This window comes from Eschrichtius robustus, chromosome 3 (genome assembly GCF_028021215.1).
Source record: "Eschrichtius robustus isolate mEscRob2 chromosome 3, mEscRob2.pri, whole genome shotgun sequence".
Classification (NCBI taxonomy): Eukaryota; Metazoa; Chordata; class Mammalia; order Artiodactyla; family Eschrichtiidae; genus Eschrichtius; species Eschrichtius robustus.
Genome location: NC_090826.1, coordinates 69,398,851 through 69,470,939, shown reverse-complemented (window position 1 = coordinate 69,470,939; position 72,089 = coordinate 69,398,851).

Genomic DNA, 72,089 nt, shown 5'->3' with positions numbered 1-72,089 from the left:
AGCAGAAGCTAACACACCATTGTAAGGCAATTATACTTCAATAAAGATGTTTAAAAAAAAAAAAATAAGAGTTTATGACAACAATATATACCAGGTTCCCATTATGCTAGACTGACAACCAATTCAGCAACAAGTAGTCTTTTTTGATAAATATGTTGGTTTTCATTTTCTAACAATAAACACCATGTAAGCTTGTGTTGACGTGTTTATAGCCAGGCATATGTATACACTATTTCCATCATTAAAATTAAATTTTAGGACTCCTACACTTGTTACCATTGTAATCAGAGAGCTCTTTCCAGATCTAAGAACATTCTTCCTCTAAGAAAACCACATGACTTCAGTCAGACAAATTCCATACCAAAAGGTAAATGCAAACAATTAAACTTGAAGAGACTGTGATAGGCTCTGAATAATTACCAAAATCATTCATTAAACCCATCCACAGTGACAAGAAACATGCAAGAAGTGTACCTCTGCTTGTAATTCAGGTCATCATTAAATTAGCCCTCAGAGATAGAAGTGACAGAGATGGGAGTGGGGTCAAGGGAGAGAATTAGGTTATCACAGTGTTGTCAATAGTGAATGAGTGGGTAAAACAGCAGTTTATAGGAAACCAGTGATTTTTAAAAGGATGTTCACTATTTTCCCATCCAAAAATTGTTTGCTGCCTTCCCACCACACACGCACACTTTTATATTGTCTATTTATTAGCTATCCTTCACAGGCAAATAAAGACTGAGGAGATACCATGTTTGACACACTGACTTTTACAAAAAGAATTCCATAATTAACAATTTGCAAGCCACCGAATGCACTATATGTTAAAGAGAAAAGAACATCTGTCATACTGTTACCATGAGGTTAAACTATTTTATGCTACATCATTTTGTGATTTTAAAAATAATATACTTAAATAGAAAAAGAAAAGATTTTGGTGCTTGTATAAGCTGCAGAATATCAGAATACGTACAACTATTCTACTCAATAATTTATATGGTAGGTCCTTTCATGTAATTTCTGAATTTGCATTTTTTATTATGCATACAAATCTTATTTTCCCAATAATTTTATAGTATCCCCTACCTGCCCTAAAACTGTCAGTCTTTTACAAATGGAACTGTTTAAGGAGGATGCATCTTAAAATGTATGTTGTTGCCTATGATAATAATATGTACAAGGTACTCAAGTAAAATAAATAATTTTCACACTATTTTATCTTTAAATGTTCTTTATGTTTTCATAGAAATTATATTTATATTGTTCCCAAAGTGCCCATCTTCCTTTTTTCTTACATTCATGAAATATTTAAAGTATTTTTACCTAATATTTCTCAATTTCTGCTCTTGAAAGAGCAAGAGAATGAAAAGAACATAGAAGGTTTAGCTCAGGCAAAAGGAAATATTTCCTAACAAAAGTGTAAACTATTGGAATTACTATAAGAAAATCAATTATGTATTCTTCCCTTGAATTTATTATTATTAATCAATTATTAGACCCTGATAATTAAATCAATATATTTGCACACTCTTTACAGACTGGTGCTTGAAACACAGTGTATGGTCAGTATGTCAACTGTTATTATTTATTCATTAATTCATGTATTCAGTAAACATTTGTAGCACTTCTACTGTGGTATTCAATGGTAAACTAGAGCAACAACGTTTCCCTTCATGCATTTTGCAATCTACAATGTATTGTCAACTTACCTTAACATATTTCTATTTTAAGACAAGTTATCCTGTTTCTGGGGTAGCTCAGGAGTAATGATGCAAAGTAATGGAGGAATATATCCAATGCCCTCTCCAAGACCCTTCCATCCGCAAGAGTCTTCACAAGTTCTAATGAACCTCTTTCAAAAGTAAAGCCATTTACTTCACATTTCACCCAAAGCCCGGCAGCTACTCATCACAACATTGTGGTGTTTAAATCAACCAGGGCTCAAGTCAAAGTTCAGAAGGAAACATACCAGAAGTTGGTCTCAAGCAGTAGTTGAAATACTTTACCCCATACCTACTTCTTAGAGATGGTAAATTAGTTAATGAGGTCATTTCCATAAAGTTTATAAGCTTCTTGGAAATGCAATGATAGACAAATACTAGATATTATTAGAAATATTTTAGCACTGTAAGATCTGTTTATAAAGTTGACCCTCTCGGTTAGGCTGAGAGACCTAGTTACCTGATATTCCCGGTGTTTGCTCTCCTTGGGGAGGGAAGTGACAAAGCTGACTTTAAAATAGTCCTTATTACTATTTTAATGAATATTGAAACATTTATTAAGAATTCATAAAAAAATATTAACTAACCTTAAGGAAATTCCTGGAAAAGACTTACACCTGTGAAAACACATAAAGCACCCATGACCGTGGTTCGCAGTCAGCATTTTATTTTACCACTTTTAATAACTTTTGCTGCACCGTATTACATCATAATCTTCCTGTGGCTTGTCCCATGAGGCCAAGCATAAGAATAAAGAAATGGAACCATATTAAGGACATTAAAACAAAACCATGGTTAGTACAGGTAAAATTATTTTTTTAAACAGGACATTTTCTGGATTTCTGCAAAGTTCTAGATATCACAGTAATGTTAGAGTCATTTCTGGAGAAAAAGAAATGAACAGTATTGATGTTATGTTAGTTCTAAGATCATCGCTTTTTCTTTCTTTTGAAATAAAATTGAGGTGAATGTAATTAGAATTGTTATTCCAGAAGGTATGATTAATTTCAAAATTAGACTTAGACCACTGGAGGTGTCTTTCCTATGACATTGTCACTATGCCTATGAGAAAGCATCTATGTCTTCCAATTTATTTCTTCTTTTTCAAATGTATTAGTGATTGAAAGGAAATAACACACATTAATAATTCAGACAGATTTCAACCTATCACACTTCCAAAACTAATATTCATTTCTCCAACATCTTTAACAGGAGGTAGGTCTGCTGTTCAACTGAAAGGAGACTTGATGTTTATCTCTAAAGCCCTCTACCCACTCCATGCACTAAGCATAGAAAGAAAGACCTAAAAATAATACGAGATCATCTTGTAACCGAGCAGGACCCTATGGGGCCTTCCTGGGACAGGACACCCCGACCCCTGTCCTCCACCTGCCTCTTATTTGTAGAAAAACTTTAGCCTCCTAGGCCTTCCCCAAGTTCCAAAGACTAAATTTAATCAGAGAAGTGAGAAAATACAGAAAGAAAGGAAAATAGTCAAGCAAGACAAAATAATAATAGTTTAGCCGTTAAACAAAATTAAGGACATTTAGTTCCTCCTCAAGGGCTCTAGATAATATTCTGAGTCATATCTTTTGAGCTGTTTTGCAGATACTGAAACTCTCAGCAGGTGGAAGAAGTTAACTACATAATGACCAGACTATAGCCATGACATATGCTGGTCCATCTTGAACAATTCTAAGAACTGGCCTCAAGGAAATGGGAACAAACCAACCCTGGAAATGAAGATTAACTGTACTTAAAACAATCAAGATGGTGTTGATCAGACCACCACATGGCCAGTTTCAAGATGATTTTTGGAGCTGACTAAGCTGTTCTGTACATAGACCCTACCCCACCCAGCCTATGCACCCCTGAAACTCCCCTTTAAAAGCTCTTGCCCCCTGATTGGCAAGGGGGAGCTGGTTCTTTGGGACATGAATTCACCTTCTCCCAAGGATTTCCGGCTTCCTCAATAAAGCTATCTTTCATTTTACCAAACACTTGTCTCTCAGTTTGGGATTCTTGAGCAATGAGAAGCCAAACCTGAGTTCGGTAACAATCTTGCTCGTCCAATCCCTGATTTTACTCAGAAAGGGAAAAGTTCACAAATTGAGTTTAGAAAATGCTTAAAAATAATTATATATATATATATGTAAATTAAAAAATATTTGTAAGTCCTTTAACTTGGATTGAAAAATGATGACATCAACCACTTGCCCAGGTTTCAATCCCAATGCTAAAGTTTTATCAGCTGTGCAGCCTTAGGCAAATGACTTTACCTCTCTGATTTCAATTTTCTCATTTGTAAAATGAGGATAACATAATCTTTCTCACAGGCGTGATGTGATGACTACTGCATGGAATCATCCCATCATGTCCGCTCACACTGTAGTATCCTCATTTTACAGGGATTGTAGTATCACTACTTAGCAGAGTACATGGTACATCACATCTAGTGCTCAAACAAATGCTGTTGTTTTTCTTCAGTCCTTACATTTAAAAAGTACTTGCGCACATTATTTGCTTAAGCTAAATAAAACATTCTATCCCAGGTAGGCTGAAATTAGTTTAGAGCATCAAACTCAAACTTGAAGGTATATTTTAAATGTGTCAAAAGTAATCCTCTGCATCAGTCACTACTTTTACTCATTTGGATTTCTTGCCCGGGTACCTTAGTTGAAATTGAAAAAGTATATGTTCACGACACTGTTAAATTAAAATCAGGAATGCAACCATGTCAGCTGGTTTGCAAATAGTGTGAAACACATTGTCATCTTTGATCTCAGAAAAGTGTTCACTCTGTAGAAGATAGTAGCCCTTCATACTAACTGTTTCCAAAGTGAGCAGAAAGAACAGGGTTTACACCATGTATAGATGCTAAATTATGCATGGAGAATGTTTTTTTTAATTATAAAAAGGAGCGTGTCTCCAAAAAAATGCATAGCTGGTGCCTAAATGCCCAATTTGTTTTTATTATTACCAGAAATGTGCATATAAACTAATTTTGCAGGTGGGCTCACTGCACCTGTTTTTCAAATGACAGTCCTTAATGAACCATCTTATTAAAAAATACGTGCAGTCATAAATATGCAGGCCTTGTGTCAATTTTGAGACAACTGGTCATGTCCTACTTAAATATTAAAGTACGAGATTCAGATCTCCTTCAGCTGTCTTTAGTATACCCAAGTAGTGTGTCAGGGCTTAACGGCAGCAAGGAAATACAGCCCACTAAAAAAATAAATCTTTACAAATATATCCTTCTCCCCTTGCTCTCACTAAAAATTCCGCTTTAAACAGGTGAATGGGATAAATTAGTATCCATTGCAATTTCTACCCTTTACCTAGAATCCATGAGCCTTAGAACTTAACTCTCTCAAATTCTGCTTTACTTACTGTCCCACTGCTTTATTTTTTTACAGGTGAGGAGACAGACCTAGAGAAATTGAGTGGTTCTTCCTACATTACACAAATAATTAGTTACTCAAGTGTGCCTGACTCTGGACATCCAGCCCAGTTGTTTTTTTTTTTTTTTTTTTTTTTTTTTAATAATAGCTACAACCATAGATTTACCTGGCAGGAAGTTTGGCTGTGATTTTTTTTTTTTTTTTCCACAAAAACAGGATTTCCTATGTTTTATTTAATAAAATAAGATTTCCTAATTGATAATAAATTTTTATATTCTTTCTCAGAAATTTAATTCTTAAGATGTGCTTCAGCATGCTGTGAAAGAATGTATTATTTTTAGAAGTGTGTGCCACTTAATTCCTGTTAATTTTCTATAACAGATGGTATAGGTATTTGATTTATGCACTCAGCTTCATGTGGCCTGCTGACTATTCGCTTTTTTTTTTAATCTGAGGACATTCTTTTTGTTCATCACTGAAACCTTACTTACCTTTTCCACTACATAAAATATTATTTCTAGAGAGAAAAAAGTGTAAGAGAAATTTTCATGTTATTGAAATTGAGCAGTTTGGTGATTAATTGCATTGTTCTCATTACCTTCTCTCCCTGATGTTCAGGGCTCATTATTGCAGTGTGAATTCAATGGAACAGGGATCTTAACCAGGTGTGGGTTATTAAAGTGGCAGTGCCCAATTTGAAATTGTTAAATGAGATGTATCAAAGTTGATATGCTTAACTACCTTCTTCTTCTAGAAAGAAAAGTGGTGCTTGCTCAGGAAAATCACTCACATCTATCATGTGACAAAGAGATTCAAAACTCTTCTTTCCTTGGGTAGGGCAGGAGGAATCATTGTATCTGTGGTACATACCAGTAACTTCAAAACTGATACAGGAATATAGTTTATTAAAGGAATTTCCTGTCAGTCCTGTGGTTAGGACTCGGCACTTTCACAGCTGGGGCTGGGTTCAATGTCTGGTCCCTGGTTGGGGAACTAAGATTCTGCAAGCCATGGGGCACAGCCAAAAAAAAAAAAAAAAAAAGGAATGCCTTTTGGTAATTATAAAATCATTTATTCCTCACCTGTTACAAAGAGGATGTTCTTCACTTAGAAGAAATTAGTGTAGGTTGAAATAGTACATGAAATATTAGTCTCTAATAACAATAAATTTAATCCAGGTTATAAAAATATTCTTAAAACTTTATTCAAGATAACTAGCCTAAAGATGAGCTAACTTCTTCAGAGAGATGAAAGTGTGCTCAAAAATCAAGTGAAAGTGGTTTCATTAAATTCTTCATATCTTTGGTAGATCCACTATAACAACATCAAGGGTAGGCTCAAGTGATAGACTTGGGAGTTATAATGATGTCAGCTCCAGTTTAGAGAGGTCTCCATAACCACCTGGTGCTAATTTCTGCCTCTTACGGTTAGATCAACAACAAGTTTGGCACAAATCAGAAAACTAAAATAGACTGACATAAATTGAGAGTTTGGGGGAAAATATGACATTGCACAGAATTTGACAGTTTATAAAGCAATTCGCAATCCAATCCTACACAAACTTTTTTTGAGCTAGGTACAATGGTTTCCGTTTTACACATAAACAAACTCAAGTTCAAAAAGGATACATTTCTTGCACCAAATTCCATATTAGTTAAGGATAGGATGTGGATTGCAACCCTTTTCCTTCTGACTTTCTCCATTGCCTCTACATGGATTGTTCATAAGTGGTTGAAGCAAAGTTTTGCAAAGAAATATAATTCATTGAGTATGTAGTTGACATATTTGCCATCTTACTGTCTCTTACATGAGTACTGAAAGGTAGTAAAGGATCAAATGATGCTTTGTTGTGATTTCTCAGGAATTGGAGAATGGCAAAGGAAACCAGTGAATGGCTCTGTGTTACCAGGAAAGACTCAGAGGAGAAAAAAAAAAAATAAAGCTTAACCAGAATAAGATTTGGAAGGGTATTTTTTATTGATTTTTGTACAAATAAGCTTGTTTCACTATTGATTATACAAATTTATGTAAATTGATAATGAAAAGTTTCTACTAGTTAAAAACAGAATACTTGTTAGTGGAAAGGAACTGAGATTTCAATTGGTCTAAATTATATTTGATTAGATGAGTTCATATCACAGTAGTTTAGCTCAACAATCCAACAGAGAAGGAATAAAATGGGGAGATTACCAAGTAATGGTAGAGAAGGGGAGTCAGAGGAAATGTGAAGTTTTTTGCACATATTAAAAGTATATCAAGCCTTTGTTAAGCAACTTCTTTGTGCATAGCTGAATAATCTTAGTTGAAATTTATAGTATTTTTAGGTCCAAAGCAGCTGAATATTATCCATTTCACATGGTTTAAATTACCAGCAGAAGCAGAGGCCATGTATCTCAGGCTCTGGATATCTGAGCCTGAGAGCAGATATAAACACATATCATAGCTCCATCCTTTGTAAACCATGGAATCCAGATACTTTATTTAACTTTTGAACCTTAGTTTCTTGTCTACAAAATGAGTACAGCAGTAGTATCTATATCAAAGGTTCTTGGCGGGAAGACAAGATTATATACATCAATCATTTAGCATCATTCCTGGCAGATATCAATGACTCAAGGCATGCTAACTATTATTAACATAAGTCCATGTATATATTAAGATTCTGTAGGGCAGTTGAGAGAGAAAAAATATCTATGATCCAGATTCCAATGCTGAATTGGGTAATTGTTATTACAAATGCAGAGAAAGGAGTTAGGAGGTAAAATACATTGGGTACAAAAGGAGTTAGAAGAAATCCAGGAGGCCCTTCATTACAGAGATGGTCCTAAGCCAAACTTGGACCTTCAAAAACCTATAGGGTCTGGAGTAGGCATGGACAGCCTGGGGGAGATGACTCTAGCTAACACAACAGCAGGGATATCATAGATATTGCATTTGACAGCTGGTAAATTTGCTGTCTGAAGAGCTGTGCACAAAAATGTAGCTAAAAGGAAGTATATATTGAGGACAAACTTTAGTCAAGCACTGTTCTAAGTGCATTATCAGTTATCATATCAAATATTGGTAACTACCTCATGAGATAGGTAGTATTATTATCCCCATTTTACAGATGCAAAAAACGAAGAGCAGACAGATTGTGGAAATTGCCTAAGATTGTATACTCAGCTAGTGTGTGGCAAAGCTGGGAAAGAGCCCCAGGTTCATGTTCTTAATCAATAAACCATATGTGTTTTGTGTTTCTGTAATCTGAAGCTACTTCTTGTGGGGGGTAGGTAATATGGCACTATTTGGTTAAAAAACATATTCTGATGTCTGGGAGGGTAATAGCCTTCAGCAACAGGAAAAAGGATATCAGCTACCTTAAATTCCAGTTTTATCACGTCAGTCTTGTTCTTTAGAATGAAAAATATGCCATTTGCTCAGGTATAAGTTGACTAAACTAGCAAAAGAGAAAAAAATTTGAAAAAGCTTATAAAAATTCTACTACACTATCATGGCATTACAAAAGTCTGTGTATGCCAAATCATATTTATGTTTTCTTCCTATACAACAATAACTACATGGAAACTTGGGTATTGGAACTTAGCTGTGTCTGAAAATGGATTTCATATTGTGGCTAAATCTATCTGCTTCACCATTTGTACTTCATTCCAACGTGGAATAATTTCTAGTTAATTTATTTTACATGGAAAACGTACAATAAAATGATAGGTTAAATATAAAGAGTGGTTCAAATATAGGAGACCTGCAAAGTTCTGTTGAGTTCTCAAATAACTCCTGATTTTCCAGATGCAATTTATTCAATTTACCCTTATTATCTTCACTTTATTCCTCCAACAAGAGGTCTTTAGGCCATTTTACGGTCCTATGGATATTAGCACTTCTAATGGGGGTTGGATAAAAAAGTGAGAGAAGGTGAAATTTAAATGAGCTCGTTTTGCTGCTACTTTATTAGTTTTAAACTGAATCTTTTGAAAATTAGCAGCTCTAATGAAAGTCTGATTTATTTTTGATGTAGCACATCCAATTTTTGCCCTTCCTTTATTCAGCACTGTCAAAAAGAGTTTATTTGGTCCCATGGTACCTTCTAGCAGCCTAGGCTTGGGCATGTTCTAGGAAGTGTTATGTGGGTTTATGATAAAGGTGTGTGTGCTTTTGAGTGTTATATTCAGTTATATACAAGGCTGCAACTCAAAAATGGCATACCTAACTTCAAGTCAGCAGCAACTATGTCTAACCAGATTGCACATGACAACCCTTTTGTCTTATGACTTGGATTCATTTCCATTTTTCTGCCTCTCCATTTCTCAACCTTCCCCGATATCCCAGATCTTCCTTCTCACATTGTCATGTTTTTGCACATTCTGCTCTCTCCGTTCGCACTGCCATGTCCCCTCATTCTCAGCCTGGCATACACTCATGTATCTGTCAAACGTCTGCTCAAATAATGCCTTTTCTAATTAACCAGGCTATTGACTGGTCTCCCTCTGTGCTCCCATAGGATTCTATCCATACTATTTATTATTTATCATGTTCGTTTATCTCCCGCATTAGCTCATGAGTTCCTTGAAAGCTTAAGATGCACTGTATGATAGCCCAGTGTCCGGCACAGAGTAAAAACCCACAGTAGGTTTTCTGAATAAAAGTTAACATAGCTAACATGTTTGAGTGTTTCCTGTGTCAGTGTCACTCAGTTAGGCAACTTATACACATTACTCATGAACTCCTCAATTTGACTCTATGAATTAGGTACTATTAATATCCCTTTTTTCAGATGAGAAAACTGAGACACAGGGAGATTAAATAAATTGCCCAAGGTCACTCAGTGAACAAGTTGCAAAGTCAGGGATTTCAGCCATAGTAGTGGCTTCAGAACCTGCACTCACTGTGTATGGCCATTCTGAGTGGATGAATGAATGAATGAATCAATGAATGAATTGATTGAATGAACCAATCAATGAATGAATCACTGCATGAAGCAAATGCTGTGTTTAGACGCTGCTTACACATGCATGAAAATTTGGTAGCCCCATGTATTTACTGAGCATATATCAGATGCTAGATACAGAAGACACAGCTATCACTTTCAGAAAACTCAAAGAAGAAATAGACATTATGTTAATAATGGGTAAAAAGCTGTCATAGATATTCTTATACCAAAAGCAATAGGGACACAACAGCGAGAGGTTAGTCCTACAAAATTTGGAATAGTAAAAACTTTATGGATGATTCCTAAGTCTTTCAAAGACAAGAAGGTTTTACCAAGTGAGAAACAGAGGAAGGGAAGATCAGGTAAAGGGGCTACAAGAACAAAACATCAATATTCACATCAGTCCAAGTTAAAAATATAAATAAAATTAAATAACAACCACCACCAAAAATCATTTACTGTAGTCCTGTTATATGTAAGGATACACCCACCATTCACATTTATCCTATATCATTTTATATATATAATATATATCTAGATATATATCCATATCTATATCTTTCTATATATAGCTCTGAACCTGATATTCTGCCTGAGAAGAGCATTTTGGTATGCCTTAGGCACTGAGCCTCTCTGTATCAGTTTGACCAGATCCTTTATGCTAACAATATGATTTATGGCGAATATCTGTTTTGCTTGGTGGTGTGTGGGGAGATGGTGAAGGGGTGGACTGACCTCTAATAAAAAACCTGACACAAAGATTCAGATGAGCTTTCCTGATCGGTGACATTTTGCAAGTGTTATCACACATACTTGCTGGGAAAATTAAGTATTTCCCTGTGAGGCTCAACTATGAGGAAAAGCCTGGAAGTGTGTGTCTGGCCCTCCTGGAACTTCCCCCATGCACTTTTCCCTTCTGACTGACTTTAACCTGTATCGTTGCATTGCAATAAACTGCAATTGTGAGTATAATCTTCTGAATCCTATGGGTTCTTCTAGTGAATTATCTAGACTGAAGATAGCCTTGGGGACCACTGACCCAGAAACACTGACCTCATAGAATCAGTTGGGAAGTATTACCTTCTTTTTAATTTTCTGAAGGAGTTTGTGTAGAACTGGTGTTATTTCTTACTTAAATATTTGGTAGAATTCACCATCAAAGCTATTTGTTCCTGGAGTGTTCTTTGTGGGGATCTTTTAATTACCAATTGAAATGCTTTAATGGATTTAAGATTATTCAGATCATTTATATTTTCTTGAATGAGTTTTGGTAGTTTGTGTTTTTCAAGGAATATCATCATTTCATCTAAGTTGTTAAATTTATCTGTGTAAAGTTGTCCATAATACTCCCTTATTATCCTTTATATATGTAGAATCTATAATGATGTCACCTATTATTCTGAATATTGGTAATTTTTTGTCTTCTTTCTTTTTTATCCTGATCAATCTGGCTAGCAGTTTATCAATTTTATTAATTTTCTCAAAGAATTGGCTTTTGGTTTTATTGACTTTTTATATCGCTTTTTTGTCTTTGATTTAATTAATTTAATCTTTGTTCTTCATTATTTCCTTTCTGCAACTGACTTTGAGTTTTTCTCCTCATTTTCCAGTTTCTTAAGTGGAAACTGAGTTCATTGATTTAATTTGAATTTTTTTTTGTTTAGTGTAAGCATTTAGTGCAATAATTCTACCCCTAATTACTGCCTTAATATCATCCTCCCAAATTTGATAATTTGTATATTCAAGATATGATTTGTATTTTTATATTCAGTTAGCGTGGATTATTTGGAAGTATGTTTTTAGTTTCCAAATTTTGGGAATTTTCCAGAGCTCTTTCTGGAAATTTCAGATTTAAATGAGAATCTTTCATTTCTCATTTAATTCCATTTTGGTTTGAGAATATACACTGTATGTCCTAAATCCATTTAAGTTTATTAATTTTTTCATGGTTCAGAATATGATCTATTTGGTAAATATTTTATATGTACTAAAAATAGTATGTATTCTGTTGGTGTTGGGTGGCATGTTTGCTAAATGTCAGGTTGGTGAAATGGTTTATTAGGTTATTCAGCTCTTCCATATTATTAATGATCAATCAAGCAAAATTATTGATTCTACCAATTGTATTGCAATTTCCCCATAATGTGGATTTTTCCATTTCTTCTTGCAGTTGTAGCTGGTTTTGTTTCGTATATTTTGAAGCTATATTCTTAGGTGCATAAGCATTTAAGATTGTTACGTACTCCTATTGAATTGACCCTTCATCATTTGAAATGACCTTTTTTATCCCTAATAAGGTTCTTTGCTTTGATATGCATGGCATATCTTTTCTATCCTTTTAATGTTAACCTATTTGTATCTTATTATATATAAGTGTGTTTGTGGTAGGTGGCATATAGTTAACGTTTTCTTTTTTATCCAATATGACAATCTCTGCTTTTTGATTGGGATGTTTTATACCACTTAGGATTAACTGATTATTTATATGGTTAGTAGTAAATCTATTTTGCCTCTTTTTCTGTTTACTCATATGCCCTTTGTTCCTATTCCCCACTTTTTCTGTATTCTTCTTCCTTTGATTAATTAATTTTTATGATTTCATTTTATTCCTTTTGTTACTTTCTTAGTTATAACTTTTAAAATATATATTAGTGGTTGCTCAAGAGTTTGTAGACTATTTTTAACTTATAACAGTATACCTTCAAGCAATATTATACCACTTTATTTAGAGAATAAGAACATTACAGTACTTTATTTCCATTTCTTCCTTACTGATCTCAATGCCATTATTTTTATTTATTTGACTTTTACATATCTTGTAAACCCTACATTATATTGTGTTTACTTTTGTTTTAAAAAGTCAATTATGTTTTACAGAGATTTAAATAAAAAGGAAAGTTACCTTGCATATGTTCCCATGTAATTGTCATTGCAGTTATTTTTGTTCCTTTGTGTAGATCTATATTTCTATGTGGTATCATTATCTTTCTCTATGAAGGACTTTCTTTAACATTTCATGTAGCATAGCTCTGCCAGTGATAAATTATCTCCGTTTTTGTATATCTGAAAAGATTTTACTATTGCCTTTATTTTTGAAACATATTTTTTCTGGATAAAGAATGTTAGGTTGATAATTTTCACCCTTGTAAGTACACTAAAAATAGTGTTCAATTGTTTTTCCTTGCTTTATTTACAATAAGAAATTGCCTTTTCTTCTGTATATAATGTCTGTCTTTCCATCTCCTTTTTAGAGTTTTCTCTTTATCACTGGTTATGAGAAATTTTATTTTTTATGTCCGTGGTGTATTTCTATTCATAATTTTTGTCATAGGTCCATTGAGTTTATCGGATCCCTGGGTTTATAATTCTCATCTAATTTAGAATTCTTTTGGACATTATTTCTTCAAATTTTTCCCATCCCTCTTTCATTTCAGGGATTCTATTTACACAAATACTAGGCTACTTGAAGCTATTCCAGAGCTCACTGATGTTCAGTGCTTTTTTTAAGTCATTTTATTTTCTGTAACAGTTGGGATTGTTTCTATGGCTATACCTTCAAGTACACTAATCTTTTCTTCTGCAACGTCTAATCTGCTGTTAATTCCATCTAGTATTATTTTTGTGTTAGCCATTGTATTTTTATTTCTACAAGTTAGATTTGGGTTTCTTTTATACCTTCTCTACTTACTTTTTGAACATATGAAATACAGCTGTGATAACTCTAATGTCTTTGTTAATTGTAATATCAGAATCTATCCTCAGTCAGTTTCAATTGATTGATTATTCTTCTCATAAATTATATTTTTCTGTTTCTTTGCATGCCTATTAACTTCTGACTGAATGCCAGACACAATTAATTTTACCTAATAGTGAATTGGATATCTTTGAATTCCTATAAATACTCCTGAGCTTTGTTCTGGGATACAGTTAAGTTACTTGGAAATAGATCCCTTCAGGTCTTGTTTTTTAAAGTTTGTTATGTGGTACCAGTAACATATGTTTAGGCATGATTATTCCCTAATGCTGAGGCAATACCATAGGGATACCTACCCAATACCAAGCAGATTACAAGTCTCTCCAGTATAGCTGATGAGAAAAGACACTTTCCAGACTTATGTGAGTGTCAGATTCTCTTCTCTCTAATATTTTTTGGTCAGTTCTTTCCCTCATCTTGGATAGTTTCCACACATGCATATGCTAATCAGTACCCTACTGAACTCTTGAGGGTCTTCCTCTGCGGATCTTTGGCGTTCCCCTGCTGCACAGTTACCTTTTCTCCAATAATCTCTCCTGAGCACTCCAGGCATCACGGTCTTTCTGGTTTCTTATCAAAGTCTCTCCTATTCAAGAAGTCTACTAAGCTCTGCCTGGATCACCTTTCCCTCCTAGGAAAATTATAAGGCTCATGCCATTTATTTCATGTATCTCAGGGACACTGTTCTTTGCTGTCTAATATTTCATGTCTTGAAAACCATTGATTCATATATTTCATTGTTTTCTGGTTGCTTTAGGCAGATGCAGAAGTCTCTTAATAATATCTTTTGATAAACAGCATTTCTTGATTTCATTACAGTCCAACTTATTAATGTTTTAAAATAATTTGTGTTTTCATGTCCTGCTTAAGAAAAATCTTTGCCTCTTCCAAGGTTACAAAAATGTTGTATATTTTCTCCTTAAATTTATGTTATATCATCCACATTTATGTTAATTATTCATCTGGAATTGATTATTTGGTATAGCATGACATAAGGATCAAAAATATTTTTAATCACATATAGATATAGAGTTGACCCAGCACCATTGAAAGAATCACTGCATTTTCATTACACTTTAACATTGTCTTTATTATAAATGAGGTGACTACATATGCATGGAATTTCTGTCTCATCTAATTGTTCAGTTTGTCTATTCTTGTACCAATACCAATTTTTTGTAATCATCAGTATCATAATAATCATTGATGTCTATATTATAAGTAATCCAGATTTGTTCTTCTTTAAGAATATCTAGGCAAAATTTTGCCGTTTGCATATCCATGCTTTTATATTTTTGGTAAAGATAATTTTCATTATAATATCATACATCCTTATTGTGAAAATAGGAAAAATACAGAAAAGTAGAAAATGGGAAACTATTACTCATAATACATCTCCCAGAATTACCAAATTTTACTATTTGAAAGTATTATTTCTATTCTTTTGTTTCTGTTGATTTTTAGAATTAAATGATATAGTGAAATTATGCTACCTGCCTTTTCAAACATCAAATTTGTGACTATATAATCAATGTAATAATTCTATTATAAAAATTGAGAAGTAAAGAATATACATTTTTTAAAACATTCATTCTTACCACTGTTAAAATTTTGCCTTATCAATTGACAGGTTTTAAATGCATTTTTTATAGTCTCATGAGATTATGACATAATGACTTTTAAACATCCTGAAACAAAACTTCACATATCATAGAAGAAATGAAGCTGGACTCATGATAGAAAATATATTAACTGAGTGGCTTATGGACTTTTCACAATTAAAAAATTAATGACTCAATCCATTTTTAAGAGTTTTAATGATGCAGAAAGTCATTGTTCATGTTCCTGGAAAATTACAATTATGGTTCTCAAACCTACTTTTTTTTTTTTTTTTTAGAATTTGAGAAAATGAGAGAAAAAATGTATTTGTGGGTAATTCTTCTCCCATAGTGCTACAATCAAGTAAATAGTTTAGTCACTGAAATGATTACTGGATTAACACATTCTTATAGTCTTACTGAATATAAAAATTTGCAGTAGAGTTTATCTGAACTATGGAGCCACGCTGGGAATTTATAAGCAAATTTATTAGAACTCAGGAAATACATGAGAAAGAAATGCCAAGAAGAGAATAATGATTTATTCACAGGTTATTAAATCTATCTAAGAGATATTAAGTTACTTGATTTGAAGCCTAAACTATGCAAGGGAAAAATACCCAGTTCTAATTTTCTGTTGTTTCCTGTTTTTTTTTTCCCTGTATGCATGAATATATGCAATTATTTATCATCTTTTGGTCAGCAAGAGTAGTTTTTAAGTACTTTTTAATAAAATTTGGGGTGTGTGGTTTATTATGATTTTTTTTGATATATTGAAAATATTCTTCAGTTACTCTCATGTATTTAAGCTATATATAAAATACTTGGGTTACTATGTCTTTATTTCACACCTCTATGGGTATTCTTCTAGCATCTACTAGAGTTGGAATTTTTTTTAGTCTTTGTGGGTAACCTATTATTCTCTTAGGCACCTATATGATTTTTTTCCTTTATCATGGAAAGTAAACTATTCTATGAGATTGTATCAATGTGTGGAACTCTATTGACTAATTTTGCAGTTCAGATAGCCTTTTATTTGTATGTTTATATTTCCCCCTCTCCTTAAGGAAATTATTCATGGCTTATATCTTTATTTATCACTTCACTTTCAATTATCTTATTTCCTTCTGAGATGATAGACTTACAAAACATAAGTTAAATTTTATTTCTTTATCATGCATAGTTTTCATCTTTTCCTTAATCAAATTCACTTTTGGCCATTCTCTCTGTATTGTATCAGGGAGCATTTCATGTTTACCGATCATGTCCCTAATTATGTCCCTATTAGCAATTTTTGAAAAATGTTTAAGATGATTTTTTCATCACACTCATGCACTTTTTTTACCCGTTTCTCTGCACCTCTTGCTTTTCTCTCATACAAATTTGCTTTAAATCTCAACATAACCTAAACTCTCCTTTCTCTCCCATATTAGACACCATGTCTTTGTGCATTCTATCGGGTATTCTTCATGCAGAGTAATCTTTTAAAAATAGAATCACAAGTCTAATCATGTGATTCCCTTGATTAAAATTCTTCAGTCAGAGACTTCTCTGGTGGTCCAGTCATTGGGACTTTGTCTTCTAATCCAGGGGGTGTGAGTTCAATCCCTGGTCGGGGAGCTAAGATCCCACATGCCTCACGGCCAAAAAACAAAAAAAAACCAGAAGCAATATTATAACAAACTCAATAAATACTTTAAAAATGGTCCACATGAAAAAAAATTTTTTTTTTAAAATTCTTCAATCATTTCCTATTGCACTTAGTAAAAAACAAAGAAGCAAAATGTCTGAAAAGACACCATGAATTTTTCTGTTTCTATTGTCATATCTAGGAACTCTTCTCTTTCTTCACTGCTTTTGCATATGCTTATTTAATATGAAAATTGCATTTCTATAGGTACAACACCACAATATTAATACTTTTTAAGTATATTTAATTTCTTGAACTATTAAAATTCAAATACTCATAGATTTTTCTCAAGGGATTTTTATGATGTTGAAAATCTATTGGTTAGAAAATTTCCAAATATATTAAAGTACAGATTTATACTTCTCTCATGGTATTTGTATGTTTGATTTAATATTCGCTGGTGATTCTGTCACAAGCAAGACTGACTATACATAATAAATTGAATAGACTCTATTGCAAATTTTGATATCCATTTAGGCAACAACAAACACTGTCATAATTTAGTAATCATTTCAATAACTAAGCTATTTATATGATTGGAACACTGTGGGAAAGGACTTACTTACAAATACGTTTTTTGCATTTTCTCAAATCCTTTAAAAAAATTAGATTTGAGATCCATAATTGTCATTTTCACTGTCAAGGAACATGAACAATGACTTTCAGCATCATTAAAACTCATAAAAATTAATTGAGTCATTGAGTTTTTTAATTGTGAAAATTTCATTAACCATTCAGTTGAAGATATTTTCTATCACGTGTCCAGCACCATATCTTCTTACTGGGATATGTGAAGTTTTGGTTCAGGATGTTTAAAAATCATTATATAATAATCCCATGAGACTATAAAGATGCACTAAAATCTGTCAATGAATATGGCAAAATTTTAAAGCTGATAAGAAATGAATATTTAAAATATAATATATATTAATATAATTTATAATCTTTATTTCTCAATTTTCTATAGCGAAATTATTACATTAATTGTAAAATCACAAATTCGATGTTTGAAAAGCCAGGCAACAAAATTTCACTGTATTATTTGACCTCAATTCTAAAAGTTCATTGTACAGTTTAGGTCAAGTCTTTTATCAGGTATGACTTTTGTAAATATTTTCTCCTAGTCTGTGACTTGTCTCTTCATTCTCTTGATATCGTCTTTTGCAGAGTGGAGGTTTTAAATTTTAATAAGTTCCTGTTTATCGATTATTTATTCATGGATTATTCCTTATAGTATTGTATCTAAAAAGTCATTACCAAACCCAAAGTCATTTAGGTTTTTTCCTATGTTATCTTCTAGGAATTTTATAGATTTACATTTTACATTGAGGTCTATGATCCATTTTGAGTTAATTTGGAGAAGGGTATAAAGTCTGTGTGGACATTCAGTTTTTTGCATGTGGATGTCTAATTGTTCTAACACCATTTGTAGAAAGACTATCTTTTCTCCATTATATTACCTTTGCCCCTTTGTCAAAGCTCAGTTGAGTATATTTATGTGGGTCTATCCCTGGTCTCTCCATTCTGTTCCATTGATCTATTTATTATTCTTTTGCCAATACCATACTGTCTTGATTACAATAGCTTTATAGTAAGTCAGTGTCTGATAGTGTCAGTCCTACAACTTTTTCTTCTCTTTCAATATTGTGCTGGCTATTCTGGATCTTTTGCTTCTTTATATAAACTTTAGAATCAATTTGTTGATATCCATAAAATAACTTCTTTGGATTTTGATTGGAATTACATTGAATCTACAGATCAAGTTGGGAAGAACTGACATTTTGACAATATTGAATCTTCCTATCCATAAACATGGAATTGCCCTCCATTTATTTAGTTGTCTTTCATCAGGGTCTTGTAATTTTCATCATATAGATTTTGGACATATTTTGTTCAATTTATACCTAAGTATTTCATTTTGGGTAGGGTCTAATATAAATGGTATTGTGTTTTTAATTTCAAATTCCAATTGTTTATTGATGAGATATAGGCAAGAGATTGACTTTTGTATGTTAATCTTGCATCCTGAAACCTTGCTATAAGTGCTTATTAGTTCCAGGAGTTTTTTGTCAGTTTTTTTCAGATTTTTTACATAGATGATCATTTCATCTGTAAACAGAGACAGTTTAATTTCTTCCTTCCCAATCTGTATACCTATTATTTTTTTTTCTTGTCTTATTGCATTAATAGGACTTCCAGTACAAAGTGGAAAGGGAGTGCTTGGAGGGGCTATCCTTGCCTTGTTCCTCATCTTAGTGGAAAAGTTTTTAGTTTCTCAGCATTAAGAAGTATGATGTTGTGTAGTTTTTTTGTTTTTTTTTTTTTTGGTAGATGTTCATTATCAAGTTGAGGAAGTTCCCTTCTATTTCTAGTTTTCTGGAAGTTTTGAGAGGGTGCTGGTTTTTATCAAATGTTCTTTCTGTATTTATTTCTATGACCATGTGATTTTTTTTTTCATTACCCTGGCATGTAATGTATTACATTAATTGATTTCTGAATATTGAATCAGACTCACAACATGTAATAAATCCCACTTGGCTGTGGCTTATCATTCTTTTTATACACTAATTTGCTAATATTTTATTGAGACTTTTTGCATCTATGTTTATTAAAGACATTGGTCTGTAGTTTTCTTTAAAATCATTTTTGTTGTTTTGATATTAAGCTAAGGTGGGCCTAACAGAATGAAATGGAAGATATTTCTTCTGCTTCTATTTTCTGAAAGAGATTGTAGAGAATTGATATAATTTCTTCCTTAAATGTTTGTTTGGTAGAATTCACCAGTGAACCTATCGGGGCCTGTTGCTTTTTTGGAAGTTCATTAATTGTTGATTTAATGTTTTAATAGATTTAGCCTATTCAGATTATCTATTTTTTCTTGTGTGAGTTTTAGCAGATTGTGTCTTTCAATGCATTGGTACATTTCTTCTGGTCACAGATCTGTTCATAGTATTCTTTTATTATAATTTTAAAGTCCATAGAATCTGTAGTGATGTCCTCTCTTTCATTTTTCATATTATTAATTTGTGTCTGTCATTTTTAATTAGCTAGCCTGGCTAGAGGCTTATCAATTTTATTGATCTTTTTAAAGAATCAGCTTTTGGTTTTACTAATTTTCTCTATTAACATCCTGTTTTCAATTTCACTGATTCTGCTCTAATTTCATACTTTTTCTTCTGTTTATTTTAGATTTAATTTTCTCTTTAAAAACCATTCAGGGCTTCCCTGGTGGCACAGTAGTTGAGAATCTGCCTGCCAATGCAGGGGACACAGGTTCGAGCCCTGGTCTGGGAAGATCCCACATGCCATGGAGCAACTGGGCCCGTGAGCCACAATTACTGAGCCTGCACGTCTGGAGCCTGTGCTCCGCAACAAGAGAGGCTGCGATGGTGAGAGGCCCGCACACCGCGATGAAGAGTGGTCCCCACTTGCCGCAACTAGAGAAAGCCCTCGCACAGAAACGAAGACTCAACACAGTCATAAATAAATAAATAAATAAATAAAAGAACGTGAATTTCTTTAAAAAAAAAAAAAACCATTCAATACTTTAAAAATATTTAGACATATTTAGACATATTGATTTATTCTCCATTTTAGAAGTTACCTGATATTGCTAAATTGTGTCATAGGAGTTGAGAAAACCTTTATTCATTGAATGGGTGTCATATGCCTTTTCAGAAGTAGGAAATTAACTCATCTTTGTCACCAAAGCTATTTTGTAGCAAAGATTTTTCTGCATACTGCTTTGTGTAGTATATAAGTTGAGCTTTATAATCCAGTTATTTAAATAAGTGTTTTGCAAACTGCTAAAAAATATCAGACGGAGGTCCTAACTTTTACTGCAAAGAAGAGCTGACATTTATCACAAATGTATTACCTAACAGATATATACTAATTCAGGTCAACCCCACAACAGCCTTATGAAACTAGTTACCCCACTTTTACAACCAATCAAAAGGAGGTTTAAAGAGAAACTAATTTGCTTAAAGTCTTCCACTTTTAAACTATCAAATTTATAATCAAACATAAACAGTTTGGATGTAGAACCCCTGGTTTTAGCCACTAAGCTACCTAATTATTTCAGCAATAGATTATTCTTAATATATGAATGGTAACAAGAAGCACTTGCATTATATACATATTTATATGCAATCTGAATAATTTAAAATAGAAAATCAATTAAATTTACCTAAAAGCATCTGAAAGTCCTTAGGTAGATTTCATCCAATTTATCAGTATAATAACCAGTTTAATAACCAGCATTGTTACTAGGTTATGATTCTTCAAATTAAAGACAGATGAAAAGGAGCAAATATTATTTTAACATCTCTTCTTAATATATTCAAATTATAGTTTTGCAAAGAAAATAGAAACAAATATTTTGAAAAAATATAGATAATCTAATAACCAATAAAATAATTAATTTAGGAAATTGACTCTTTAATGAACGGAAATACTCCTCTTTTAAAGATCACTTGTTAGTTTCTGATGCTTACTATTTTGCAACTTGCTTTTTAAAGAGCCCTTTTGTAATTCAGAGTTATCATTACCATGAAACACAAAAAGCATTTGTAAAATAAAAACAGCATTTGGAGCACATCTGTTTCAATGATATGGTTTAAAGAAATTTGCATCTTTTCGAATCTGAGGGCTTGTTTGTGGGTTGTTTTGAGAAGGTTCTCTGCATGACTCAAAATTAGCCTGTGTATCAAGAGGGATAGGTGTTGCCATGGCAAGTACACATTTTTTAATTGAATAGCAAACTAATAGGCACATAAAACCCACATAACTTGTTGGCACATAAATTGCTCTCCTAGGGCCACAATTAAATATATTCCTCTTCTAAAATATTTTGCTATTTTTTCTGTGTTTTGTTTAGATAGTAGAGTCATATATCTCCTTTTGTAGCCTGAAGACTTTCTTTCCTCAGCCACCCAGTCTGGCTCACTTCCCCTCACTGATGGAATTTTCCTAGTGCAAGGAAGAACTGCTTTGTGTACAAAGAAGGTATTTATTAAGATGTTCAAAGTTATACAAACCCATGCTCTAATTTCTAATAAATAACCTGAGTATTCGCATCTAAAACATTATGGGGAAGCAATACAGGATATGACTCAACAAATTCCTCATTTTCATTCTAGAATTCCCCATAAAACATGGATTCCTGTATAAAATGATTAAAAATGAACACTTTCAGATTTTACTAGATGAAAGTCATTCGCTAAATTTGCAAACTTAAAACCACTCTGTTCACTCAGAAGTCTGGTAGTTATTAGTCTTAGAGCCTTCCTCTGCTTTCTTACACCCCACCTCCACCCCATCTAACCTGATTTATCCATACCTTTCATTGACAAAGCAGTAAAAGCTTTGGTCTTTTATTTATTTTTTCTTCACTTGCATATTATGGACTCACATTTCCTTATTTATCCTTTGCTTCTAAAAGGAAAGCCCTTTCATGGCGTTTCACAGGTGATACAGCAATTTGCAGGATGGGGCTCTGCCTCCTTTTCCCATTCTGAAGATTATTTTTTCTGCTTTTACTTTAATCACAATGAAGCATGTGGAGAGGACAGTCATTTGGACTCCTATCCAGGTTATATTTGGAAGCACATTGACAAATTTTTAAGTAGACATTGTATTTTACAAAGGATGCTCTTCTGAGATCACTCTGGCTTGAACAATAAGAAAATTCAAGACTTCAGGAGGCGAGCACAACAGGATATCCATAAGTAACAACCCCTACTTATCAACGAGGGGGAGCTTAACAGACTTGTTCCTGACTGTGACAAACAGTAAGCAGAATTTTTAGAGAGGCTGTAAGTAGAGAAGGAACACAAAAGATAACTGTGGAAAAGATTTGGTGTAGTGCCCTAAGATAGCTTCCTGGTGCAAATCAAGAGCGATTTAGAACAATAGTGACTGATGGGTCGGTTTCAGCAGCTGCCTGGAATTTTATTCTATTGCCTTGTAGAGTTCAACCACCTTTGTTTTCTCACTTTGATTTCAGAGCTCATTCTTCATGATGTTCATTTTTTATGATGAAAGTGGACCTGTCTTGAAGGAATAGATGAATAGTGCCTTGTGGGTTCAAAGACAACTTTAACAGCTTGGAACAAAAGGAAATTATTATACAGATCAAGAGACTACATGGAAATGTTTTTACAGATTTTAAATAAAATATAAACAGCTGTGGAGAGAAGCAAGGCACAGTAACAGTTGTTACCAATCCATTAATAATCTGAACACATTCAATCCTGTTCATTATGTGTAACCCACATTCCTCTATGGGGAAAAGAGTCAGATTTGAATGTGTAAAAAATGGATTAAACAGCAAATCAGAACAAATATAGTGAAAGGAAATGGTGGATCAAGCCTGAATTCATTATGTAATTTTCTTGAAAACCAAGTAATCAATATTTTCTAGTTATGTAATGAGTTGTGGTAATAGTGATAGCTTGCTTTTATTGGCTACCATTCAAGGGACTGTCATTTAAATGATGAAACACTCCAAGGAACTCTTTCCTCCTGTCTTCTTATATTTCCCATGCTAGTAAAATGCAGTCTTAGTTTCTAATCAGGAGCATTCAGCCTTTCTGGATAGCTGCTTATTGAAACAGAAAAAGTATTCCTCATTTCTCCTTATAATTCACATGTCTAAACTGGCTATGTGACTTAAATTCTCCTAATGATATACCTTACCAAACCTCTCAAAGTCCCTTTGATGTGTGTGATCTATTGGGTGGAAATAAGTAAGAGATTGTGGAATTCTATCTGAACATCTTATTTAGTTGTGAGTTACAGAGCCCAAATAGGAAGAGATTATGTTCCACTTTGCATTAAAAGACATAAATGCAGCAAAAAGATTTCACCAAAGCAACTTGATTACTCTCAGTTGTATTTGTATTGGTGTCACATTATATAATAGAACAGAGACCATAGCAACCAGAAAGACTACATCAACTTTTTTTTAAAAGTTGGTGTACATAGTTAATGTCATCTGGTTTTAGAGTAAAATGATTATAGAAAATGAGATTGCACAGAGCAGTGGGAATTTCTCTCCTCCCAAACAACTGACCTGTCTGTTGGGTATTCTTATGTACTTGCTCAAAGTAAGACAATCCTTTCTTCTTCAGAGTTCCACAATACAGCTACTCTATGTTACATTAAATAAACAAGGAGGTCATTAGACTAAGGTAGTTCTAATGCCTTAGCAGCCTACATAAGCAACCTAAAACCTAAGTGTCAATGCCTCAAGGTTAAGAAATCAAAACCTAAGGACAACCAATCACAAACGGCCAAATAAGGCAAACACTTGAGCTAGAGCCAAATAATTTTCTTACTTTGCTTCTGCCTTTCCTCTATAAAAGTCCTTCCCCTCACCCCTGTCGGTGGATCTCCCTAGCCACTTCTGGTTTGGCACTGGCCAACTGAAATCCATTTTTGCTCAAACAAACCTTTAATATTTTTAATATGCCTCAGTCTGTCTTTTAACATCTATCAGCATGAAAATATTTGCTGTAACTATGCTATGCTGGATGGGTTTCCTAACAAAAATCGCTTCTCAAATTATACTCCCTTGGAACACAGCTTGAGAATCATTAAGAAGTATTACATCCCATCTAACAAAAAGCCGCTTAGGTTATAGGTACTCCCTTACAGAGAAATATAATGTGTGCATAAAGAATCCTAATTGATGTAGGAAATCCATGGAATTCTAGGAAAAACAAGCCATAAGAAATTAATTTATTTTTTGAATAAATGCAGAACGTTGGCTCGAATGTATTTATTGAAGGCAATGCATTATGATTATAAAAATGTCACATAGGTATACTATTAATAAAATCTTCTTCCCTACCTATTGTATAGAGAAAAACAATATCTGTGACCTTACCAAAATGTTCATACATTTTCTTATGCTATATTTTAAATTTCTTTCCTCTTCACGTTTAGATCTTTCTAATGTCTTTGATCGTCCCATAGGAAAAAATAAGAATAATAAAATGGCTTTTAACAGAAAATCTCTTGCTTAAAGAGTAAATAAATGGCTCCATTTTGTAAGTAAAATGAATATGTGGTATGTTCAGGGGTGACCTAGCACATAATGAAGGAAGAAACATATTTAATAAGCTCATTAGTGGTATTTATTAGCACACTTATGCAAGAAAGGAATGATCATACAGGAACAACATTTTCATCAGGCAAAGTACCCCCTGGAGAGCCTTATTGTCCCCAGGAAGTCCAAACATGAGCCATGTTAACATCTGAACAATGGTATTTCTAAACAAAGTAATTAACAGGCATATGTGTCCTGATGATCTAGACATCAAAGGACAAAAATTTCACATCAAAATCAGACAATAAAACATCAAATAGGAAAGGGCAGCTTTTGTTGTTCTAGCAAATCTGGCCTGATGCATTTTTAAAGTATAGTTATATATGGTTATACTGAGACAATATTTTTTTTTTCTCAATGATTTTCATTTCAAATTTTCTGTTTACAAGTCAGAGATGATTTTTCTCAATTTTTATGTTCCATGAGCCTAGGATTTGGAACTCAAACTGCATTCTCACTGTCTCTTCTCCCGACCACTGATAAAGATCTGTAATTACAATGAGACCAAAAATTTTCTTGAGGATGTCAAGAGGCAGAACACAATCTCCCCTGACCTTTCCTAAACACATTACTCTGCTATGCCACCTGTCAACATTTCTTAAGTCAGTAAAGCAAAAGGCAGGGCTGGAAGGAATAGAAATAGCCAGAATGCTTCTCCCTCTTCTGCACAGCACAGGCAAGCTGCACAGCCTTTACTTTGTCCTGAAAGAGCCTACCAAGGCTTTGCTCTGTGTCCCAGAGTCAAATTCCAGCTTGGGACCAAATTCTAGATCAGACCCCCTCTGTTTACCAAAGCCAATAAAGTTGGTCTAACTGATTTTGATTATTTATGAGTGAACTTTTGTCACACTCCCTTTCTTCTCCCATTCTCTGAGTCCCCTCCCTCTGTGTGTGAGAGGCAGTGTGGAGTAATGGTGAAGGCCGTGACCTCTGGAGCCAGATTCCCAGGGTCCATCGTTTGGTTCTGCCATTCAGCAGCTATGTGATTTGGGACAACTAACTATACCTCTTGCATCTCATTTTCTGTGAAATGTGGATGAGTACTTATATCTGCAAGTTGCTTTTATTAATTGAACACCTAAAACAGCTACAAGGGCTTAGAGCAAGGCTTTGTACACAAGGAGTGCTATATATATATGAAAACCCTTGTTGTTGTTATTACTGCTATTATTATTTGATATTATCTATAGTAGATACTTGGCTCACTTAGTGTATGTTCCAATTGTCTTCTAGTTTCCTTTTCTTTACCATATTGAGGCAGGAAAGCTAAAAACAAATTTTCTTGACCCCTTCCAATCAGGCTGGAGGCCTGTGATCAGTTTCTTTCAATCAATGCACCTGCCTAATGTGGCAGCCAGTCACAAGGAATTCAGATGTTCTGGACAGCATGGTGGAATATTGGCATCCAGGACAGGCATAGGTTCCTAAGAATGGGTATCAACTTCACGGCTGTTTCCCCTAGAAGAGTCTAATGGTGTGGTTGGACATTTTCCCCTGACTGTGACACACAAATCTTGTTCTCTGACCTTCTCCATGTTCCATAAATTATCAACTATGCCTCAGTAAACCTATTTCTTCTTAAACTAGCTGCAGTGCATCTTGCCATCTGCAAGAAAGAACCCTGGCTGTCACACCGTATCATTTAAGATTCCATGGGGCAGTGTGGCCCTATCTTGTAAGTGTGACTACAGTGTAGCAAGGTTGTGCCTCTCATAGAGAAGAGGGACCACTCTCATGCATGTGACAAATCCTGCTCTGTACAATTGTCAAATAGATGTATCCCATTCCTGCAATTCTTTATGCCACTTTCAGCTTCAAATTTCCAGAGAATTAGGATGTGACATGATTGCAACATGTCCATGGCTCTCCCCCTGCACTTTGTGCTTTTTCTATTGCCTTTCCATCACCGTAGGCCAGATCCACATGGTCAGCAAACAAATCCAATGCCTAATTTTGTGTCACTGGAGAGCAAAGAAAATTCAGTGTAAACAACGTAGACAAAGATTTCTAGTTTATAGATGGTCTCAAACTTTCCAGAAATTTCTGTTTCCATTTCCAATTCCACCCTTCTGTGCATAGCTCTTCAAGGCTGGTGTTAATTTTCTGTTCACTTAATCACTAAGGAGTCAAGATTTTTCTCAAGGAATCATGAATCAAAACTGCCTAGTTAGATAAAAGCAGAGTTGAGAACAAAACATAGATCTTCCAGTTTCTTGTCCAGAACTGTTTTTACAACTCCTTACTACCAATCTGAATCAGACCAGGAGCTATCCTCAGTTCAGGCATAATCTGGCTGGAGAAAAGAGTGCTGCATGCTTCCAGACTCTTTATGTTGCAGAGACTAGATTTTAATTGAAAGCTTTTTAATAGACTTGTCATGGTCATTGATTAGTGAGAGTATCGCAATGCTCACCCTAATACCATGGAGTAATCTAAGTGACTCTTGCCATTGGATTAATCTTATCTGATTAAATCATGATCATTTAAAATATATATTTAATCTTACTAGCATGAATAGTAATAACAGGACTCAATAGTTTAGTATGTATTATATTTAGAGCAATTATATTTAATATCTTTGATCCTTCAGGGTGTTTGTGATTTGTGATGCCAAATTAGAAAGGTTGTCTATTCGTACCACAAATGCATCCAGGAGTTTAGAAAGTAAATTTGCTCCAAAGAGTCTCCAGACTATTTTGTCATTCTCTGTCTGCAGTGCCCTTCCTTGTTCCTAACGCTTCCCTCTCTACATTCGATCATTTCTCCCACTCTTCAAGCGGAAGCTATCTCCTGCTCCACTTAATTGTTCCTCATCACCTCAGCTGGATATGTCTGCTCCCACAGCCCTATTCTCTTAACAGCATATATGGAAGGTATCGAACACTGTCCTATGTAGCAATCTGTTGTCTACTTAATCTTGCTTCCCCATCAGCACACTAGCAAGATCCAAGGAGATGTATATCAAGGCCGATGCTTCTGTTCTTAAGTCCCTCAAAAAGTCTGGGGCTCTTTATAGAGACCATAAATGTTTGATAAATAAAGAGGGTCATGAGCTCAACCACCTGCAGGGGGTGTCCCATCAACATGACTGAGTAAGCCTGATAAAAGGAATACAAGTGTGAGTTGCTTGTATTGTGACCTAGCAGAAGCCTGCCTACTCACATTGCCTCAGAAATGCTGTGGCCTTAATGAAGGCAAAACAGGGCACATCCAAAGATCAAGGTAAGCCCACTGCCTGCCAGTTGTGTCTTTTGAATAAAACACTAGTTAGCTTCCTTCATTATAGTAAATATCAGCCCAGAAATTTAAGCCACTTGTCCTAGGGATTGAGTTAATTTTGTTTCCCCTCTGATTTCAAATGAGGAGGGGGTGTATAGAAGTTGGAGACAGTCGTATTCATTAGTCAGTCAATGATCTGGTCTTATTACAATCAGAGAAATGTCACAATATTATAGGTTTACATCTTACAAGATGATTTCACCTACATTGCTTAAACAGGCCCATTTTTTTTAATGAATGAGAAAAATCAAGACTAGAGAGAGTCAAGTATCTTGCCCAAGTTCATGCAGGACCAAAATGTGGTAGAGATATCATTAAACCCAGAATACCTGATGCCCGCTACAGGGCCCTTTGCCCAATATTATTCTGCTCAGCCCCAGAATGCTGTTAGGATCTATGTGCCCAGACTTACCACAGAAATGAGAGGCAGCTCTTATTGAGAGAGGATTGAGTTATCTAGGGTTTTAGGTTTGTATATTTTTTCTTTTGTTGACATACTAGATTCCACATAATATCATATGCTTCTTTTGCATGTAATTATCTGCTATTTTCCATTCACCTGTTATATGTGCATGTTTGCAAATGATGGCAATTAGCATCCTCAAGACTTTATCCACTTTACAGTGCTTATCCTAAATTCAAAGACATAGAAACACACACACACACACCCCAAAATTTACCTTGCAGAAGAATGTTTACCTCAGGTAAACCAGCAGCCAAATTGAAAATTCAAAACTGCAACTGGAGCTAATGAAATATAAAATTATCTATGATAGTACTAGCAACGCCCAATAGAATCCACGCTATTCAAGGAGTGTTATGCAGGTGGTTTCCACAGGCTTAGTGGGTTTTGAAGGTTTGTCTGCCAATCCACCTTCCTCTTTTTCATGGACTCATGTAAGCTTTTCAACATAGGAAAGCAGTCACTGTTTTATTCCCATGTTCACCTTTTCTGGTGAAAAGTTACATGGGCAAGACTCCTCAAAATCTAACTTGCCGAGGAACTGAGGAAGAGGATTACAGGCCATGACTCAGAATGATTGAAAGTGTAAATATGCTGCTCTGGAGGTTGAGTCTTGATGATACAGAAAGAGGAGAGGATGGGGCATGTTGGAGGGAGGTGGGGGATTGGGGAGTGGATGGGAAATCTTTAATTTTCCCAACGATCTTCTGTAGTGAATAACTAACATTGGATATTGGTTATGAAAAAAGTTCATGAAAAAAGATGAGGGGTGGGAGGAAAGCTGTGACAGAAGAGGAGTAAAGTGGGCTGTTGCTACTCACACAGCTTCCACTAGTATTCATAACAATTTCGTCACTCAAAATGTAGTCATCTCATTATTTTGGTTTGCTAACTCTTGACAGTTATGTACCTGTCCGTCCTCAAAACTGAAACAGTAGAAGAATGGAAGGAAAGTAAAGGGAAGAAGGGAGGGAAGGAGGAAGGAAAGAAATAAAAGAAAAAATGTCTGCATTGTCTAATAGGTGAAAATATGATGTTCTTTTTGCCATTTGTAATAGAAATTTTAGGAAACCAAGAAAAGTTCTTATATGAAGTTTATCCTCAGCTAGTTCCCAAGCAGGAACTCCACAGTCAAAATAATTTTGGGGGGCCCAATTATTTATTGAAGGATAGAATTAGGGAAGTGACTGGAAAGTTCATGATATGTAGTGAAAAGGAAAGGTCAATTTAAAAATTGAGTTCACAGAACACAGGTGTGTGTATTAACTTTGAGGCTCGGAAGAGAACATGTTATGTTTTATCTTGGAGTACTCCTTTCTAATTGGGTAAAATATAAATTTTGGGAAGTAGAGTCCTGTGAAATATTTTCTTTGTCAAAACTGAGGTTCCTTTCGCCACAATCACGCTCACTTCTGCATCATGCACCATCCACATAGTGAGGAAGGTAGCCCTAATACACAAACCATCAGTTCATGGTCTTCCTTATGGAAACTTTTCTACACATTTGCTTGAAACAAATTACACTTGGTTCCAAAAGACTTAAATAAATGGTTTGTTTATTTACTTTAGAGTTCGTTTTTAGTGTCCAGACTTGATGCTTGTCTACATGTTTACTCTCAATCTGGTCAACTGTGGAAATAAAGAACATTCTGTTTTTACTATATCTCTGGATTTGTTTAGCTTAACGAAACACTGATATCCATACTTTAAGGACAATTTGACTTCATAATTTTTGAACTGCTCTCTCTATGGTCCTCACGTTAAATGTCTGATGAGAAGCAGTGAGTTGGGTGTCAAGACCTAATAGTTGATTCAAATCTCATAATTCTTTGAGCTTAGAGTTTAATACATTCCTTTGCAAGCCTTACCAAGTGAATATGGTTTTTGTCCCTTGATTCTGATGGAAACTGCATTTGTCAAGGGCACTAATGATCTGTATTTTCAAATCCAATTGAAACCACATTTTTTTTTTCTGAATACTCAGCAACATTTGACACAATGACTTTCTGTCCTTGAAACCATCAGTCCGTCCTGCTTCTGATATGCTTTCCACAATGGAAAGAGGGGAAAGCCAAAAATTTATGTTTCACAGACTTCCTGGAACCTGAGATTGAAAGTAAGATCTAGGTTTAACCAATCCATGTCTTTTCCTATAAATTGGGAGGCAAAACTGAGATAAAGGGAGAACCCCTGCTATTTTTGCTGCTTCTGCCAGGCAGGCACGATCTGGGGAATCATTGGTACAGTTTACAACAGACAGTCATTACATTCATGGGTTTCAAGAGTGGGGTATCTATTTCATTTTTGTGGATTATGGCAGGGAAGTCTGATTTTGGATCTGGCAGCAGTACTAAGCAGGCCAGTGGCAATAGAATTCTGTAGTCACAGTTGCCTGATCTTAGAAAAGGCAGCAATTCCCATGGCGGTCAGATTATATGTTGTAGCTTGAGATTCATTTCTGAAATTTCAAACTTAAGATCTTTTCTTCAGTCCTTCAAAACAATTCTTAATGCTCTGTATAAAAGTCTTTCTGGGCTTCCCTAGTGGTGCAGTGGTTGAGAGTCTGCCTGCCGGTGCAGGGGACACGGGTTCGAGCCCTGGTCTGGGAGGATCCCACATGCTGTAGAGCGACTGGGCCCGTGAGCCACAACTACTGAGCCTGCGCATCTGGAGCCTGTGCTCCGCAACAGGAGAGGCCGCGATAGTGAGGGGCCTGCGCACCGCAATGAAGAGTGGCCCCCGCTTGCCACAACTAGAGAATGCCCTCGCGCAGAGACGAAGACCCAACACAGCCAAAAATAAATATAAAAATAAATTTAAAAAAAAAAGAAAAAGATTGTAGGTGTTATTGTATACACACCCAACAGCAACCTACATTTAAAAAAAAAAAAATTATTTCTATCCTTGAAACCATCAGTCCTTTCTGCTTTTCTCTCTCCCACTGTTTTTCTGTCTGTATCTCTTTGTCTCTCTAGATAGGTAGGTAGATAGATAGATAGATAGATGCATTTATATGTATGTATATAAGACTAATCTATTGATAGAAGAGAAAAGAGGTGTTAATATTAAGTGTGGAGGTAAGAATATACTCTAGCTTGTATAAGCTGTTCTTTCAATATACTAGTCTTATTCCCACTACCAAGATTTTTTGAGTTGTTTCTTCTGTATCAAATGCCTTTCATCCAGTTATTTCTCATACCTTACTCCTATTTTCAGGTCTTAGTTGAAATAGCACTTCCTCAAAAAGGCCTTCCCAGACTATCAAAATATTCTAACAACCTATATGATCCTTCATTGCAAGTATAAAATCTAAAGTAATATTTACTTGTTGATTTTCCCTTTTCCTTCATCATAATTTAAGTCCCATGAAGGGAAGGATCTTCCATACAAGTGCTAGAATAATGAAAATCCTATAGTTGGCATTAAATAAATAGTTGCTTAGTGAAAAGAATGAGTGGATAAATGAAGGAATGAAATAGGAATATTTTTACTGTGTTAGGGAATTAAAGACTTGAGCTATCTAGATATTATTTATCACATGATTATTTTTATCTTTTACTTGCATACACTCATGCACATATATGTATATATTAAAAATATATATATTATCATTACTTTTCTTCTTTTCAGAGCTCTCTCTCTAGATAGACCTCAGAAAAGAGAAAACCCTTCTTTACTTATCAATCTCTATAGATTTCATATTTAAGTCCAAGCCTTCAGATGACAAATATTGCTTATTTTTAAAATAGACTTTTTATTTTAGAGCAGTTTTAGACTTACAGAAAAGATGCAAAACTAGCAATAGAGTTCCCATATGCCCCACATCCAATTTCCCCTATTATTAATATCTTACATTAGAAAGGTACATTTGTTCAATTAATGAACCTATATTGATAAATTATTAACTGTTGTGTATTTTTTTTTTCAGATTTCCTCAGTTTACACCTAATGTCCTATTTCTATTCCAGGATCTTATTCAGGATACCACATTACATTAAGCAGTCATATCTCCTTAGGCTTCTCTTGTCTGCAACAGTTTCTCAAATTTTCCTTGATTTTGATAAGCTTGAGAAGTACCGGTCAGATGTTTTGTAGAGTGTTCCTCAATAAGGATTTGTCTTATGTTTTACTCATGATTAGATTAGGCTAAGTTTGGGGGAATAAGACTGCAGAGGAAAAGTACCATTTCATCATATCACATGAAGGGTATGTACCATCAACATGACATTGCTGTTAGTATTGACCTTGATCACCAAATTGAGGTGGTGTTTGTCAGGTTTCTCTATGGTAAAGTTACTTTTTTCCCCATTTTCCAAACTGTACTTTCTGACAGGAATTTACTATGTGCAGCTCACATCTCAGGAGTGAAGAGTCTTGCTTCATCTTTTGAGGAAAATTATCTACATAAATTATTTGGAATTCTTCTGCATGGAGATTTGTCTCTTATTCTCCACTTATTTAATCATTCAACCATTTATTAATGTCAGTATGGGCTAATAGGTATGAATTTTATACTTTGAGTTGTAATCCAATCATACTTTATTTATTTTCCAGCTCCTATTGTTTCAACTTTGGCCACTGGGAACCTTTAGTTGTCTCTTGTATCTTTTGACATTGTCCCATATTAAGGATTTTCTTTTATTACTTCCTTACTTTCTGTCACTACAAAATGCTCCAGGCTTGGCTTATCTTATGTATTTCCTACCCCATTCCTAGAGTCAGCCACTTCTCCAAGGATCCCTGGTTCTCTTGATTGTAGAATGGTATTAGAAATCAAGATCTGGGCAGAGGTGTGCTCATTGTTACTTGGGTATTGTTGCTTCTAGGTCTTCCCTGCTGACAGATCGAGGAGATTTTTGTGTGTATGCCAGCCCTTGCATATGCACATATCTAAAAATATTTCTTTATGTAACCATTTGTATCTGTATTATCTATGTTACATTCATACTGATGTCTCCAACTCCAATCCATTACTACATGAATCATTCTATCCCCCTCTCCCTGCTAATATCTAATTTCCCAACATCTGCTGTCAAACTGATGAACTGTTCAGTTCCAGTTTGCATGTATCATGGTATCAGAATTCTTATCTTGTAACCCTGTGGGGAACAATTTTATTAACTATAGCAGTTTTTATCTGCAATTTTTTGTTCATTTGTTTGTCTTTCGTCTCACAGACACCACAAGTTTCCAGAATTGTTTACGTCGGTAACTTTTTCCCCTACCTTTTTCAGTGAGAATGTTTCTTACATATATAATATAATTATATTGTTTTGTCACATTTTGCATTCCATCCACAGATACCATGACCTCCTAAATGATTTTTTTAATTTGCATGCATAAAGTGTCACTTTCTGTGCTCTAAAGCTCTATGAATTTTAACAAGTGCATGGCAACATGTATCTATGATTACAGTGTCATTTAGAATAGTTTATTGCCCTCAAATATCCCCTGTGCTTTACCTATTCAAAATTCCCCAAAACAAAACTCCTGGTAACCACTGATATATTTACTGTCCCTACAGTTTTGCTTTTCAAAAATGTCATATACTGTCAGTCATGAAGTATGAAGACTTTTCAGACTAGCTTCTTTCACATAGCGACATACAACTATGTTTTTTCATGGTTTGTCAGCTCATTTCTTTATTATCACTGAATAATATTCCATTGTATGGATATACCACAGTTTGTTCTTACATTCATCTATTAAAGGGCATCTTTTTTACTTTCAGTTTTTGGTAATTGCTATACATGTGCAAGTTTTGTGTGGATATATATATATATATATATACACACACACTATATATATATATATATCTCCTATTCTACTCTATACATATGTATATATATATATACAAATACATATTTGATACAACATCAAAACATATGGAGCAACTATTTTTCTGAAGTATTGTTTATTTACAATGTTGTGTTAATTTCTGCTTTACAGCAAAGTGATTCAGTTATACATATATATACATTTTTTAACATTCTTTTCCATTATGGTTTATCACAGGATATTGAATTAGTTCCTTGTGCTATACAGTAGAACCTTGTTGCTTATCCATTCTATATATAATAGTTTGTATGGAGCAATTTTTAAACAGAAGCAGAGTTTTGTCTTTTCTACACTCTTGTCTTGTCTTTGACTATAACCTATATTTTTCTCTTTTTCACATATGCCTAAATAGTTCTTGAAGGGAAAAAAAAAAAGAAAACAATACTTCTTCAAGCAGAGGACATGGGAGGATTTTTCGTGACAATGTGACTGTCAAATATTGTTCTTAAGCTGAAGACAGCTTTTGTTACAAACAACTTCTCAATGAGCTTGGCTAATTGCTAGTGGCATGTAAAAAGCATGAAGGACAATACTATTTTCTTGATAGTTTTTGATGAATTATTTTCTTTACATAGCTAAAGGAAATACCTTTATCAAACTGGTTTCATAAAACCTTTCATTGGAAGACATACGGTTCCCTTGTTAAGACACTGTTCACCCATATGAACATTCACTGACTTATTCCCTGCCAAAAGTCTGTGGGTGTTTTAACTGCCATTTACCTGGCAACGTACCATAATACTTCACTCTAAAAACTGAAAGTCATTTAACATTCATGGAGATTAAAAGCTAGCAGAAGATAGCTAAGCAAGACCAGAAATGTAGTTAGATGTTTAGTGGAATTTTTTGTTCCTCATTTATTACATGGTCTTCGAAATAAATGTGTGGGTGGAAGAGATGTAGACGGCTCATTAATGATATTCACATATCCCATATTAGGAAAATTGAAACTACAAAGCCAAATTTATATACTTTGTGTCTTTGTGATTCACAGATACAATAAAGAGGAATCTGAAATCTTGTGACATACAAAAGTGAAATAGAAAATAAAAGTATATTTAGAAAGGAAGATAGAAAAAGCCACATACATTGTATATAAAAAGGGAAACTATGAGAGCTATTGTTCGAAGTGTACATGTAGATGATTCCACAACAGAGCTGGATATTACTTGCTTGTACATTATATCACTATAAAATCAATTCACATTTAGTTCTCTGCCATATGATAAGATCATTCATCTTGTAACAGTCCCATTTCTGAAGTCACACTTGCATGAGTGGGCAATGAAGTGGAAAGTTAGGCGAGGTGGATAGTTTAGATAATTATATAGATAATTTACATTGAAGATATCCACTTTCCTTAATTTTGAAAATAGTTTTAGATACAGTGAAAAGACTTTAAGATTTTCGGCATTTTTCAGTTCTCATATTTGAAAATAATTCCTCCAAAAAGCTTTGACTGACACCCCCGGAAGGCATTAGGTGTTTCTTCTCCAAATTTTCTCTTAGCATCTGGAAACATCCTAACACTTTTCACTAATTTTAATTGCCTCTTTACAAGCTACGTCCCATAACGAAGAGTAAGTTCTTATGGTAGGCACTTGATAGTTATTTGCTGATTCAATAAGCTTGTGGTTTAGCATTGGAGAGACATGGAATTATAAAGATTAACTCTGTCATTTACCGTGAAACCTTGCAAATCTTATTTGAGCTGTATTAGTCTCTGTTTCTTCATCTTTAAAACAGGAATGCTAGTAATTACTTCTCACAGGATAGTTGTAAGTAATAAAGGAAGTAATGTACATAAACCAAAAAACAGAATGTCTGGCACATAGTAGTGCTAACTAAATGTAGTTTTCTCTAACTTCATCTATTTGATAGCTATATAATCACCTAATTAAAATTATAAGAATAAACACATCCATTGACAACAAGATCGAGAAAGGTAAAATAAATTCAAGAACTTTCCACAGCCCATTCTGTTTTTTGTTTTGGGGGGTTTTTGTTGTTCTTGTTGTTTTGCCTTCCTCTATGTATATTCTCCTACCTACCTGAGTCCACTGTCTTTCAGGAATTTCCTGGTTGCTCAAACTCCTCTCTTATATACTTCAGTCGGCTTTGTCTTTCCTTATATACCAGCAAGGGATTTGAAGTGGAGAGACCTGGGTATACCATTTTCACATTTAAAGCCTTAGACCACTTTCCCTGTCTGAATTTCAACTTAGCTACAAAACAATTAAAACAGGTCCTACTTTGACAGCATTTGCTTGGCCTTGGCATCTCTCAATTAACATAGATACAGCAGGAAAAGACAGCCATGAGCTCATTTCTCCTGGAACTTAGGCATTAAATTAACATTTGTGTAAGCCATTTTCAATAAGTACAAAGTAGAATAAGTACCATGTGCCAGGAGCAGATATGTATACACACACACATATACATACATAACTATTATATATATACACATACATACATATAACATATATAAAATGCGTAGCCTAATCTCAAAAGTAGAGAGTAACAAGTAAAAGTGCTTTATAAGTTGACAAATCTATATAAATGCAACATATGAGTATTTTTATTATTCTTCATAAATATCCTTATTTCATTTCTTCCCTTATAGCTCCCATAAAACTTCTTTAGTCCTGTTTATCAGTCTCCATCCCTTTGTATACATTTGTTAATATTCAGTGAGGAATAAAGTTCCTTTAATATGAAATGGAGCAAGAGGCCATGTCGTTAAAGACTAGAATTGCTTAGTATCGGATGCTGAAACAACTCCCCTCTTTGAGATAATTCCTATTAAGTACATTCTTATTGGTTCCACCTAGGTTTTATCACTCCTTGGTTTTTCTGGTCAGTGAGTTAGCTTCCAAAGACTGTCTACTCCTTCTCAGCCTTGACACCCAGCTTTTCTTTTTCTATTCACCTATAAACTTGCACACTGCTAACACCGGCTCACTCTCATTTTTTAACTCTACACCTGGTTCACAGCCCAGTTCCAAACAAGTGTCTCTTGACCATGATTCAATACCATTTCCCAAGTCTTTTATATGCCAGCTATTCTTCCTGTCTCCATGTCTGTCTAAAACAGTAGGATCTGGCAATTTCGACACCAGCTATGGTTAATACCCAAACTACTACCAATTTTTGCATTAGTCCTTTTGGGTAGAATATTTTTATTTAATGAAGACTATTTTGAAGCTTGGAACTTAATTCTCAGTCCTGCAGCCTGCCATTCCAGAATATGTATCTGAAGAGTGAGGTCTTTCTATCACCCATAAATGAACACCTAAGAAGAGGTAACATGCTGCCATACTTCAGATTCAACTTTGATGCCTCTTCTTTAAATAAAGAAAACAAAACACTTCACAGAAGAGACTTCTTTTGTAACCTTGGAAGCAATCTATAGATCATCCAAGATTAAAGACACTTCAAACATTCAGATGAGCAAAGCAATATAATTTCTTCACATTAGTTTTATAAGAAAGCATAAGAACTGATGAATTAGTGGTTAAACATTAGTATAACTATAAAAACTCATGCATCATGTTATCCAAATTATCATGTAATTTCATATTCTTGTCTTACTTGATTGGACGTGCACACCCTTCTCTCTCCCTCACTATTGGCCATTTCAGGGACTTAACTCAGTGCTTTTCCCTTTGCCCAGAGTGTTGCTCCAACCACACATAATTTATTCATTGCTCTGCCCTAGCTTCCTCATGCCTGACACACAGTAGGTGCTCAATAAATAGATGTTAAGTGGAAAAAAAATATTTCTAATGTATAAGCAAGGAAACAGACTCAGATATGTTCTCAAGGTCTCAGAGCAAGTAAATGGCAGCACTCAAACCCAGCTTTTCTGACATTAGATTATGTACTCCTTCTTTGTTATACCACATTGACTGGTTGCCATGGTTCCTGTTACCAAATGGGGTTTTACAAGGAAACTCTTAGGGTTCCTAGAATTCTAGAACTTCAGGCTTTTATACTAATGCTGAGGAGATCTAAATAGTCTGCTGAACTGTTCTAGTAGAAGGGATTTAACAATAGGTCTATTATAAAATAAGGCTTTTCATCTCTTTTTATCCAAGATCCAACAATTGTGGCTAAAGTGTTCATCAACTTACATATGAAAACATCACTGATATAAAAATCCATTTTCATCAGTTAATTCCCCTGAATATAAGCTAGGATAGACAAAGTTTTTATGGATACTCCCAGTGACCATTTCTATAGGGAATGAAAAGTTATGAATACTTAAACTTTTACTTTATTCCGATTGAAATCTTCCTCGAAGTTACCAAAATAGCCTCATAACCACACTTTTTACACACACACACACTTTTGTTTCAACTGTGCAATAATTACACGTCTTGTAAAAGGTTTTTAAGAGCAAAAAAAAAGGGTAATATTTAAACTGATTGGAATATTCATTTTAGAAAATTTAGATGGCAAAGAACAGCAAAAAGAAAAATGACCAAAATATCATTACCCCACAATACTTTGAAATATGTATTTCTAATCTTAGCCATACATCTATCAATATTTATATTTTACTTTTTTTACAAAATGAGAATCTTATGTACCTAATTTTTCACTTGACTATACAGAAGGAACATTTTCCAAATCTGTAATATTCTTCTATAATATGGCTTTAGTGATTAGAGAATACTATTCCATATGAATATATCATATTTTATCAAAATATCAATTATTGGTCATTAAGATGTTTCTAATTTTTTGCTATTATAAAATAAAAAGCTGAAAAAACATTCTTGAGCATAGTTTTTTCTCTATCTCAGATACTTTTAAGATACATTTCTAGAAAGTAAATTATTATATCAAAAAGTTAACATTTTAAAATATTTGTGACCTATGACTAAATTGCCTAAAGAAGAATTGTACCATTTCCTTCCGGTACATCTTAAATTCCTTTACACTGGAAAGTTTGGAAAGGCAAAAGGACGCAAGTCTGAACCCTCCTTGTTCATTGCCATGTCTCCAGCATCTAGTACAAAGTCAGTAATACGTAAGTTATGCAATATGTGTTTGATGAATTATTGATTGATGAATGAATAAATGAATGAATGAATGAATGGATGATAGAGTAAGAAAGTAACTCTTTCTAAAGAAAAAACACCTTTCTCTTCAAAGAATATGCTGTAATTGGTTACTTCATCCGTAAAGGGGGAAACATTGGTCACTGCCCAGGTGACAGAAAAATTCTATCAAAACATGGGTATTTTGTTTCATCTGCTTTGTTGATATGTAGCATGTTTATGGATCATTAACTTATTCAAGTTTACTCATGATTGTTTCCAAAATTGCTTCTTCTCCAGTGTTTTTTGTTTTATTTTGTTTTTAATTTCTGATTTTTTAAATTGAAGTACAGTGGATATACAATATTATATGTTTCAGTTATACAACATAGTGATTCAATATTTATAGATTATATTCCATTAAAAGTTATCATCAAAAAATGGCTATATTCCCTGTGCTGTACAATATATCTTTGTAGCTTATTTATTTTATACATAGTGATTTGTACCTCTTAATCCTCTACCCCTATCTTGCCCCTCCCTTCTTCCCTCTCCCCACTGTTAGCCACTAGTTTGTTCTCTATATCTGTGAGTCTGTTTTTGTTTTGTTGTATTTATTTGCTTGTTTTATTTTTTGGATTCCACATATAAGTGATAACATACAGTATTTGTCTTTGTCTGACTTATTTCGCTAAGTCTAATACCCTCCAGGTCCATCCATGTTGTTGCAAATGGCAGAATTTCATTTTTTATGGCTGAGTAATTAATATACACACACATAACAGCTTCTTTATACATCCATCTGTTGGTGAATATCTAGGTTGCTTCTATATCTTGGCTATTGTAAATAATGCTGCTATGAATATTGGGGTGCATATATCTTTTTGAATTAATGTTTTTGTTTTCTTCGGATATGTACTCAGAAGTGGAATTGCTGGATCATATGATAGCTGCAATTCTAGTTGTTTTTTTTTTTTTAATCAGTAAATGGCACCACTGTGCCTAATTACACAGACTCTAAATATAAAAGTCATCCTACAAACCATCCATGCCCATCTCTATTTTCAATTAATCACTCAATCCTGTCAATTTTACCTCTTAAATGTCTCTCATCTCTATTATTTTCTCCATTTTTACTGCCACCACCCTAGCCCAAGGTTCTATAGTCAAATCTCTGAATTACAGAAATGTATTTTTTCTCAGTTAGTCTTCTCTACTCACTCTTCTCATTTTTCAATCCGGAACAACCTTCACATTGTATCCAAGCAAACTTTTTGAAATGAAAATATGGCTAAATCCATCTTTGTTTAAAATCTTTTTATGTCTTCTTCTTGTTTTTACAATAAAGACCGTAACCTTTGCATATTAATAGGAAGCACAACAGAGTAGGGACTCCCTCCCCAGCCCATCATGCTCCATTATCTCTGTCCTCCTGAGACTCTGGTCTTCTTCAAGTCATCTGCTTCAGGGCGTTTGCACATACTGCTTTCTATACGCACAGCATTATTTCCATTAACTTCTACCCTCTCTTTTTTTTTTATTTTTATTTTTTAAATTTATTTTGTTTATTTATTTTTGGCTGCATTGGGTCTTTGCTGCTGTGCGCAGGCTTTCTCTAGTTGCGGCGAGCAGGGTCTACTCTTCGCTGAGGTGCACAAGCTTCTCATTGTGGTGGCTTCTCTTGTTGTGGAGCATGGGCTCTAGGTGTGCGGGCTTCAGTAGTTGTGGCGTGCAGGCTCAGTAGGTGTGGCTCACGGGCTCTAGAGTGCAAGCTCAGTAGTTGTGACTCACAGGCTTAGTTGCTCTGCGGCATGTGGGATCTTCCCGGCCCAAGGCTCGAACCCGTGTCCCCTGCATTGGCAGGCAGATTCTCAACCACTGCACCACCAGGGAAGCCCCCTACCCTCTCTTTTATTCATGTCTATCTGTCCTTTAGGGATCAGTTGAATTCAGTGTTTGAAGGAAACATTTTCTAACCCAGACTCTATCAGATTCCTCCAGTTACTCTCCCAGCACACTTTATCTTTCTTGTTGCCTGCTAACTAAATTGTAATTTAATAACTATTTATGTCATTAATTGTTTTGTCTATGTGCTCTGCTTGAATATGAGCTTCAGGAGGGCAGAGACTGAGTCCATCTTTTTTGTTCCTGTTATCTCCAGCTCTGGTTTACATAGTTGAAACTCATTAAGCGTATATTTAATGAAAGAAAGAATGAATAAAGGATGAACAAGTGAGAGAAATTTGTAAAGAAATCTGTGTGAGTGATTGTGATTAGTTTCAATTAAGTTTTTAAAAATAACTATTAACTTCGGTAAGACAAAGAAAAAGATATCACCTTTAGTTATCACAGTTATGATACTCTGTCAGTCCCCAGTGCATATCTTGTATTAACAGACTTCTTACCAAAGAAACAGCTTTTCCAAGCTGAATTTTGAGCACAGGTACAAGTTTGCTGTTGATTATTCCACTCTAACCCTAAGCTTTTGGATTCTAAGTGATATCCACTCCAGACACCTTGAAATCTGACTGTAACATTGCTTGCACATCACCTCATGACCTTTGCTCAGCCAGTAAATTGAAGTTTTATGTCCCTAGAGTTAAGTTGGAATAAACTGGAAAATAGAGTTTTCTTCACTATTAGTTCTAACCTAGCTAATCTTCTTGTTCAAGGGATTCACCTCAGCTCAATTATCACATCCAGAAGAAGATACAAGTTTTACCTATTTGTTCGTCAGCTAACAATTTCCAATGGGGTCATTGATACCCACCAGCCAGGACCAGTGACCACTCGACCTTGCCAGAACCCAAAGGATTATAAAATAATATGAGGTGTGAATTGTGCCTTTTTATGTTCCTAAGTTAACTTTTCTAGGCCTCTCAGGTAATAGTTGCCATGACAGTTGGTTAACAAAGTGGATTGATACTTTTATCTAAGGAATGTAATATAATGTTTCAATGTCTTAAATAATATTCAAATCACATTTTCACTATGTCCATAACTAACTAGAAACTTGTGATAATAAGATAGACCCATTATCCAGTGAAGATGTTGAAAATATGTCGAGGTTTGACATAGTTTTATTATTTTTAAGAAAGGCATTCCTTATTTCATTTATTTATTTTTAATTATTTATCTACTTATTTACTTATTTATTTTTGGCTGTGTTGGGTCTTTGTTGCTGCGTGTGGGTTTTCTCTAGTCACGGCGAGCAGGGGGCTACTCTTCGTTGCAGTGCACAGGCTTCTCATTGCTGCGGAGCACGGGATCTAGGCGCGTGGGCTTCAGTAATTGTGGTGCACCGGCTCAGTGGTTGTGGCTCACGGGCTTAGTTGCTTCGCGGCATGTGGGATCTTCCCGGACCAGGGATTGAACCGTGTTCCCTGCATTGACAGGTGGATTCTTAACCACTGTGCCACCAGGGAAGTCCCAACATACTTTTAGTATAAAGAGAGTTTTTTTGAAGTATAGTTGATTCACAATATTGTGTTAGTTTCAGGTGTATAGCATAGTGATTCCGTGTTTGTGCAGATTATACTCCATTATAGGTTATTACAAGATAATGGCTATAATTCCCTGTGCTATACAGTGTGTACTTGTTACTTATCTATTTTATACATAGTGGTTTGTATCTGCTAATCCCATACCCCTAATTTGTCCCTCCTGAGAAAATGTTTTTTTATTATTAGTCACCAAAATAAATGCAGTCAAAAGATTTTTTAAAAATTTGGATTTAGCCAGTAACCAGATCATAGGTTCTGTTTCCAAACTATATGGCAGAACTGTTTCGTGTACAATTATCACATTTGTAGTTTACTTTTGTTTTTCTAATAGTGACTCTCAAATAAAGTTCAGGTGCTATCACGTGGTCCATCTCTGCTCCAAGAGTCATCATGTAAACAAGACTATTTGATAAAGGTATTGTGAAGAATTCAGCAGCAAGTGAGGAAGTAAACAGCAAAGGGACCAAGTGAGATACAAAGTCACTCTCCCCCAGCCCCAGACTACAAGTTGCTTTCTAAACACAGAGCATGTTTCTCATATCCTAAATCAGCAGGGTATACAACAAAACATCAAACTTGGGAAACAAACATCTTCCACCTATTAAAGCATAAACAGAAACATATTCCTGTAATCCAGTAAAACTTCCCTACAATAAGATACAAAGCTTTCATTGCCTTGATTCAATTGTACATCTCTTTTATTATTCTAACATTTTTTTTTCTTGAACTGTTCTGTTCTTTCCATTCAGTGAGTAACCTCCTTGTTAATACAAGCAGGATTTACAGACCCTCTATATCTCCCCAGCACCCAGAACAGTGCTGGGTAAATACTAGTTACTCAGTAAATATTGGAATTACTTTTTTTTACCCAAGTTTCGAATGGAGGTGATTGTATGGTAACATGGAAAGATAGAAAATAAACTTTTTTGCTGCTCTTAGATTGTTTACTATTCTTTCTTCTTAATTCCTGTCTGTCCCTCTTTCATTTGGCCAACTCCCTAGCCATACTTCAAGTTCAATTCAGTGTCACCTCCTTCACATAAAATCTTCCTTGATATCCATAAGGCAAAGGTAGTATGCCAAACGTTATGTCCCTTAATACCCTAATCATCAGTCTTTTAGTATTTATCAACAAAATAAAAATGATTTGTTAGTACTCTTCTTTCAATCAAGATTGTAGATCTGCTGGGTACAGAGGTGTACCTTTATTCATCTTGGAACTGAATTTAAAAAACAGTTTAATGTTAGAAATAGATTTTTAATAAGAGTCATATCAAGAAAGGGGGATGATATGCACCGAATGTAATTTCCATTAAATTGTAGACATTCTTTTTCCTCTTCGTTTTCTTTTCATTTTAAAACTCCAAATATATATTTACTCTAAATGTGAAATACATCCTTTATAAGTTCAATATTTTCATAAAGTTGGCTACTTAGCAAAACTATCCATTAAAAACAAATGCCGTATTTAATACAGGAATTTAGGTAAAAATCAGAAGAGTAAAATCTTGCCTGTCCATCATGTCAATCAATGACAAACTGGTTAAAACAAATTTCTGAAGAGAAACGTAAAAGTAGCTTTTCCAATAGTCTTTTATTACACCTTTTGATTTAGTCTTTTCAAATATAACTTTCTTCAATACAAAACTCTTTGTGAAACTCAAATTTCTTACACTATAGTTCAATAAACAGGACACAAATTTTATATTCTGAACGGCTTTTATTTTCCCACACTTTTCAGAACATGACAATAATAGAGTTTTGTGTGTTTTGTGTTTGTGCGTGTGTGTGTGTGTGTGTTTGAATGATTGTTAGTCTCTCTTTTAGGGTTTTCAAAACAAGTTTTGAATGCCTCATTACTTTGTAAATAATTTTCTGCAGTTCAGGTTTTCATGAAAAATCCTAAGTTTATAGGGTATTCGATCATTTTTTCCACATTGGGCTCTAGTGATATATTTTCAGGACTTTTCATGTCTTGTGTTTATAAGCCTCACCTCTATGTTGAAATTTTTGAATCCTCTTTAATGTGTAAGGATTCCTTGCAGCTTATATTTGTATGTATAAAAAGATAGGCCTAATCTCCATGAGAGAACATTCAAAATAGAAACAAATGTATCCCTACTTACTTTATGCATTAAACATTTTTCTCCAAATATTTCAGGAATGAGAGTTTAAAAAAATTAATATCCTTAGTATTTTAAAACAATATTCTTTAGTTAAGTATTAATTTTTCATATCATGGCAATTTAGCATCCTTGGAGGTCTGGTATCTTTATAAATTCCCTTCTATCTTTCTCCTATGAAAACTTTTTTACTATGAGATCCTATGAAATATTTTTTTTTTCTGAATACAAATTAATTTAAACTCCATGGTTTTAGTTTCAAAGCTCAAAAGTTTTAAGTTAAGAAAAATCTCAACAAATCATGCTTACCTTTATTAGTTAAATTTGAATTAAAACAGATATGGTCATTCCATGTTTTTCAGAACAAACAGGAAAACCTAAGTTGCTTTAAAAAAGTCAGGTCCATATGAGATCTGAGGTTGTTAAAAACTGGAAACTTTACATTAGTTATAAGGAAAACTGAATGCAAACATCTGGAGTTACTCACAGATTTGTAAAGAATGTTGATTTTGCACCTGGGCATGAGTAGTTTCACTTCTGTGACTCATTGTGGTCAATGTTGGCTCTAGGTCCTTTGCTCATAGATTATTGAACCTTAATGACACCATTCACATGCCATGTCTAGTTGGAACCTCCATGCACCACTGTTCATGGTTTTCTAGGACTCCTCCATCAATCTCCAAACATGTTCACATACTATTAAATCCATTATCCTTATGACAGGTTTCTCACTTTAGGACTCAAGAACATAATGGCCCAGAATTTCTCCCTTGCCATCTTTAAAATCAATAACCTTAAAACAATCTTATTGCTCCCTTCTGAATGTAGGGCCAAATCTGTATTTCAGCTGGAGTCAAACAGGCACGTAATACACACCACACATGTGCACACACACACACGAAAATTTCTACCTACAGTTTCTCCTTGTGTGGTAACATGGGATTTCCATCACATAACTTCTAGACAGGGAAACCTGAAACCCTGACTGCTTATGTCTCATGTACCTTGAAAAACCATTAAAAGTATGTTTCTTTGGACAGCTCTAGGACATTGCAGATTTTCTGTCCTACTCGGAGTACCACCTTCAGTTTTATCATTCACAACATTTAAAGTCAATTTGCTGAAGGAACATGGGATTCTTAAGTTTACAAAGAAAGATCTGCATATTTAAAAGTCCCTAGAGCATCACAGATAAGGCAATTCAAATTTATTTAAAGCACATGCACGCAAGATTTTATATAAGTAAATTAGGAGATTGGAGCAAGATAGCTAAAATATCACATCTCCATCCTGCTTCGTCAATTTCTATTTCTTGCCCTCCTTTTGTTCCTTCATAGTATTTGTTACCACTCAAAATAATATGGATTTATTCATTTATTCATTTATTTTTGCACTAAAATGAAAACCTTATAAGAGTAAGGCTTTGCCTGTTTGTTCACTGCTGAATTTGGCTCTAGAATAGCACCTTGCACATTATATATGCTCAGGAAATATTAGTGAATGGACATAAAGGGAATAGATTCATAATCTCAAGAAGCTGGCTGATTTCCTTTTATAGGGTTGGTGGGATAGTATCACCAACATAATCGTCCTGTATAAAATGTAAATGGTAAATGAATACTAAATGTCACAAGAAACGTGGTTTGTGTTCACCAATAGCAAATCCTTATTTACTGCCTGGGAAGCAAAATAAAGTGAGGCATAAAGGACTTAATTATTAAGTCAGAGGTATTTTGTACTATACTAAACAATGAAATGGTCACTGACATTTCTGAAGTCAGCTGTGAAAATCAGAAGCAGGAGTGTAGCTCTTCCATACCATGAGCTACTGCTTTATGATTGCATTGTGATGGAAAAAGCATCAGACTCAATGTTCTATCTCAATTAATGGGTAAGTACTCAGTAGATGTTAGAACTTAATATTAATATCATTAACATTTTTATTATTAGTTACACCATGTATATACAGTTGACCCTTGAACAACATAAGTTTGAACTGCACAGGTCAACTTATGAACAGATTTTTTCAACAGTAAATACTACAGTACTACACCGTCCCAGGTTGATTGAATCCACATCTGTGAAACCACAGATATGGGAAGAGCCAGGTATATGGAGAAACCATGTATATGGAGGCCAACCATAAATTATAGGCAGATTTTCAGTGTCATAGAGGGTGAGCACCTCTAACCCCTCCTGTTGTTCAAGGGTCAAGTGTATATGTATATCTTTATATATTACTATGTATAATGATTAAGGGGGCCAGTTGGATTTGGTTTCAAATCCTAGCTCTTGCCACATAACAACTGGTGACCATGGGCAAGATACTTAATCTCTCTGAACCTAGTATCCTCATCTATTTCCCTGAATTGTTGTCAGTACTAAGAGGCACAATATATCAAGGTGCTTTACCCATGTCTGGCATGAAAGTGATGATTATGATGATAATGGCAATGTCGATTCATACGAATTAAAGTCATGTCAATGGAACAGACTCAAATGTCAACATGCTAAGGAAAATTATCTTTCCTTAGAAAGGTAGAAACATAATTTGTGAGAAAGACCTTAAGAAGACTTACATTTCCTTCTAATTCTTTGATATTATAATTCTGTAAAAGTAGATTGTGTGATTCTAACCATCACTTAGAATTATTGCAGCTGAAAGAATAAGAAACAAAATAGAGAATATATATGCACTGTTTTATGAACAAAACACACAAATATCTAAAAGATCTTTAAAGATAAAAAATAGTTTAACAATAACTCAAAGTTGGTGTTTTGAAAAAGATCTCAACATAAAAATACTTTGCCTCTAGGCCTCAAAAAATATATTTGGCTACCCCTTCATTTGGAGTTTGTTTTAAGGCTTAAACATAGACTGACGAGTTTACTCATAATGGTCCCTGTTTTCTCCTTGTTCTTCTTCCTCTGACTGGTGAAGTTTTGTTGCATATTTTCAGAACCCATAAACACACATATGCTTCCACATTGATTATATTTTTAGTCAGGCAATATATTACTTTAAATAGTCACTGGTATATATCACAATTTCATCAGATACTGTTTCTAGTAATAACAAAATACATATACAGCTATGTTACTAGCCCTGTCTATGAAGCAGCCTAACCAAAAGGGAGATATACATATATACACATTCTCAAGGATTAAACAAGACTTCTCAGTGTCTATCTGGACCGGTGACCATCAAGTGAAGAACATAGTTTTGAAATAAGCAAATTTTCCCTTTGCTATTCTTCACTTTGTATTCTGTATCCTTCTCCTCATCTCCAGTATGAAAAATTGCACCAGGTCTCTTATTTACCAAAGACAAATTCCCAGTATAAGTCTTTCCACAGCACTGTCTTCTCTGAAGAGTGCCCAGGCTACGGGGTCTCCGTAGACCACACATGGGCCCTGTGTCCCTTGTCCTTACAATATGATTGCTATCCAATTATAGATTACTTTAATCCAGCACTGTTGTTTATATCATAGATTGGCAATCTATGGCCTAAGAGCCAAATCTAGACCACCATGTTTTATGCAAGTAAAGTATCTTTGGAATGTAGCCACATGCATTCATTCATGCATCGTCTATGGTCTCTTTCATACTGTAGTGGCAGAGTAAGTAGGCGCCACAGAGACCATATAACCCACAAAAGATAAAATATTTACAATTCGGCCCTTTATAGAAAGCTTGCTTACCCTAGACCACGACCACATTTGACTCACTCAGACCACGTCCTCTGATTTTAGTTTCGTTTTGCACCTCCTAGTCTGTCTCAAGATCTAGTTCTGATCAGCTCAGCTTTGGAACTCTTACCCCATCCTCTATGACTTCTTTTCTGTCCCTGGGACGTGTCCTCTGAGACAACTCCTGACCCTTCTACAACCCACCTGGCTCTTCGCTTCAACTGCAATGCAATGCACACCCATTAGACCATGAGAACTTCCACCCATTTGAATGTCATCCAAGCCTGATCCAGTCTGGCTTCTACTCCTCAACTTTGGCCCACAAAGTTTATTTCTTTTGGATTCACGTGTTCTCTCAAATATGGCCTCTGACAGATGTACTGAATGTTAATGCATTAGGTCTCTAAGTTAAGATATACAAATGTAGAAAAACATTGTCTTGCCTAACCTTCCCTCAACATAGAGAATTTTTGTTCTTTGAAACAATGGCCAGGCTTCAAGAAGTTGATTTACTTTTCCAAAGAAGAAATAGATTACATCTCTTTAACAAATACCTCTAATAAGAATTCCTCTAATAAGAGTAAATTTAGAGGTAGTCACGGAATTTTGGCTAAAAAGAAGCTGTCTTTTTCCAAGTTCACCTGTGGCTCCCTCATTCTCCATGGTGTTCAAGCTACTGCCATATTTCCATAAATCACTGTGTTTTTATATCAGAGAGAAATATGTTGAGGTTTATAAGTGGGAAACTGTTATTCATAGGGTCATTCATTTTGGTTAGGTTTGAGTTCTGTTCTTAGCTAAAAAAATATCTGTTTGGGTTAAAGTCACTTTAGTTTACTTTGTATATTATTGCCTGTCGTAAAAGACAATATGCTTGGATTTCATAAGTCTCTGAGAGCTATATAGAAACTACCTTGCATTGCTTGGTGGGGAATCTGAACTTAGCCAAAAAATTTAAAAAGGATAAGGTTTAGAAGTGAAAAATCCCAGGAGTCTTACTTAGGTTAATAAATGATTATCATGACCTACAAATACAATGCTGATGAATGAATTTTCTAAGAGCCATTCCTGTATTCCTCTCTTTAGACACGACATTTAATCCCAGATAACAATTTACTTAAAAGTTTCACCAAAAACTTAGAGGAACAAAAGACAGAGCATAAAAGGGCTTTCATTTTTGTATTTATCTTTTTTGCGAGTTATCACCAGTTTGTACAATAGCTACTCTGTTTGCCTAACAGTATCCCATTCATTATTTATAAAGCACATTAGGATCCTTTGAGTGAGGAAGATGCTACAGAGAACCAATTCTCCTCTTCTTGTTGTGTTAATCCTGGATTAAAATTAATGAATTTTATAACAGAAAGAAAATGAAATAATACATAAAGCATATTAGGCAAATACAATGGAATTCAGAAAATTAATTTTTAATACATTTCACTTTGTAACTTCTTGGTTGAGTCTGATGTGATGTCCACTTTTATTCTGATATTTCTATAGAACTTGTGGTAAAATATTATTATAGTATATGGTCTATCTTCACTAACCTAGCAATGGTGAAGCTGTCCAGAAATGAAATATGGATTTAACCACAACAAAGAATCAAACTGCCTCAAGCCATCACGTGTACACTTTATTCCTATAATATCCATGTTCTGCACTTTCCCACCTGACAATTTCATGTTCAAGTTATTAGGATGGGAAGTTATTTTACAGCTTTAGACCCATGACATAAGAAACAAAATCTAAGCCCACAAAGCCTTGCTTCAATAAGCATTTGAAGCAAATATTGTTAAATATAAATAAGGGAGAAAGCATAGGCAAAAACCAAAATAAGAGATTTCACCCAGCATGTGATTTCCATAGTACTTTTTATGGGAAACATGTACTGCTTGTATGGCTTAGGGTAAAATGGATTTGCCACTTTAGACATCATTTCTTGTCATCTGTAATGTGAGGGATGGATGAGAAGAGGGATGTGATGAGAATATACAGCACTATTATGATAATTAGACAAAGATGTCTCTCTCTGGGTAGATGCAAATCTTAAGAACCTATCTTGATTCAAATTAGAAGAAGTTACGTCTTATGCTAAGCTGACAGACCCTAGATCAGATTAAAAGACTTGGTCAACAGAGTGGAAATTTGATTTTATCCTTCACTCTCTCCTTTAGCTGGATACTCTTGTGCATTTAACAACCTGCAGAAAAATGTATGGTGGCGGGAGACCTTCAAGATGGCGGAGCAGTAAGATGTGGAGATCATCTTCCTCCCCACAAATACAACAGAAATACATCTACATGTGGAACAACTCCTACAGAACACCTACTGAACACTGGCAGAAGACCTCAGACTTCCCAAAAGGCAAGAAATTCACCTCGTACCTGGGTAGGGCAAAAGAAAAAAAAAAAAAAAAAACAGAGACAAAAGAATAAGGACAGGACCTGCCCCTCGGGGAGGGAGCTGTGAAGGAGGAAAAGTTTCCACACACTAGGAAGCCCCTTCACTGGTGGAGACGAGGGGTGGGCTGGGGGAAGCTTTGGAGCCATGGAGGAGAGCGCAGCAACAGGGGTGCAAAGGGCAAAGTGGAGAGATTCCTGCACAGAGGATCAGTGTCGACCAGCACTCACCAGCCAGAGAGGCTTGTCTGCTCACTTTGGGGGCTGGGAGTTGAGGTTCGGGCTTTGGAGGTCAGATCCCAGGGAGAGGACTGGGGTTGGCTGCGTGAACACAGACTGAAGGGGGCTAGTGCACTGCCGGGAGGGAGTCCAGGAAAAAGTCTGGAACTGCCTAAGAGACAAGAGAACATTGTTTCAGGGTGCACGAGGAGAGGGAACTCAGAGCACCGCCTAAATGAGCTCCAGAGACAGGCGCAAGCCGCCGCTATCAGTGTGGACACCAGAGACAGGCATGAGATGCTAAGGCTGCTGCTGCAGCCACCAAGAACCCTGTGTGCAAGCACAGGTCACTATCCACACCTTCCCTCCCGGGAGCCTGTGCAACCCGCCACTGCCAGGGTCCCGTGATCCAGGGACAACTTCCCTGGGAGAACATACGGAGCACCTCAGGTTGTTGCAACGTCACGCCGGCCTCTACCATCGCAGGTTCACCCTGCATTCCATACCCCTCCCTCCTCCCAGCCTGAGTGAGCCAGAGCCCCCTAATCAGCTGCTACTTTAACCCTGTTCTGCCTGAGCAAAGAACAGATGCCCTCAGATGACCACATGCAGAGGCGGGTCCAAATCCAAATCTGAACCCCAGGAGTTGTGCGAACAAAGAAGATAAAGGGAAATCTCTCCCATCAGCCTCAGGAACAGCAGATTAAATCTCCACAATCAACTTGATGTACCCTGCATCTCTGGACCTGAACAGACAACGAATCATCCCAAAGTTGAGGAGGTGGACTTTGGGAGCAACTGTAGACGTGGGGTTTGCTTTCTGCACCTAATTTGTTTCTGGTTTTCTGTTTATCTTAGTTTAGTTTTTAGAGTCTATTAGCATTGGTAGATTTGTTTATTGATGTGGTTGCTCTCTTCCTTTTCTTTTTTTCTATATAGATATATATACTTTTATCCTTTTTCTCTTTTTGTGACTGTGTATGTGTATGCTTCCTTGTGTGAGTGTGTAATATATAGCTTTGCTTTTACCATTTGTTCTAGGGTTCTGTCTATCCTTTTTTTTTTTTTTTTATAGTATTTAGTGCTTGTTATAATTGGTGGAGTTGTTTTTTGGTTTGGTTGCTCTCTTCTTTCTTTCTTTTTTTTAATACTTTTTAATTTTTTTATTTTTAATAATTTTTTATTTTAATAACTTTATTTTATTTATTCTTTCTGTCTTTCTTTCTCTCTCTCTCTTTCTTTTCTTTTTTTTCTCCCTTTTCTTCTGAGACTTGTGACTGACAGGGTCTTGGTCCTCCGGCCGGGTGTCAGGCTTGTGCCTCTGAGGTGGGAGAGCCAAGTTCAGGACATTGGTACACCAGAGACCTCCTGGCTCCACATATCAAACAGTGAAAGCTCTTCCAGAGATTTCCATCTCAACGCTAAGACCCAGCTCCACTCAATGACCAGCAAACCACGGTGCTGGACACCCTATGCCAAACAACTAGCAAGACAGGAACACCAGCCCACCCATTAGCAGAGAGGCTGCCTAAAATCATAATAAGGTCACAGAAACCCCAAAACACACCACCGGACATGGTCCTGCCCACTAGAAAGACAAGATCCAGCCTCATCCACCAGAACACAGGCACCAGTCCACTCTACCAGGAAGCCTACACAACCCACTGAACCAACCTTAGCCACTGGGGGCAGACACCAAAAACAACAGGAACTACGAACCTGCAGCCTGTGAAAAGTAGATCCCCAACACAATAAGATAAGGAGAAGACAGAAACACACAGCAGATGAAGGAGCAAGATAAAAACCCACCAGACCAAGTGAAGAGGAAATAGGCAGTCTACCTGAAAAAGAATTCAGAGTAATGATAGTAAAGATGATCAAAAATCTTGGAAATAGATTGGAGAAAATACAAGAAAAGTTTAAAAGGACCTAGAAGACCTAAAGAGCCAAAAAAACTATGATGAACAACACAATAAATTAAATTAAAAATTCTCTAGAAGGAATCAATAGCAGAATAACAGAGGCAGAAGAACGGATAAGTGACCTGGAAGATAAAATAGTGAAAATAACTACTAGAGAGCAGAATAAAGAAAAAAGTATGAAAAGAATTGAGGACAGTCTCAGAGACCTCTGGGACAACATTAAACGCATCAACTTTTGAATTATAGGGTTCCCAGAAGAAGAAGAGAAAAAGAAAGGGTCGGAGAAAATATTTGAAGAGATTATAGTTGAAAACGTCCCTAATATGGAAAAGGAAATAGTCAATCAAGTCCAGGAAGCACAGACATTCCCACAGAGGATAAATCCAAGGAGAAACAGGCCAAGACACATATTAATCAAACTATGAAAAATTAAATACAAAGAAAAAATATTAAAAGCAGCAAGGGAAAAATGACAAATAACATACAACGGAATCCCCATAAGTTTAACAACTGATCTTTCAGCAGAAACTCTGCAAGCCAAAAGGAAGTGGCAGGACATATTTAAAGTGATGAAAGGGAAAAACCTACAACAAAGATTACTCTACCCAAAAAGGATCTCATTCAGATTCAACAGAGAAATGAAAAGCTTTACAGACATCCAAAAGCTAAGAGAATTCAGCACCACAAAACCAGCTTTACAGCAAATGCTAAAGGAACTTCTCCAAGCAGGAAACACAAGAGAAGGAAAAGACCTACAATAACAAACCCAAAACAATTAAGAAAATGGTAATAGGAGCATACATATCAATAACTACCTTAAATGTAAATGGAGTAAATTCTCCAACCAAAAGACATAGACTGGCTAAATGGATACAAAAACAAAACCCGTATATATGCTGTCTACAAAAGACCCACTTCAGACCTAGGGACACATACAGACTGAAAGTGAAGGGATGGAAAAAGTTATTCTGTGCAAATGGAAATCAAAAGAAAGCTGGCATAGCAATTCTCATATCAGGCAAAATAGACTTTAAAATAAAGACTATTACAAGAGACAAAGAAGGACACTACATAATGATCAAGGGATCAATCTAAGAAGAAGATATAACAATTGTAAATATTTATGCACCCAACATTGGAGCACCTCAATACACAAGGCAAATGCTAACAGCCATAAAAGGGGAAAGAGACAGTAACACAATAGTGGTAGGGGACTTTAACACCCCACTTTCAGCAATGGACAGATCGTCCAAAATGAAAATAAATAAGTAAACAAATATTTAAATGATACATAAAACAAGATGGACTTAACTGATATTTATAGGACATTCCATCCAAAAACAACAGAATACACTTTCTTCTAAAGTGCTCATGGAACATTCTCAAAGATAGATCATATCTTGGGTCACAAATCAAGCCTTGGTAAATTTAAGAAAACTGAAATCATATCAAGAATCTTTTCTGACCACAACTCTGTGAGACTAGATATCAATTAAAGGAAAAAAATCTTTAAAAAATACAAACATATGGAGACTAAAAATACACTACTAAATAACCAAGAGATCAGTGAAGATATCAAACAGGAAATCAAAAAATACCTAGAAACAAATGACAATGAAAACAGGACAACCCAAAACTTTTGAGATGCAGCAAAATCAGTTCTAATCAGAGGGAACCTACCTCAACATAATAAAGGCCATGTATGACAATCACACTGCCATCATTCTCAATAGTGAACTACTGAAAGCATTTCTCCTAAGATTAGGAAAAGACAAGATTGCCCACTCACCACTATTATTCAACATAGTTTTGGAAGTTTTAGCCATGACAATCAGAGAAGAAAAGGAAATAAAAGGAATCCAAATTGGAAAAGAAGAAGTAAAACTGTCACTGTTTGCAGATGACATGATACTATACATAGAGAATCCTAATGATGCTACCAGAAAACTACTACAGCTAATCAATGAATTTGGTAAAGTAGCAGTATACAAAATTAATGCACAGAAATCTCTTGCATTCCTATACACTAATGATGAAAAATCTGAAAGAGAAATTAAGGAAACACTCACATTCACCACTGCAACAAAAATAATAAAATTCCTAGGAATAAACCTACCTAAGGAGACAAAAGACCTGTATGCAGAAAACTATAAGACACTGATGAAAGAAATTAAAGATGATACAAACAAATGGAGAGATATACCATGTTCTTGGACTGGAAGAAACAACATTGTGAAAATGATTATACTACCCAAAGCAATCTACAGATTCAATGCAATCCCTATCAAACTACCAATGGCAGTTTTCACAGAAGTAGAACAAAAAATTTCACAATTTGTATGGAAACACAAAAGACCCCGAATAACCAAAGCAATCTTGAGAAAGAAAATCAGAGCTGAAGGAATCAGGCTCCCTGACTTCAGACTATACTACAAAGCTACAGCAATCAAGACAGTATGGTACTGGCACAAAAACAGAAATATTGATCAATGGAACAGGATAGAAAGCCCAGAGATAAACCCACCACATTTGGTCACCTTATTTTTGATAAAGGAGGCAAGAATATACAATGGAGAAAAGACAGCCTCTTCAATAAGTGGTGCTGGGAAAACTGGGCAGCTACATGTAAAAGAACGAAATTAGAACACTCCCTAACACCATACACAAAAATAAACTCAAAATGGATTAAAACCTAAATGTAAGGTCAGACACTATCAAACTCTTAGAGGAAAACATATGCAGAACACTCTATGACATACATCACAGCAAGATCCTTTTTGACCCTCCTCCTAGAGAAATGGAAATAAAAACAAAAATAAACAAGTGGGACCTAATGAAACTTAAAAGCTTTTGCACAGCAAAGGAAACCATAAACAAGACAAAAAGACAACCTTCAGAATGGGAGAAAATATTTGCAAATGAAGCAACTGACAAAGGATTAATCTCCAAAATTTACAAGCAGTTCATGCAGCTCAAAATCGAAAAAACAAACAAGCCAATCCAAAAATGGGTAGAAGACCTAAATAGACATTTCTCCAAAGAAGATATACAGATCACTAACAAACACATGAAAAGATACTCAACATCACTAATCATTAGAGAAATGCAAATCAAAACTACAATGAGGTATCACCTCACACAGGTCAGAATAGCCATCATCAAGAAATCTACAAACAATAAATGCTGGAGAGGGTGTGGAGAAAAGGGAACTCTCTTGCACTGCTGGTGGGAATGTAACTTGATACAGCGACTATGGAGGACAGTATGAAGGTTCCTTAAAAAACTAAAAATAGAACTACCATACGACCCAGCAATCCCATTACTGGGCATATACCCTGAGAAAACCATAACTGAAAAATAGTCATGTACTAGAATGTTCATTGCAGCTCTATTTACAATATCCAGGAAATGGAAGCAACCTATGTGTCCATCAACAGATGAATGGATAAAGAAGATGTGTCACCGAGCTGATCAGCTCGGTGCTTTGTGACCACCTAGAGGGGTGGGATAGGGCGGGTGGGAGGGAGGGAGATGCAAGAGGGAAGATATATGGGGATATATGTATATGTATAACTGATTCACTTTGTTATAAAGCAGAAACTAACACACCATTGTGGAGCAATTTTACTCCAATAGAGATGATAAAGAAAAAAAAAGAAAAAAGAAGATGTGGCACATATATATAATGGAGTATTACTCATCCATAAAAAGAAATGAAATTGAGTTATTTGTAGTGAGATGGATGGACCTAGAGTCTGTCATACAGGGTGAAGTAAGTCAGAAAGAGAAAAACAAATACCGTATGCTAACACATATATATGGAGTCTAAAATATATATATATATGTTTATATATATGTATTAAATATATATATGTGTGTGTGTGTATATATATATATATGTTTCTGAAGAACCTAGGGGCAGGATAAGAATAAAGATGCAGACATAGAGAATGGACTTGAAGACACGGGGAAGGGGAAGGGTAAGCTGGAACAAAGTGAGAGAGTGGCATGGACTTATATATACTACCAAATGTAAAATAGATAGCTAGTGGGAAGCAGCTGCATAGCACAGGAAGATCAGCTCGGTGCTTTTGACCACCTAGAGGGGTGGGGTAGGGAGGGTGGGAGGGAGAAGCAAGAGGGAGGAGATATGGGGATATATGTATGTTTATGGCTGATTCATTTTGTTATAAAGCAGAAACTAACACACCATTTTAGTGCAATTATACCCCAATAAAGATGTTTAAAAAAAAAAAAAGAAACACGTGTGGTAACCCTGGATACGAGTTAGAGAAGTAGACAGCCTCTAATTTCTTCATCTCTCCTGCCTTCCACTCTCTCTATGACCATAATACAGAAGCATAGTGTTCAGAATAAGATACTTTATGACATTCCAGGCATAGAAAACTGCATGCATACCTTGACAACTTAGAGTATGTATCTCTACATTGTATAACATAACTACAATTTTGATGATCATCAAACCATTCCGTGTAAAGGAATGGATAGAGACTGGAAATTCTTGCATGACAAAGGAATGGCTGACAGAAGTGAGACAGAAGAAACAAGACAAGAAGGTGCATCTTTTTTTCTGCATGCAAATAACAACACGGCCGATTTTAATATAACATAAGAAAAGAATTTCAACAGAACTATTCAAGCGTGGATTAATTTCAGAAATAACAAGCTGTAAATGATTAGAAGTGTTCAAAGTAATATTGGATGGTCACTGGTTTTGATATTTTAAAAGGAATCTATTTACTCAAAAAGGAGATCAATGTTTGTGCAAATGCTATTTAACATTATGATAAACACAGGAGTTTTAAGAGATAAAAATTCTACTCCACAACATTTTTTGAAACCTGCCATATTGCAATTTCTGTACTATCTGCTAGGAAAATGCAGATAAGTAAGAACTATCTTTTTTTCTCAAGCTACAACAAAACATGAAAATAAATATACACAATTAAATATACTATCAATTTAAGCAACTCTGCAAGTTTTTTTTAATGATAAATCAAAGAAGGCTTCTTGAAGTAGATAACATTTTGTTGAATTCTAAGGGAAAACTGGGCCAGAAATCACTAAAATTTTCATAATGAGAAAGAAGAGATTGCCTGGCAAAGCCAAATAGTTTCCTAGGTGGAGTCTACAATTTTATATTTACCTTGATATGTTCACTATTTTCCAGTGACAAGTGAAAAAAACTATTCACTATCTTACTCAATTAACTTTTATAGAACACCCTACACAAGAGTAGAGAATATAAATAATTTTCTAGTGCACACAGAAAATTTGCCAGGATAGACCATATCCTGGGCCATAAAGGAAACCTTAATACATTTAAAAGTATTCAAGTCACTAAAAGTTTGTCCTGTGGATACAAAGGAATAAGTTAGAGATCAAAAATAGAATGACTTGTGATAAATTTCCAAATATTTGCAAATTAAATAGCATATTTTAGATAACATGTTCAAAGAAAAAACGAAAAGGATATTAAAAATTATTTTTGTCAGAATGAAAATGAAAACACAATATCAAAATTTGTAGGACACCACTAAAGTGGTACTTAAAGGAAATTTTATATCACTAAATTCTTAGAAAAGAAGAACAGTATCAAATCAACGATCTCAGGTTTTACCTTAAGAAATTAGAGAAAGAAGAGCAAATTAACATCAAAGTAAGTGGGAGAAAGGAAACAAAGATAATTGTGAAATTAATGAAATAATTGTTTTAAAAAAATAGAGGTTAAATAATAGAGAAAATCAGTGGAACTAAAAGCAGATTCTTTTAGAAGATCAGCAAAACTGATAAACTCTAGCCAGACTGGTCAAGGAAAAAAAAAAAAGAAAAAATATTACAATATAAGGAATGTGAGAGGTGATGATACTACAGATTCTTCAGATATTAAAAGAATAAGGAAATTTTTTAAAAAATTTGTATTGGGGTGTAATTGATTCACAATGTTGTGTTAGTTTCAGGTGTACAGAAAAGTGAATCTGTTATACATATACATTTATCCACTCTCCTTTAGATTTTTTTCCCATATAGGCCATTACAGAGTACTGAGTAGAGTTCCCTGGGCTATACGGTAGGCTGTTAATTAGTTATCTATTTTATATATAGTAGTGTGTATGTGTCAATCCCAATCTTCCAATTTATCCCTCCCCCCTTTACCCCCCAGTAACCATAAGTTTATTTTCTACATCTGTAACTCTATTTCTGTTTTGTAGATAAGTTCATTTGTAACCTTTTTTAGATTCCACATATAAGCAATATCATACGATATTTGTCTTTCTCTGTCTGACTCACTTCACTCAATATGACAATCTCCAGGTCCATCTATGTTGCTGCAAATGGCATTATTTTGTTCTTTTTTATGGCTGAGTAATATTCCATTGTATGTGTGTACCACATCCTCTTTTTTTTTTTGTATTTATATATTTATCTTTTGGCTGCATTTGGTCTTCGTTGCTGTGCGGGCTTTCTCTAGTTGCGGTGAGTGGGGGCTACTCTTTGTTGTGGTGCGTGGGCTTCTCACTGCGGTGGCTTCTCTTGTTGGGGAGCACAGGTTCTAGGTACGCAGGCTTCAGTAGTTGTGGTGCACAGGCTCAGTAGTTGTGGTGCACGGGCTTAGTTGCTCCACGGAATGTAGGATCTTCCCAGACCAGGGCTCAAACCCATGTTCCCTGCATTGGCAGGTGGATTCTTAACCACTCAGCCACCAGGGAAGCCCCACATCTTCTTTGTTCATTCCTCTGTTGATGGACATTTAGTTTGTTTCCATGTCCTGGTTATTGTAAATAGTGCTGCAATGAACATTGGCGTGCATATATCTTTTCGAATTATGGTTTTCTCTGGATATATGCCCAAGAGTGGGATTGCTGGATCTTATGGTAGCTCTATTTTTAGTGTTTTAAGGAACTTCTGTACTGTTCTCCATAGTGGCTGAACCAGTTTGCATTCCCACCAAGAGAGTAGGAGGGTTCCCTTTTCTCCACACCCTCTCCAGCATTTATTGTTTGTAGATTTTTTGATGACGGTCATTCTGACCGGTGTGAGGTAATACCTCATTGTAGTTTTCATTTGCATTTCTCTAATAATTAGTGATGTTGGGCATCTTTTCTTGTGCTTTTTTAACCATCTGTATGTTTTCTTTGGAGAAATGTCTATTTAGATCTTCTGCCCATTTTTTGATTGGGTTTTTTGTGTTTTTTTTGATATTTAGCTGCATGAGCTATTTGTATATTTGGAAATTAATCCCTTGTCAGTTGCTCTGTTTGCAAATATTTTCTCCCATTCTGAGGGTTGTCTTAGTAAGGAAATACTCTGAACAAATTTATTTTATCTTATATGAAATGATCTAATCCTTGAAATACACAAACTACTAAAGCACACTTGAGAAGAAAGAGATAGGCTGAATAGTCCTACATCTCTTAAAGAAATTGAATTAGGAGTTAAACATCTTCCCATATAGTCTACAATTTAATATTTACTTTGGTAAATTGGCTGTTGTCCAGGGGTCTGAACTTGAGATTTATAAATTAATAAAAATAGATCTGATCACCCTGTCCAAATGTTGAGAATGCCAATCTACATTAAACAACTTCTTTTGAGGCACAATGTTGAGTCACCTTTTCCAAAATAAACTATAAAAGAAGCCATATTGATAGATTTCTTGGTGAGTATAAAATTAGAAAAGTTACTTAAAAGAATTCAAATGATGCCTCTTCTCCACAAGAGTGCAACAGCTGACAGGAAGGTGAAAAAAATCAAGTCAGCCTAGGAAGCTAGCTTCCCCTCAGGAAGATAATTCGCTGAGCACTCAAAACATTTGTCTTAAAAAAAAAAAAAAAAAAAAAAAAAAAAAAAAAAAATTTGTCTTTGTAAGCCTTTTATTCTATACTTCCAAGGTTTATAAATATCTCTTCTGGTAATTATATTCTTTCTTTAGATATATTTGTATTTTATCAGGTTAGGACAAATTTTTCAGTCTCTGCACTATTGAAATTTTTGGCTGGATATTTATTTGCTATGGGGGTTGCCAAGTGCATTTTACTACATGTACCAACATCTCTGGCCTCTACCTATTAGAATAACTCTGTCAAGTTGTGAGAAACAAAAATGTCTATAGACATTGCTAAATGACACTTTGATAGCAAAATTGCTCCCTTTTGGGAATCACTAATTAGGGTCAAGTACTGCTGCCCTGGGAATTGGTCTATACCTTTAAGATAGGCCTTTATAGCTTTCTTTATTATCATGCGTTATGTTGATTTCAGAGTTCAAATCTCTGAGAACAATATTTTTTTAATTTTCTTATCCTTGTCCTCCATGTTTCAACAATAAGTAAGTATTTTCCTGTATAGTGAATAGTTATAAAGGGCATTTCAATCAGAGAGATCAAGGTAAGCAAAAGAATATGTATAGTTGGAGAAAATCCAGACCCAAAAAAATTAGAGTGTGTTTAACAGTCTTAAAATCTCCTTGATTTAAATAATAACCTCTTTCATTCTGTACTAATAACTAGCAATAATTAATATTGAAGTTTAGAACATGTCAAGAAGAACATGTTCCTGTAATGCTTACAGACCCTAATGACATAAGTACCATTATTATTCCCATTATGTACTGACAAAACTTAAGTAACTTAGTCAAACTCATGTAGTAAGCAGCAGAACTAGTTTACAAACTCATCTTGTCTGCTTCTATAATCTGATTTGTAGACTTTGTGATTTTACTGCGTGGGTAAACAAAGATAAATAACACAATTTATCAAGAAGCTCATAGTCTAAAAAATCTTCAATAATCCAGTTTTATTTTTGCATGTTATTTTATTCTTTTAGAATATCTAACCATTAAATTTTAATTTAAATAAGCATTAATTACAAAATTGCTCTGTAGTTTATTCATTTCCTATGCCTTGACCATAATATAACCTCTAAATATTCATGTCTTTGGAAATTTTCATTTCAAATACTTTGTTCCTGAAGTCAGTTGTATCCCTTCCTATCTGTGAGAAGTAAAAGTAAACACTTGGGTGGGAAATACAGTGATGTGATTATGCCTATAGTTCAGGGACCAGATAGAATCAGCTGCCTCCAAGGCAGAGGCGTTGCCTGGGGAAATTATTGACTTAGAAAATTATTCGCCAAAGTCTTAAAGGAAGGTGTTAGTTATACTGGAAAGCAATAGCAGAATGTATAACTCTGTATGCAGATGGTTTTCTATTATTCTGTTATTGTTGTTAAAGATAAAGCATCTTTGTGTTTTCTTTTGCATTATTTTATGAGACAGGTGAGCTGAAATAGAAAAGCCTTTTTTAAAAAAGTTTGCATTGATGTGAACATGTTTTCATCACCTTAAAATATCTGTTGTTTACAATTGAATCATACAAGATAAACAAAGAAAGACATTCAGCTGAAACAAGTAAGCTCAGGTCCCCTGTTCAATGAGAGACTCTCTGTTCGTACACTCAAAAGATTTTTTGATTTGCAGACTCCTCAAATGTTTGGATTTGCATCCTCAATTATGTGCTGGGCTCACTAAGTTAGTATCAGCCTCTGTCATTTCATCCTCTATCGTACTTGATGACAGTCCTGGTAAATAGAAAGTAATGATTCAAAGAAAAAGGTCATATTTGCTTAAAAACAAAACGAAAGAAAGAAAAAGGATAGTATTCTTTGAAGAGAAACTTTCTATTTTACAAGGCTGCAGGTCCACAAAAACTCTGGCAGATTTTTTTTCAGAAAAGGGCATGGATGAATGTGACTAATGTCAAAATTAAAGAGGTGTGTGTGTGTGTGTGTGTGTGTGTGTGTGTGTGTGTGTGTATGGGTATGTTTTATACCTTTCCTCCAAAAATGTTTGAAGAGCCTACCAAAGGAATTCTATCAGATTTGATGGCCATAAACAAGTACAAATCCTCTTGTCCACAGAATCCTTTGGAGAAGACAGAACCTCTTTACTTCACTGCTGCCGCTGTAATAATTTTCATTTAATTAGCCTTTGAAACTTTTCCCCTATCTCAGAGTAATATTAGTAATAGCTAAAAAAGAGGCCAAGTTAAGACCCTTTCCCAAGACTCTCTAGTGTTTAATATGTAAAACCCACGTGAAATATTCATTTAAAATATAGGTTCTTGAGTCTCATCTCAGAGGATTTGAGTAAGTAGGTCCAGGATGAGGTCCAAGAGTCTGCATTTTATAAGCCATTCAGTTGATGAGTTGGTCCCAGCACACAGTTTGAGAAACATTTGTGGAGAGAGCCCAGCAGTATGATATAAGATGTAAAAACTTCCAACCCTTGAGGAAGTAATTATTCCTTAAGGTCATAATGAAAGAAAAACATTTAATATTTCTAAAAAGAAATTTCAAATAAAAGAGAATTTATTCGGAAGGTCTTTAGGTCTAGAAAACCTTACTGTGGCTCGTGTGAGACCTAGAATCTCCTCTGCAGCAACATTCAAGAAAACTTCAGCCACCAGATGGGGGACTCAACCAACAGATCAAAGACAAGTGTCATCATGAAATCACAGCACATCCAGTAGTAAGTTATTATCTTTTGTAAAAAACATAGAAAGAGGGCTTACCTGGTGGCGCAGTGGTTGAGAGTCTGCCTGCTAGTGCGGGGGACACGGGTTCGAGCCCTGGTCTGGGAAGATCCCACATGCCGCGGAGCGACTGGGCCCGTGAGCCACAACTACTGAGCCTGCGCGTCTGGAGCCTGTGCCCCGCAATGGGAGGGGCCGCGATAGTGAGGGGCCCGCGCACCGCGATGAAGAGTGGCCCCCGCTTGCCGCAACTGGAGAAAGCCCTCACACGAAAACTAAGAGACCCAACACAGCCATAGATAAATAAATAAATAAATAAAGTAGCTATTAAAAAAAAAAAAAAAAAAACATAGAAAGAGCAATCAAGGCAGTCAGAACACAACCTTGATTTTAACATCCCCAATCTGAACTTCCTGCTTCTCCCACATCCCTTCAGTAACAACAACAAAGGCCTCAGAAATCAACTGAATGAAAATGATAGAGTACAGATTTACTTTCCACTTTCTTTTCAATGCAAATCATTTTTGAGTCCGTCATCTTAGCTCTTGTCTTGCTGGTTTTGAGACTTGTCTAAAACGATCTGAGGAAAATAAGGTATATATTGCACTGTTTGTATAAGTGGAGTTGGTACATGTATTTTTTAATGGGTTATGTTTGTGACAAGAGCTTTCCTTTACCATTTGATGATTTTAAGACATTTCCTTAACCGACAGACAAGTAGTTCCAGTGCAATCAGCTATTTAAAAGAACACAAGAGGATGGTGTACTTCTGCAACAGGTCTTATACAAAACCTCCCAAAGCACTCTATAACAACCTAAAATATATTATCCCTGAAGGAAATCGTGAGGTTGAAGAAGCAGCATTGTATAGTGGTTAAGGGCATAGATTCTAAGACTGAGCTGTTGAATGGAATTCTTGTCACTAGATGTGTCCCTGGCCAAATCACTTAACTTCCATGTGGAGCATAGCAATAGTACCGATTTTTTGGATTGTTAGGAGGATTACATGAACTAATACATGTTAAAGTCTTAAAACAATGGCTGGCACATGGCAAGCACTGTTTTATTTATTTAGTAGCACTTAAATAGTGCTATATGTACCATAGATGAAGAAAAATATGAGGAGGTGACTAGGGAAAATTATAATATGTTAAATATAACTAAACATATTAAACATTTTTATCTACCAAACACAATGATTATATCATAGCAAATTCCAAATGGAAAAAGAGAAGAGAAATGTTTCAGTATTTAGAGTGTCTAACTCCAAATAACTAGTATTTGGGCTGAGACAAAATGCGTGAATAATATGAAGATGAATTCAAAATTTAAATATTTAATCAGGCGTTTAAGATATAGAGAGAAAGGAATCTAATGCGGCTTAAATAAAGACAAAAAGAGTAGTTTTAAGTGCCCAGCTAACAGAACAGAGCAACTATCTCTAGCACACATTTTGTTCAATGCCCGCTGTTCTCTGAGTCAGCCTCAGACCCTGTCAAATGTCATGTAACAGGCCCAGTGTCAACTAGTACATGGCACCTTTTCCTGAGGCAACACACTGACAAGCTCCATGTCAGTTTACTACAGTCTAGGGGAGTAGTGAGAAAGGGGATACTTATCAAAGAGTAATCAGCCTCAATGAGGTCAAGAGGCAGGTAAGAATGAATAGGAAAGGAGGCAAATGTTACTTCCCACCCTCAACAGAATGCACTTAAATGGTTTTCCTTATGGTTATTTCTAACTAGGGATCTGGGAGAGGTTGAATAAGACAGGAGTCTCTCCCTGTGCTTGATATAAGAGTACAGATGGTTCATTTGTAGAGATGGGAAAAAGACCAAAGCACATCATTTCATCAAGGTCAGTTGACTTCACTCCTGAATCTGCAAAATTTCGGTTGAAACCTTGTGAGACCCAAGTTTCTTGTGACATTTCTGTGCTTTCAGATTCCACTCAAGTGGAAAATGAACAGGCCCGCTCTCAGCAGCACACTGCTTCCACTCAGGGTAAATCAGGGCCATCTGGGGGTGAGGTTCCAAGAACCCGCCAATCCCAGCATACTTTCTCCAATTTTATACACTGTAAGTTCCAAGGAAAATCTGCCTCCCCAGTAATGAAGCTCTTGCGCCCTTTATTTTGCTAGCAATACCTTCATATCCCTTGTTCTACATTGGCACCCATCATTAATCCCCTCTGTTCTTGAAGAAACATTTACTGTGGAGTGACCGAGAAAGAAGGGCAGCACATGTAAGAGAAACAGAAAGAACACAGGTATCACAAGGAGCAAAATTTCTGGGTTAAAGGATTGGAACAAATGATGCTGGACGTGAAAAAAACACTACCCTGAATCAATATTCAGTGTGAGGTACATAAAAGAATCACTTCTCTTTAAACAGTGATTGTAATATGCATCTTCTTTCATTTCCTTTCCTCATCAATACTTATTTCCTCAAAAATTGCTGTTGCAACATAACCACTGAATTTTCTCACATTTTCTTCCTTCACCTTCCTTCACCTTCAGGGTTTCAAAGGACACTGTAGCTGCAAGACCTGTCTAGTCACTTAACCTCCTAGCACAGGGCGTTCGTCCGTTTGTAATGACGCACATGAAATACACACATTGGAACAGTAGCGGTGGCTCCTTTGTGAAGAATATTGCAAACACTACTAAGTGTAAATAGCTTTGAGCGAGTGACAAATAATCGTCTCTCATATGCACATAAAAGGCCCCCCACTGTGCGGTGACTCAGATGGAAGTGAAAAGAGGAAAGAAGCTGAAGGAAAAGCAAACAGGAATGTTCAGGAACATGGAGAAAAGATACCTATTAAGCAAATGAGCTTCCCATGTCAAGTTCATGAATAATCTGAACATTTTCATGTCCAGGGATTTCTATTTGAAAGCCCATTCTGGGTTCCATTTTTAGTCAGTGCCCACAGTAAAAACAAGACCTTGAATAAAATCACACTTTCTTTTATTAGATAAACCAATTTGGAGTAAGAACAGCATCCGGTCATTCATGTTGTTTTAATAGAAGAGTTCATACTATGTATATTTAGGTATGGAACTGAATTATGTTTGTGAAATGGTGTTAATGAAATGAATCACTTTTTCTAAGATTAAACAATTTAATGAAGTAGGTTTAACTAGATTGGTGTTTGGTATGACCAGAGCTTAGGAAAATAATGCTGGCTAATTTAGAGTTACATGTTACTTGCAGGGGGCTTTTTGTAAGATTCACTTTGAAGAATGTTTATTTAGGGAGAATATAGGCATCACATTTCACTTTTCCAAGTCCTAAATCTATTTTTTGAAAAAAAAAGAAAATTATGAAAAGCTATGTCCAGAAACTGGGCATCAGGGAATGTTTCTGTTCAAGTTTTAATGCACATATAGAGAGAGCCAGTTTACTAACATGGTTACATACACAATTCAACCAACTCTACAGGTGCAAAGAAATATTTTTTAATGTGCGTTTTACCAGGACTGCATCTTGCAATACATAGATGTAAAACAGTAAAATGTTGCTTCTCCTATTTTTTATTAACAAGGTTTTGGGAAGAGAACAGGACATCAGAGGGTTGAGGAAGTCATTAATTGTAGGTGTAAAGAATGGTGGGTGGGGTAGTTAAAGATATGTGAGAGGTTTGGTTTTGTTTGTCAGTTTTTTAAGAATAATTAAATTTATTTTTAACCCATTGCATTATAAAGCTTTGCCACAGCAGACTATCATAGAAGCCAAAATATATATTGAATCAAGTAAATATTTTTTCCCATTGGACAAATAATATATAATGGATTTTCTGAAGAAAAATTGAACTTTTCTCAGCACATTTGATGTGTGGCTTTTAATAAACAATATAAAAATGTTTAACTAGAGTTACCTGACCCATTCTTGTATTTAAAATGGGTTGTTACAAAAATTATACACTAATATTTTTATGGCAATAAGCCAGAAGAAAATTATTTGGAACTGGAACCAGCACGGCACATTGAAGAGGTGTTGCTTTTTTGATAAAAGTAGGAATTGCATGCTGTAAAAGTCAATTTTTTTTTCTTTTTTCCAGAGGTCAGATGGTGTTATATTTATGTTGTTCCTTTAACACTGTGATTAAACATTTTTATTTGTACTATCTCTAGCTGTTAATCAACATCTGGGTAAAATGTTAGAATCACTTTTCATCTTTCTTAAGTGCATTTGTTACTACTCAGCAGCTGGGGTAAGAGTCACAGGAAGGAAGTGGTCGCAGCCTCCTGCCTGACATGGCGGGTCTACAGAGGAAGGGAGGGAGGCATGCTCCAGGCAGAGTCTCTTTGTTCTAAACTCTCTTTGACGCATTTGACCTAAATATGGTCAATTTCACAGCAAGTTCTGAAGACTGATTTAAAAGCAATTACTCTTAAAAATTAAGATAAAGCAAGAATACATTGAATCCTTTAAAATGGCTAGTGATTTTAATGGCTCAGAGTTTAATTATGACTCAGCAGCATGTGTGTTGCCTTTTTTCTTTCCCAGTGGCAGGAAACAAGACCAGGATATAAGAGAGCAGTTAAGAGACTGCAATCACCAACGCAGAACAAAACTGCAGTCAAGAGTCCTGTTTACCTCTAGACTCTGACTCACTGATGACCAGTAGACAACTGCCTTGTTCTCTTTGCTTAATGTTTCATACATGAAAATAATAGCCCTGGTATAAGAAACGATACCTCTCAAGTGAGTTGTGTCTTTAATTAATGCTCAAAGGGGAGTTTAATATATTTAGAAGCTAGCCTTTGTAAAAATGCAAGGTAATATGATAATGGGTTTTAATTGGCCAGGCTGAATTCTACAATTCTAATTTAATTTTTGCAGTTTTCTTCAGTGTCCTTTGCTAACACTAACTGATAAATCTATAAGATATCCTTTTGTACTTGGGCTGATCCTGGAGGGAACTAAAATGAGCAAATGACTCCCTTAGAGTACAATGTTCAACCATGTGGTGTAATTTCCTACTTCCAGTTCTCCAGAGTGCTTTTCACAGTACCCAAAGAAATAATTTCTTTAAATTGTTCCTCAGTGGCCTAGAAAAGTGAAATCACGTAGACAGGGTAAAGCCTCTGTAAACTTATCATTTATAGCAGCAGATCTAGATTTCCAAAGTTGAAACTTGATGTTGAAGTTGTGGTTAAATCAACATAGGCACTGAAGAAGCATTCCCATTTCTGAAGATGCCTTTCAGTGTCACTGCTGTTTTCTACCTGTAACAGGACTTGGTAAGAGTTCAAGTCTCCTGAAGAAAAGAGGAATTAACTATTATTTGCCCAATGGCCACAAAGGAATGCCTGAGTAAGCTTACATTATCAACCCTCCTTGAGAGGAACAAGAAAAACAGGGCAGGGCCTGAAGGTTAAATGGTCATGTATCTCTTACACATACAACCAAGTGGCTTATCCTATGATGGTTTGACATACACATCTTAAAATCAAAGGAAATGTTTTTCCTTTAAGAAACTATTTTATGAAAATAACAAGTGAAGATCTTTTCCTACCACTTACCTTTTCAGCCTGAATTGTGACATATTTTCTTCCATGGAAGTTAAATTTTAGACAAAATAGGATAAATTACACTTTTCAAGGAGGTCCCAAAACAGAATCCAACATCCCAAATTATTTGTAAGTTCACAAAATATTTCTCCTCTTTCCTAATACCAAAAGTAAGAAACATTAATAATCTCAAGAATTATGTTATCCACATAAGCACACTAATTCGGTTAAGGTCTCAACTAATTCCTCTTGGTTGTGGATGGACCTGTGCTAGTATAAATGACGACTGTAACTGAAATTCCATTTATAGCAGTATTCTACTTAAAAACTAAAATATCCCAGCAGCTAGGTCCCCAACGAGCATTATCAGTTACCCAGTACTAGGTAAATTCATGCCAACTTATTTATACAACAGTGTTTGTTGAGTCAACAGGCCAAAACCTTGGTGCAGTTGTAGTACAAACTTACCCCGTATCTGTTCTGTCACAAACTAGAAGATTTAAAAATAGTTCTGATTAGCACACTTTGTTCTGAATTGCTGCCACACTATTGGATCTTTGGGGTAGAAAGAGTTGAAGAGACAGAGTTGGAGAGTCATTTGTGACTTGAGTGGCAAAGTATAGGACTAAGTCAAAACATCTAGAACTGTATGCAACCCAATCTGAACAAAAAAAGTTTTCTCTAAAGCTGTAACAAATTGAAAGGCATGATGCTAGAAAGGGTGTTTAGTGAAGAGTCAGCTTAACAATGACTATACTTTCACAGACAGGTCTAGGACAACTTGCCACCATCATTATAAGACTAGTTTAACGTTCACTTCTTTACGAGAACCAAATACAAACACACCACTTCCTCCCATTTAATTTGTCCTACCATGGTGGCAGTGATTGGACTCTTTTTCTGTCGCTCAAATGTTATTTATAAAATGACCCTGCCATTGAATCCCAACAATTCTTTGCTTTAATCTTCTTTGCTTATTTAATCCAATACAGCTGATAAGAGTAATAGATTATTTCTAACACATTAGAAAATAAGATTTTTTTTAAATTTTAATTTACATTTCTTATTTGATTATCTTCATTGTTTAAGAAAGAGAATCAAAGGTGACCTTACTAACCAGAAGAAACACCTCAATGAAAAATCTAGTCAAAATTAAAGAACTTTGCTCTGTATGATCATTATTCTTGAAACTTAAAAGCTTAGAGAGAAGGAAGTGTTACAAATAAAAATTAGGTTTTATTTGTTTGGTTGTTTGTTATTTGATATTGTCACACACTGAGACCTTTTAGGCATGCAGTTAGAGTTAGCCTGAATATAGGAGAGCAGAATTTTGTTTATTCACCAGCCCCTCCCAAGTACATGTTAACTCTTCTTCTGGAACTGCTCTCTCTACCTCTTTAGTTTTTATGCAGAGATTCATTCCTCCTTCCCAGCTCATGACATCTAGGAGGGAGACAAATCAACCTTTTGCTCTAGAATAGAGAATGTGTGCCAGGCCCAAGTCAATCAGGTTATTGCATTCTACCAATCACAGTGAATGGTCTCAGAATAACATATAATCTAAGACAATCCAATTAAAGTGGGTATACCTTTTGGTATATATACCTAAAACCAAGCTCTATCTTTTATGCAGAGCTTCCTACAGGATGAATAGAAAAGGATGTGAGGATCAGCAAGGATATTTTGACATGACAAATGGAGAAAGAGGTTGTGAATGCACCTGCACAAAGGAAATCTACTGTGATATATAGAAAGAATACCCAGGGTCTAGTAACATTGCTTGAACCTTGGATCAAGCTTTACCTGAAGCAGATTATTACTACACTTGAGAGTTTTGAAAACCAATAAATCAGTTTGCTTTTTCATAAACTGGTTTGGCTTTTTGTCACTTCTTTGTCATTTTATAATTGATATTTAATCTTATTCATTCTTCCAACAACCGTATGGTGTAGACATTGTTATCTGCATTTACAGAAGCAAGACAATAATCTTAGTGAGGTTTAGCAAGTTGCCAAGGTTATCACTTGGCAAATAGCACAGCTGAGTTTTAAAGCTATGTCTGCCTGACTATAAATCTTACCCTCTTAAACATTACAAAATAAAATGTTCCCTTAAAAGGGTCAAAAATAATGTGATTTCAAAATCGAACTCCTTACAGCTGAACTGTCACTTTTTTTTTACTGGCTTCAAGTTTATTGAAAAATAATCCTGTAAGACTGCAATAAATATAATTCAATAATAAAGTCATGAAACTTAGAAATAGTTTGTACAAAGATATGCCATATGATTCAGTTGTGCTTTATATAATTTATACTTGTTGTAATTGTA